The sequence below is a fragment of the Diceros bicornis genome, chromosome 22 (genome assembly GCF_020826845.1).
Source record: "Diceros bicornis minor isolate mBicDic1 chromosome 22, mDicBic1.mat.cur, whole genome shotgun sequence".
NCBI lineage: Eukaryota > Metazoa > Chordata > Mammalia > Perissodactyla > Rhinocerotidae > Diceros > Diceros bicornis.
Window position 1 is genome coordinate 6,793,197 of NC_080761.1, and position 72,089 is coordinate 6,865,285.

The following is a 72,089-nucleotide window of genomic DNA, read 5'->3' on the forward strand; positions in this document are numbered from 1 at the left end:
ACAACCAGGAGGACGTGAAGGGTCTTCAGCTTACAGTGGCATTACAATGGCATTACATTACAATGGCAGCTGTAATGTCTCAACAAAAGAGACCTCAACATCCAATGCCTCCAGAGTGGGTAATGTGAATGTATGCAGCAGGGCCTGTGTAGGATAATATGTGACTACCGACACTGGTCTCCAGTGTTGGGAGAACACCCCAGGGAGTGGTGGAAATTGTAAGAAACTGGTATGCGCTGCTCATACGCCGTCTAATACAAGTCGCTGCTACTCATCTCCATCCATTGTTGAAATCAGGAATGTGGCAGAAGTATTCAAAAAATTCCCAAATGTTTGACAGCTTTCTATCTGAAAACTTTTTATATTTTAATGTTCACAACTAATTTAATAATAAAATATTGTTCTGGCAACCCTGTGAAGACATTCAGAAAAAAGTTGTACTGGCCACACCAAGTGGCCTGTGGGTCACTATGTGCTGCCTTTGCTGTATAGAAACTCTGGAGGTCAGTCCCCAACCAGGAAGAGGCACCCTTTGTGGTCTGCCATTACAGTGGCTCAGCTGCAATTCTGCTCTTGACCAATGGACTCTCTTGATACATCTTGATTTGAACTCTCTGAAAGAGAGGATCTGATTGGGTTGGCTAATCACCTTGCAGCATACAACACTCTTCCTGGTCATTGGCCAGCCTAGAGAAGGGTGCTCTCTAATCCAATCAGTTGTACCCTAAGAAGAGCATTACAAAGTCCAGACCCCTCACATCTCTCTCTCTGTGACAACAAGTCACACTGGCCTTCTTTCTGTTCCCTTTTCCACCATCTTCTGTTCCACCAGAGAGTTCTTTTACATGTCTTCTCTGTGGTCATGCTTTCTCTCCCTTGTCACTAAATTAACACTTAAACATAGTTCATATCTCAGCTTAAGTGTCACTTCCTCAGGGAATCCTTCCCTGGCCTCTCTGAATAGGTCAAAAACCACTGCTATATGATCCTACGCCACCCTATACCTAACAATGGTGTTTAAAACATTTACTGGTACTGTGTAGACCAACAGATTGTAGGCCTAATAGAATGGACTCTGGGACAAGGTCCTGGAAGCTTGTTGACCATTTAGTGCTGACTCATGCGAGCAGCAATCCTAGGGGTGCTGGAGATAGGACTTGAGGGGCCCAAGCCATAGGGGAAGGGGCTCAGGGCAGCAGCTATACTAGTGTTCTAATTATCTACAAACCTCCCCAAAACTTAATAACTTAAAATAACAATTTATTCTTTCTCACAATTTTGCAATCTGGGCTGGTTTCATCTGGGAGGTTTTTCTGCTCCACGTGGTGTCTACTGGGGCAGGAGTGTCCTAGATGACTTCTTCAACTACATGTCTGGTGTCTTAGTTGGGATGCTGGGGAGCTGGGACCTGGCTGAACATTGTCGCTCCATGTGGCCTCTCACCATGACTAGCTGAGTTTCCTTACAACACTGTGGTCTCAGAATACTGGGCTTTTTCTGTGGCGGATGCTTCTAAAAGGTAGAAGCAGAAGCCATCAGTCCTCTTAAGGCCTTGGCTCAGAAGTCTCTTAGCATCCCTGCAGAGCATTCTCCTGGTCAAAGCAAGTCCCCAGGCCAGCCCATTCAAGGAAGGGGAAAGACTTCACCTCTTGAGGAGTGGAACAGCATTTGTATACACAGAGGGAAGGAAAGGATGGCCACCTGAGGAAAATTTCTACCAGAATCAGTGTGGACACATGTAAATATCTTAACACTGACACAGCAGTGCTTGTGCATAGTGGCTGAGCATCAGCCAAGTATGTGCCTCTCCATGAGGTGACTGCTGCAATTTTACATTTGTTTGTGATTTATTTGATTAGAGTCTCCAAGATGGTAGGGACTATGACAATGTTTGCTCTAGTGTCAGGCATGGTGTCTGTCACCTCGCAGCATTTGATAAGTATTTGTTGAATGAATGAATATCCCCTTCAAGAAGCAACAGCCAAAATCATCACTGAACTGCTTCAGTGACTGAAATGCTTCAACTTTGCTGTGGAAAAATTTGATAAAAGGTTTTTAAAGAGGGAAAACCAGAAAGTTTAGTGTCGGAGTTCTCACTGGCAGAAAAACTAGTTTTTCATAAAGGCACTAGAAGGCATATTTTGGCACCGATACCAGCTGTCTGTGGGAGGCAGTGGGGAGAAAATTGAACTGAGAAAGAAAGACTTAATGCAATAAGTTTCTCCCTCCCTCCGCTGCCTTATGGTTGTTCTCAGCACCCAGCACCGATTCCCTGCACCGATAAAATCATCAGGAAGAGGAGCCACCCACCACGACTTGACAGGCCACCTCCCAGGAAGCCTGGCTCTCTGTAGGCAAGAATGAATGCCTTCTTCCAGCTCGGAACGTGTAGCGTGAGGTAAAGGTTGTATTTGGGAGGCAGCCTCGGGGGAAGAAAAGAATGGGAGCCAGAAAAAACAGATTCCCTTCCAGCCTTGCCACACTCTCAGGAGTAACTCCAGTAAGTCACTTCTTCCTGCACTAGACTGCCCTCCAACATCTGCTGGGGGCTCAGCCAGCTTCAGATCTCAACCCCTCCTGACTGGCTTAACTAAGCCAAGCTGTGCCTTGTTACAGAATGTGACAATCCCATCCTTCCAACCTCTTTGTCCCCACCACTAATGCCCATCTTTCTGTAGATCCAGCCTTCACAATCTGAGATGCATCATGGATTTGGCCCACACTCATCTGCTGCATCCACTCGCTCCCCAGATGTGTATTGTCTGCCTCCAGGGTCTCCTGCTTCCTGTCTTCATTCCACGCCCACTACCACTCCCAAGTCTAGGTCCTCCTGGAACCCTGCTCTGACTAGTTCCTCTGATCCCTGATTCCAAGCTCTCCTCACTTCACTCCCCCTGAAGATTTCCTACTCTCCTTATGTCATGAAAGCAGACGTAAGTTTTCTACCGAGGAGCCAGGCGTAGACTTACCACTTACCGTGAAGCCACTGAAGCTTAAGCCCCCAAACCACTCACTCGGCTGCGCTCCTTTCCAAAGCCCGGGAAGAGGCATTTCACTCTCAAGGTGCGTGTGTGTAAGATATTTTCACCACAATTGGTTGTGGCCACTGTCATTTTCCACCCCAGTTTCCCTCCCTCACACTTCCCCTCATGATGAATGGTGGCAGGGTGTCTGTGGGTAGTTTATGGTATACTGATAAGGGGAAGTTGGGGATACACTTGGTTTGGGTTTAGTAGAATAGGTTTATGTGGTTCACTTCAAGGTAAACCCACATTGGTTAAAAGCAAACAGTGAGGTTTAAGAACTGTTTGAATTACACCCAGAATATATTTTTTAAAGCAGTAACATATTAAGAAGAAAAAATAAATTGTGTATAAAAGTAATGAATAGACTTTTGGATTATTTGATAATTTTATTAATAATTTGAATCATGTGGACACATTAGAAACAATTTTAATTTCTTAATGATTGGACACAAAATACTGACATCAACAAATTTAGCGCAAAACTCATAATACACATTACAATGAGGCATTTACAACTAAATGTTTTACTCGTGTCATGAATGAAAAGAGTATTTGAGATTTGTCAACACACAAGACAACCTGAAATACTCTGAGATCTTATAACTCATCTATGGAAGAAACTGGATGCTGGTTTCTCCAATTTTAGCAACAACCCCAAGTCTTTACCTAACATTACCAATAGCAAGTTGTCAAACTGAAAGAAACTTTTGTGTGTGTGTGTGAGGAAGATCGGCCCTGAGCTAACATCTGCCAATCCTCCTCTTTTTTTGCTGAGGAAGACTGGCCCTGGGCTAACATCCATGCCCATCTTCCTCCACTTTGTATGGGACGCTGCCACAGCATGGCCTGCCAAGTGGTGCATCAGTGCACGCCTGGGATCCAAACCGGCGAACCCTGGGCCGCTGCAGCGGAGCGCGCGCACTTAATGGCTTGCCCCACAGGGCCGGCCCCTGAAAGAAACTTTTTTAAACTACCAATTAAAAAATTTTTTTAATCCACCATGTTGAGGAAAATCCAAATTATCTTTCTGTCATCACTCTAGAAAATAATATACAAAATCATCATCAGGTGAAAAGGCTTTAGAAAAAAATGTTTCATAGGGATGTGCCAGGCAGTTATTTAAAATGTTATTATTTTTATTTATTTATTTTTATTCCCAATTTTGTGTTAGTAACTTTGTATGTCTTTTCTTAAAGAGGGATCCCAAACTATAAACATTGAGCCATGCAAAATCTGATCGATCTTGCCAATAGCCAATATCCCGTCCTCTGTCTTAAGAGAATATGAATTTTGTTCAGGGACTCACTTTCTTCTGTATAACCCTGGATCTCAAGGGAAATGGCTCCAGCCCCATTCTCATGGAGGTGCATTCCTTCTGCCAGAAATTGCCCTAGGTATACACATGCGATGCAATTCTGGCCAATATATAGGAAGAAAGGTCTAAGGGGGATTTGAGGAAAGGTTTACTTCTTTGATTGAAGAAAAAAAAAAAAAGCCATTCAGCATAAAATGCCCTATCCTTGTCATCTGGATGTTATTGAGTTTGGAGGTCATGTCTGGAAAGATGTAGCAGCCATTTTGTGACCGTGAGGAGAGCCAGCCTCAGAACAAGCCATCAGAGAATGGCAGAGGGAAGAGAGCAAACACAGGCTGTACATTCAGACTTCTATGTCAAGTCATAATGTATTTTTCTCTTTGTTAAAACCAATGGAATCAAGTGTTCTATTACTTGCAGCTCAAAGCATCTCAACTGATACACTTACTCTCATAGCTTTCCATTGCTTCCAATAAGATTTTTATGGGTGATTTTCTAGGTTCTCTGTAGTCTTGACCTACCCTACCCATCCTACCATATTTCTCAGGTCTCCCAACCACACACCCTCTAATCTTAATGAGACACACACCATACGTGCTCTCTGCCACATTATTAGTCTCACAATCTCCTGCCTAGTTTGCCCTACTTTTTGTCCTCAGGGCACCATATCCAACTCAAGCAGTAGGTCCACATGAAGGCTTCTCTAATTAATTCAGCTTACTCATCTCTCTCTCCTATACATTTCTATAACTTCTATAGCTCTTTATCATATAATATGGTGTAAAATATTGAATTATACAAAATGGTAGAAAATCATCCCATCTGTTAGCCTTCTCTCATTAATTATATTCCCATGAAGGCAGAGACCAATTCCTACATATCTTTTCTATCTCTAAAGATATAGTAAGAATTCTATAAACACTTATCCAAATTCTACTATCTGATAAATCCTTTGGCATTAAAATTACTTGCAATATCCACAATATATCCCAATTACTTACCTGTCAATGATGTACACAGTATTGCTGGAAAAAGTCTCAGACCATGTTAAAGAGTCAGCCCACCTCATGACCTGAAGATGGCTGATACTGCAAACCAAACACAACCCCAAGGATTTGTAAAAGGAATGCGAACCAAGGGCAATATTAGGTCTGAAATGCAATTCTTTCTGTTCATATATAAATATGTATGAGTTTTTTATGATGAATAACTATCAATACTTACTTTAGAAGCTACTTAAAATGTTTTTTAAATAATCACTTACCTCTCATTGCTGTGTTTGGGCGATTGGCTAAATTAGCACTGACATCTCTGGAAATAAGACAAATGTATATGTATTTTATACAGGTCAAAGCTAAGACAAGACAGGCAGCTGGGTTGTTTTTAGCTGGCATCTAGCCTTGAGTCATGGCCAATATATAATGCATATATATTATTTTTTATGTCACTGAAACGTTTTTGTGACTTTATGGTGGTATACTTGCAAACATTCCTCCTGTCTGTAGATTACAAGTGTGCAGGTTTCTCTCGTTTGAGCTCTGAGTCAAGAAATCCGCTTCCTGTGGTTTGTAGACCACACCACAATCTCCCTCCCCTCCCCTACCTGCACATCCCCTACCTCACCCCCCCACACACACACACCTCATGCCCTTTGACATAGAGAGCTGCTCCACACCCGCTGAAACACTCAAAAAATGCTCACTGATACACATCGACATATATTTATTTATTCATTAATAGTTATTTAGGGATTCAGTAATAAAAAAAAGATTTGATCCTTGTCGTCATAGCTATTACAATCTAGTTTAGAGAGCAAGCATTATTAAATAATCACAAAAATAAATAGATGTAGCTATAACACTGATTTTAGTCATTTTAAGATGCTCCTTACCACATTAACGTGGCTTTTCAGTTCTAGTGCACAATTGCCATTGCCTCTAATCCTTATTCTATGCAATGAATATCCATGATGAAGACTCTGGAGGTACAGTGGAGTCCTGTGGAGAGAAGAGCAGATCCAACTGTAGAGATTCAACCTTCAGGAAGCCCAGTTACCAGCTTTGAGAAGTCCTTCCTTTTTTTTTTCCCTTTTTATTTTTACTAAATAGACTATAATTTGGGTAAGCCATCTCTTCCCACTACATTGAGCTGTCCTCTTACTAGGTTTAAAAGAGGTGCACTAATTAGAACAGGTTACATTATACTGCGGTAACAAACACTCCTAAAATATCAGTGGCTGAAAATAACAAAGGCTTATTTCTTACTCAGGTTACACGTCCTTCACGTGGAACATGTTCTCCTTTTTATCATCCTCACTCAAGACCCCAACCTGAGGAAGGCTTCATCTCTCAGGAAAGAAGGAGGGTTGAAAGTGAGCCCCAAGAATAAACTGTTCTAGCTTACAGCACTTAACATTTCATTTCACTCACAGCTCATTGGCCAGAGCTGGTCAAATGTTTCCACCAAACCACAGAAAGGAACAGGAGATTTAGCCTATCATATGCCTGGAAGGAAAGAAGTGGATATTAGCATGTAGTGCTAATACTGCCTCGGTGTGTTTCACAGGACCAAAGTCACCCCAAAGAAAGAAAGGTTTATGTCAGCCCAAGAGCAGCCAGGTCTCTTGGTATCACTGGTTTTCCCTGGATGGTGTCTTCAGTCAGTTAATGTGATGCCTTTCTTTACTTCACTCTGTGGTAAGAGGCTTCTTTGGGAAGTTGGTACTCACTTGAAAAACTAAAACTAAATATACTTGAAAGAGTCTTCTAAACAGAAGACATCCATGAGAATTACGTATGATCAGTGTATATTTTCCTGAGGATCCTTGGGAGCTAGAACCTTTGAGAACATCCATAGATGAAGTAGTAAAGGAAGCCAGTGCCCACATCCCTGCCTGTAAGAGATGCACATAGGACTGAGTTCCCATCTGCACCAAAGGAAGTGATGGGTGCTGGATCCTGACTCTGGTCCTTCTGGGCACTGAAAGATGCAACTATACTGACTAGATAACACAGAGAGGGCAGTTGCTGGGTTGTTTATTTTTTAAACAGAGTCTGTTGCAAGCCTAACTCCAGCCCCACTGGCCACACTTGGCTCACCAATGATGCCTTTGGAAATTCTAGAGCTGTGCTCTCCACTATGGCAGCCATGTGAAGCTCTCTAAATTTTAAATTTTATTTAATTATAATTAAATGCAATTTAAAAATTATTCTTTGTTTGCAATCGCCAGATTTCAAGAGCTCAATAGCCACATGTGGTTACTGGCTACCGTAATTCCTCAACACAAATATAGAATATTCCCATCATCACATGAAGTTCAACTAGACAGGGCTATTGTGGAAGATCCAGATTTGAGAGGAGGATACCACCTGGGATGTAGTCTTGTCAAAAGAAGAGTACTTGAATCTGATCAAATCTCTATAGGAAAATCTTTATAGGAAATGAAAAGAATGGAAGAACATGTTCAACTACACCATAGAGATACAATCAGCAAAATGCAGTGTGGTAAATTTGATGAGACAAATGATTCAGTTTCTTAAAAAGAAAATTTCGAGGAAAAAAAAGATACTTATAAGATATATCAAACAATGATAATGTGTTCACCTTATTGGAATCAACTCAAATATAAAACTATAAAAGTATGTATAATAAGTATGAGACAATTGGCATTTGAGTCTTACATAATTGATGATATTAAGAATTGACTTTCTAGGGCCAGCCCCGGTGGCCTAGTGGTTAGGTTCGGCACACTCTGCCTGGGTTCATTTCCTGGGCACAGACCTACACTGCTCTGTCAGTGGCCATGCTGTGGTGGTGGCCCACATGCAAAAAGAGGAAATTTGGCAGCAGATGTTAGCTCAGGGCGGATCTTCCTCAGCAAAAAAAAAAATGAATTGATTTTTAAAATAAATTTACTTTAGATACGATAATGGTATTATGGTTATTACACAGTAAAAAGTTCTTATCTTTTAGGAATGCAAACTGAAATATTTATAGAAGAAGTGACATAATATCTGGGCTTTGCCTCAAAATAATTCAGGAGTGAGGATGGATGGGCATGTGGATGGAATAGGATTGGCCATGGGTGGATGATTGTTGGCTTCGGATGACAGATCCATAGGTATTAATTTCTTTATTCTGATTATTTTCACATTTGTTAAAAATTCTCCATAAGGAAAAGTTAAAAAGAAAAAAAGAGTAAGGCAGGGACATGATGCAGAAGGCTACAGAAAGTAGGGGTGGCCTCTGAAATCTCTCTCCAGGCATTTAACACAGATATTGCCCTTGGCCTTCGCCTTTCCAGTCAGTCATTGGAGAGGGTCTGCTTCACACATCACCCTGAATGAAGGCATCTGGAAGCCAGAGCACAACAGAGGATGGGAAATGAAGCCTGCGAGTGTGGATAAACCCAGATCACTCTTGACTCGTGGATACGAATGTCTCAAACCCAGCGGCTATGGGAAGTAGAAAAAGAGAAGGTTAAGGTGCACCAAAAAAGTGGAGTTTGGATAAGTCACCTGGAAAAGGAGAAAGAACTTTACATGCCAACTGGGCCCTGGGGGAACAGGGAAGCTGATATTATGGACTGAATGTTTGTGTCCACCCAAAATTCATATGTTGAAGTTCTACCCCGCAGTGTGAGGCTGTTTGGAGATGGGGCCCTTGGAAGGCGATTAGGGTTGTTTAAGCCATGCAGGTCATGGTATTGTGCTATGGCAGCCCGAGCTGACTAGGACTAGGACAGTTGGTCTGGGAAGAGGTTATTTCACCACGGTTGGCCTAATGTCCCAACGGGGGTTAACTCCACAGATAATTCGTGAGGCCTCTGAGGGAGGATGGAATGTGACAAAAGTAGAGAACTAATGTTCATTAAGTGCTTACTGAGATTCCTGCTTTATCAGTGTGACTGGATATTTTATAAGATACAACATTATATGCTTTTCCTCTTATATTTTTCCTTTCCTTTCTGTGATCATTGCCTCGGGGGAGGAGAAATGGAGGCAGTCTAAAAATCTCTCTCACCATCATCTTGAAGGAATTTAAGCCACAAGACCTTAGGAGATTCAAGAACACAGACAGGATCTTCACCAGAAGTAGGGGATACAGCAGGCCTCATGGTCCAGGCTCCAGACGACGAGAAGAGGAGTTCCCCAGCTTAGGGGATGGGAAGGAGGAGGGAGAGGTCTGTGGGCTTCTCCTGGAAATGCCACAAGGAAGGGGGCAGGACCCAAAGAGGAATGGCTACATGCCCATCAAGGCAGAGCAGACCCCAGGAGCTCCCCAAGGGTCCCTTCCCTGAGTGGGACCTGGAAGCATTGAAGACACCCCATGGGGCTGTTTAGACATGGCTCTGGGCAGTAACCTGAATGCCCTCATCCCACCGAACTTTGGCACTGAAAGGATCCTCTGGGAGGGATCAGAAAGAGGGAGACTAAGGTTAGCACATCTGTTCATCCAGGTGAAGGGAATTTCAGACTCAAAAACTATAGCAAATGATAAATTACAGAAAGGAAGAAAGTTATTATTCTCAAATCCCTGAGTTGGAGACTAATTCATAATGTACAACAGATAGGTTACTCATGCACTTTAATCCTCCAAGAAACTCATGAGGTCAAAGTCTCTCTGTTGTATGTTATTATTCTTTCAGTTATTCATTCTACCCACAGGTCCTCAGCCCCGCAGGGTTCCAGGGATTCTGCTGGGTGCTGGTGAGAGAGATAAAGTGTCTGCCCTCATTGAGCCTACAGCCCAGTGGGGACAACAAAACGTAAACAACCAAACAAATAAAGAAGCAAGATCAGTACAAACTGTGATAAGCGTGGCTCAGATAGTAGACTGGATGATGTGATAAAGAATTCCTGGTCCACAAGCAAGATGAAGTGGACTGGCAAGGCCTCTCCGAGGAGGTATTTTGTGAGCTAAGACCTAAAGCCAGGAATAACCTAGCCATGCGAAGAGTTGGGAGATAAATAGAAAGGAGAGAAACTGCAAAGACTTGAGAACGCATCTGAGGAATGAAAGCAAGGCAGTGTGGTTGGCCTGGAAAGAGCAAGGAGAGAAGACTGGAGGGAGAAGTCAGATCATTCAGAATCTTGCAGAGCAAGATATGGAGTTTGAATTTTATTCTTAAAACAATGGGAAGTCAATGGAAGAGGGTCAAAATGAATAAATTTTCAGTTATAAAATAAATAAGTCATGGGGATGAAAAAATTTTTTAAATAATACAGTCATGAGCCACATAATGAAGTTTTGGTCAACAACGGACTGCCTATACGATGGTCAGTGGTCCTGTAAGACTAGTACCATATAGCCTAGGTGTGTAGTAGGCTACACCATCTAGGTTTTTGCAGGTACATTCTACGATGCTCACACAATGACAAAATCACCTAACAACACATTTCTCAGAACATATCCCATTGTTAAGCAACACATTACTGTAGTAATACAAAAGAAATTAAAACAGATTCATTTTTAAATATTAAAAAAAATAAGAAATCATGGATTTTCCTGCAACTAGTATATGTATTAAGTGAGTTAATATATGAAATGCATTTAGAACAGTGGCTGGCATACATAGCACTGTAAAAGTATTCTTATTCTTATCCTTAGCCTTATTATTAGCGTTGGGTTGGAGAAGGGCCGAGAATGGAGGCAAGCAGACCAGTTGGAGGCTATGTCCGTAGTGTTCACTGGGGCCTGAACCAAGGTGGTAGTTCAGAAAGAAGTGGGATGTATGTAATAAAATGTAACCACAGTACAATCTACAGCACTTTCTGATGAACAGGGAAAGAAAGGAATGAGGGCCTCCTTCTAGGTTTCTGTCCTAGCAGTCAGATGATGATACATTATCAGGCTGAAGAGGACTGCAGAAGAAACCAACCTGGGAGGAAAAATCAAGAGTTCTATTTCATTCTGTAGAGTTGGAGATGCCTATCAGATATCCACATGTTATCATCCTTCTTGCAAAATGAGGAAGCTGAGATTTAGAGGGACGAGGTCATCTGCTCAAAGTTGAATAGGTGTTAAGAGGGAGACTCAAGCCTGGAACTCAGGCTAAGAACTTTCACAGCCAGAGATCTCAACTCTCATGGTTAAACACCCTCAAGAGGGGCATCAGGTTCCTTGTTGGTATAACCGAGATACAGAATCGACTATGGCAGCACCATTGGTACAAGTATCTACAAGATGCCTGCAAGAGGCTGGGATCTCAGAAATTTTAGGCAAGTGCTTGAGCCAGCAACAGAGGTCATGAAATGTACCCCAGTTCGCTGAGTCTTGGTGGGCAGATAATTTGCCTGGGAAAGAGGAAAAGCCAGGCAAGAATAGCACACAGTTAAGGGAGTGGCGGCAGCTTGCTGGGCCTTTGTTTCCTGATCTACAAAATAGAAATAGAAATCTGATACACACAGTTTCAGGTCTGTTATAAAGGATTACTTTCAAAAAGAGAAACAGAGAGTGGGAGCATTTATAAGCCTTCCAGGGCTGAGTGTTTATGTAACCCTTACTATAAAATTAAAAATTAAACTGGACTAGGGGCTGGCAGGAGAGAGAAATGGTGAGTTATTGTTTCATGGGTACAGAGTTTCAGTTTGGGATGATGAAAAAGTTCTGAAGACAGATAGTGGTGATGGTTGTACAACAAGGAGAATACACTTAATATCACTGAGCTATACACTTAAAAATGGTTAAAATGGTAAATTCTGTTATGTATATTTTACCACAATAAAAGAAATTAAACTGGACATTTGCTTATATTATTGAATAGAAGTTAGCTTAACATACTTTTATTGTGTTTATCTCATATGGAACTGGGCGATGAGTCAGCGTCATTTGTTATCCCCACACACTTTGGATCTGAGCGAGGACTAGTTTTAACTCGGATAGGAAAGGTGCTGGAACTGAGAAATAAGCTAAAAATAAAACCCTGAAAAATGCCTTTTTTTTTTTTTTAGCTTGAATTAGAGGCTAGATTTTAAATTGCATCTTATTTTATCTGAACAGGATCACGTTCTGTAAGCAAGCATCTGTCTGCATTAGTTTATGATCCCCTCAGGGCCAAGACATGCCTTTGCCTGCCTTCTCAGCGTACTCCTAGTGCAGGTGAAAAGACTGTTACGTTATTGGAAAAGTTGACTAGAGAAATCAAATGATAGTGTGACCAGAGGGAAAAAGAATGAGAGTACCCACCGCCCTAAACCTTTATGGAGCCACTAGAACTGAACACGCTAAGGACTATATCCAAATGGAGCTCAGCTTAATTTAAATGGAGCCCTCTGGACTTTCAAAGCTGGTCAGCTTTCTTCTGTTTCAGAGAGCATTCTTTTCTTTTCTTTTCTTTTCTTTTTAACTTTTAAAAATTTTTAATTGTGGTAAAATATATATAACATAAAATTTAGCATCTAATCATTTTTAAGTGTATGGTCCAGTAGAGTTAAGCATATTCACATTGTCGTGCAACCAAATCTGCAAAACTTCTTCATCCTGCAAAACTGAAACTCTATATCCATTAAATAACTCCCCATTTCTCCCTCCCCCCAGCCCCTGGCAACCATCATTCTACTTTCTATCTCTGAATTTGACAACTCTGGGTACTTCATGTAAGTGGCATCTTACAGTATTTGTCTTTTTGTGTCTGGCTTATGTCACGTAGCATAATGTCCTCAAAGTTCATCCATGTTGTAGTATGTGTCAGAATTTCCTTCCTTTTTAAGGCTGAATAATATCCCATTGTATGCATATACCATGTTTTGTTTATCCACTCATCTGTTGAGGGACACTTGGGTTATTTCCATCTCTTGGCTATTGTGAATAATGCTGCTATGAACATGGGTGCACAAATATCTCTTTGAAGTGCTTTTAATTCTTCTGGGTATTTACACAGAAGTGGAATTACTGGGTCATACGGTAGTTCTACTTTTAATTTTTTGAGGAACTGCCATCCTGTTTTCCATATCGATTTCACCATTTTACATTCCCATCAACAGTGCATGAGGGTTCCAATTTTTCCACATCCTGTCCAACATTTGTTATTTTCTGGGGTTTTTTGATAGTAACCATCCTAATAGGCCTGAGGTGGTATCTCATTGTGATGATTTTTTTTTTAATTTAATAGACTTTAGCTTATAGAGCAGTTTTAGGTTCACAGAAAAATTGAGCAGAAAGTGCAGAGAGTTCCCATATGCTCTCTGCCCCTAACACATGTACAACCTCTCACACTATTAACGTCCTGAACCACAGTGTACATTTGTTACAACTGATGAACCTACATTGACACATCATTATCATCCAATGTCCATAGTTTACCTTAGGGTTCACTCTCAGTGTGTACATTCTATGGGTTTGGACAAACATACAATGACATGTATCTACCATCACAGTATCATATGGAATAGTTTCACTGCCCTAAAATTCCTCTGTGCTCTGCCTACTCATCCATCTCTCCCCTCTAACCCTTGGCAACCACTGATCATTTTACTGTCTCCATAGTTTTGCCTTTTCCAGGACGTCATATAGTTGGAATCACACAGTACGCAGCCTTTTCAGAATGGCTTCTTTCACTTAGTAATATACATTTAAGGTTCCAGAGAGCTTTCATTTTGGTATAACTTATTCTTGGGTTGTTAGCTTCTCACTTCTCTATGGTCTCCAGTGATGACGTTACTGGAAGAAGGAAACTTCCCAGTCTCCAAAAGCATGGCTGTCAATGGCCCATCAGCCAATGCTGGGAGCCTGGGCCAGAAACTTAGAAGTCAAGACTCCAAGGTACTTCTCTAAGAAGAAAGGAAATCCAAGGCCAAATGTTGCCCTGATCAGACACTGCTTTAGCCTAATCTCACAGCACAGCCACCCATGTCCAAGGAATCTGCCACTGTTGGTCAACGGTGACCATGTTACGTTAGCAATGTTAGAGAACATGAGGATTTTTTTAATAGAAGAATTTTAGAACCTGGTACAAATTCTTTTAATCTCCAAACATTTGTATACTAAACAAAACTCTTCTTACAAAGAAAATAGTGAATCAAAAAGGAAGCATCAAAGGAAATAAAAAAATACATAGAATACAGAGAATTTCAATGAAACAAAAGCTGGTTCTTCAAAAAGTCAACAAAATTGATTAACCTCTAGCAAGACTGACAAAGAAAAAAAGAGAGAAGATGTAAATTACCAATAATAGGAATGAAGCAGAAGCTATCACTACAAACCCTGCAAACATCAAAAAGATAATAAGGGACTACTACAAACAACCCTCATACATAAATATGACAATGTAAAGGATATAGACCAATTTCTCAAAAAGCACAAACTACTACAATTCACCCAATATGAAACAGATATTGGAAAATTTGAATAGCCCTACAACTATTAAGAAAATTGAATTTGTAACTTAAAAACTCCCAAAAAGAGATCTCCAAGCCTAGATGGTTTCACTCGAGAATTCTTGTAAATGATTAAAGAATTAACACTAATTCTACATAATCTCTTTCAGAAAATAGAAGTGGAGAGTATACTTCCCAATTAATTTTATAATGCTAGTATTACCCTGAAAGCAAAACCAGACAAAGACAATAAGACAGTATGAAAAAGAAAAAAGCAATGAAAGAAAAAGGAAACTCAGACCAATATCCTTCGTGAATATAGATGCAAAACTTCTAAACAAAATATTAGAAAATAAAATTCAGCAATACATAAAAAAAAATAATACACCATGACCAAGCGGGCTTTATTTCAGATATGCAAAACTGATTCAATATTTGAAAATCAATCAGTGTAAACTACCACAGTTAAAGGTTAAAGAAGAAAAAAAAAATCACACGAGCAAATCAATTGACGCAGAAAAATCATTCGGCAAAATCCAACACCCATTCATGAGAAAGACTCTCAGAAAAACAGGAATAGAGAGGAACTTCCTCAATCTGATAACGAGCATCTACCAAAATACCTACAGCTAACTTTATACCTAACGGTGAAAGACTGAATGCTCTGTAAACTCTGTAACTGCTTGCTCTGGAAATTACTGATGCTATATAAACTGCTGGAAACTGAGACCTGGTGAGAGTCTCATCTATGGAGGGGACACCCTGCCCAGGACCTCTGATGATCAGATTCCCACCCAGCCATGTCAAATGAAGGGACTCTCCCCGGCAGTGGGGTGTGGATGTTGCGTGTAACCGATCTGAGGTGTTCTCTTTTCGCTCAACCTAGTGTTTCTCTTTCTGGTTGATTTGTCTCATTTCCCTTTAGTCGATTTGGTGTTTCCCTTTCCAATTGATCTGATGTTTTTCCCTCTTATTATATGACCCATTCGAATCTGCTGCTATGTCAGTGGATCTGGTGTTTCCCTTTCTGATCGAGCTGGTGTTTTTCCCTCTTATTATTTGACCTATTCAGATCTGTTTGCAGACTATCGCCTTTACTCTCCTCTATATAATAAAATATACCTTCAGTCCATTTGTTTGGAGTGGAAAGTTTCTTTTAGGTCTCCGATCGAATCCGCCAAACCTCTCAAAACACAATTGCATGTGAATCTACAATTATCTCAAAACAAAAAGTTTAATTTAAAAATTATTTTGCCTATTAATTTGTTCAAACATGTATTGAGCATCTCATTGGGTGTTAAAACGAAATGGGTCTCCACAGAATTTACAGCTGCCATTTCAACAGTTGGGATTACCAGGAGCTTGCCCACGGGCTGGAGGAAGGATTTTCTTGGAGGGTAAATTCAAATTGCGAGGCAGAAAAACATTCCAGTCAGCTCTCCAACAAATAAGGGAGAGTATGTTAGTAAAATTCTCTCTAGATACATCCAGATGTTCAAAAACAATGGGCTAGCTGAGTTGTAAGTTCTCAGACCACTACCTTTGTCACCTAGGCCAAAGGGCACCCTACATTTTCAGTTTCGCTTTCTTAAGAGAGAATGAGCCCTTCAGAGCCCGGTATGATGCTGGCAGTCAGGATTCTGGGGCTCTCAAGGGACCCTGCCCACATTAGCCTCAGCCTAGAGCGTGCTGGGAGTGAGAGAAGGTGGCACAGGGGTTAGGAGCACTGGCTTTGAACCCGCATATAGCTGGGTTCTTGTGCTTTCTCTGCCATCTCTGGGTTGTGTAACCTTGGCCAAGTTATCCATCCTTCAGAACCTTACGTTTTCATCTACAAAGTGAAGTCTCCACTTCCTGGGGTGGTTCTTTCATGTGTTCAACACATTTGAATGGAGCAACTACAATGGGCCAGGTACTGTTGTAGGTACTAGAGAAACCACAGTAAATGACAAAAATTAGGAAGGAAAGAAGGGAGGAAAGGAAGAGTGGGGAGGGAGTACATGAGGGAGAGGAAAGAAAAGCAAAGAAAGAAAGAGGGAAAGAAAGAAGGAAGGAAGGAATAAATTCTTGTCTTTGTGAAGCTTACATAGTATTGGGAGCATTCGAATAACAAAATAAATAAATGAAATACACTGTACCTTCAGTAGAGAGAAGCACTTTTCAGGGGGAAAAACGGTCGGAAAAGGAGCACAGGAAGCGCTGAGAAATGGGATAGGGCTTTGATTTAAAAAAAAGTGGTCAGGTAAGCCCTCATTAAAAAGGTGACATTTTGGGGCCGGCCTGGTGGCGCAAGTGTTTAAGCGCGTGCACTCCGCTGCGGCGGTCGGGGGTTCGCCGGTTTGGATCCCTGGCACGCACTAACGCACTGCTTGGCAAGCCACGCTGTCACGGTGTCCCATATAAAGTGAAAGAAGATGGGCATGGTTGTTAGCCCAGGGTCAGTCTTCCTCAGCAAAAAAAAAAAAAAAGTGGAGGATTGGCAGATGTTAGCTCAGGGCCGATCTTCTTAAAAAAAAAAAGGTGACATTTTGAGCAAAGGTTATTATGAACTGAGTGACAAAACCATGCAGCTCTGTGGAAGTTTAGATGAGAAAGAGGATTCATTGGGATAATATCTGTAAAGTGCTTTGTACAGTACCTGGGACATTGAAAGTATTCAATAAATGTTAGCAGGAAAAAGGCAGAAAGGAAGAGAAGGAGCACTTAGCAAGCTGTCACCAAGTCTAGTAGAATAAATTCTACCCAAAATACTACAAACGCAGGTGACTTCAGGTATAATAAAAATACTTAGTACTTCCAGAACATTGCCTGAGTGTTCCATGATTTAAGGCAGGGTCTCAAAGCATGGCCTACAATTCAGCAGCATCAGCATCACCTGGGAGCTGGTTAGGAATGCAGATCCTCAGACCCCGCCCGGGACCTGCTACATCAGAATCTCTGGGGGTGTGTGGGGCCCAGGAGTGTGCATGCTTACCAGCTCTTTAGGGGATTCTGATGATCTCTAGATTTTGAAAACTGCCAGTCTAGAGGGAACACAGGCACATTTACCATGTGACCTTGCTCAAGTCAATGCTCACACATACGACCTCAATCCTCTCCCCATGGTAAATCTTCTATTTGTCAGAAGGGACAGTTCTGTCTCTGCCTCAGAGAACTCAGGCAGACCTGGAACTCAAACCCAAGTCAGTTAGCCTTCAAGCCTCATATTCTTTCTGCTGCCCTCACACCTTCGCTTGCCATGAACACACCGCAAAGTGGGGGTTTTCCATTTACTGCAGGGCTCCCTGCACCCTGTGAGCTGTGCTTCAGGTCTCCAGGGTGTCGGCACGCTCCAGTATCCCCATGGCGACCACAGACCTTCAGTCTCTTCTTGGAGATTATAGGATACACAGTTAAAAACAGAAAAGCCTGTAGCTTGCTCACTTAAAGGTCAACTTTTTGCGTATGCTAATTTATTTTTAACCAAAGAGAATAGAACTTAGAAACAAACCAGTCCTTCATCTGAGCCCTCACAGGTCTGTGGATTCCCTGCAGACTCCGGCGTCTGCACGTCTATTAGTGACATTGGACGATGGCCCATGTGCTTCCCGAATCGTCCCGCACCCGCGGCGGCCCGCGGTCCTGCAGGCCTATTCAGTTTGTGCAGTAGAGGGGACACAGTTCCCGGGGTTAAGAGCTGGCAGTGGGGCGCGCAGAAGCCCAGCCACCCCCACCGGAGATGGTCATTCAGAGCTCCTTGTGGGTCTCCTTTGTGCGGTGGGTGAGGCTTCCCACCATGGGTTCCGGTGACTCAGAACACCAAGGACCTAAACTTAATTAACTTCTCCGGGCTGGGACGCTTCCATCCCAGCCCGCATCCCACTTCGTGGGGCGGCGGACGAAAGTGCTCCCTGCACAACAGAAGGCCAGGGACCTTAGTGGGAGCGCTGGCAAATACAACAGGGCCAGTGGCACCCTCATTAAACTCTGATTAGCAAGTGGACTTGATCCAGGCCAAATCAGAGCTGAATGAGATTTCTTTCTTTCTTCTTCTTTTTTTGCTGCCAGTTGATCAGATGTAGGCAATTAAGAACCCCCACACCTCCAGCCCTTGTATTTTTTTGAAGCGGGGAGCTCATACCAGTCAAGCCATAAAGACACTATTGTCCTAAGAACAATATTCCCCACTAATCTCACTTCTGGCAATTTACTTTTTCTTCCCGAGCAGATTTAGAAACTTAAAAAAAAATCCTTGAAAGAGTACAGGGGAGGAATACTCCACGGTATCTAATCCCATCGCAAAGTGGGAGTTTTCTTGTTCCATTCAGCTTCCCTTTGAATGAGCACTGGATAAATAAACTTCTGCGGCGTCGCCACATTGACAGCGGAGACCGTGAGGGCCCAATTATGCATATGGGGGCGTGAGCCTTCTGGTTTGCAAATCAAACACAAAGCAGGCAGCACAAGTGCTCCCTTGTCATCAGTTCTCTCTACAAATTTACAAAACTGCGAGGTGAGATGGGCTTTTGTTAAGTGTTTAAAAGCAATTATTACCTTTCTTTAATTTTCTGGTGGTAATTAGGCTCCTGAATCCAGTCCAACCTGGGCTGTGCCTGGAAGGCTCCTTGCTCTCCCTGCAGTCTGTGTGGATGAGGTGAAGGGGTCCTTGGGCCGGCCTTGCAGGGGTTCCTCAGAACTTTTCCAGCCTGAAGGCCAAGAAGTCTGACAGGCAGACATTGAGAAGCTGTGTCCTTTTTGCCTTTAAAGAGAGAAGATTAAGATAACAGAGAAGGAGAGAAGAGTAAAGAGAAGGTGAAAGGAAAGACAGAAACTCAGAATGGAGGGGAAATGAGGCAACAGAAACTTGAGACAGAAAAAAGGCAGTGAGGATTACCTAACACGAGGTAGGAAAGGAGAGTGACCTCGAGTTGTTACTGTGTTCACACTTCTATACTCAAAGGATTCCTGTCAATGAGCCCACGCCTCTGGGCACCCAGGCCTCAAGGCATCTGGGCTCTTGTGATGAATGAAGAAGCTATGAGTCTCTCTGAAAGGAAAGACCACAGGGGAAAGAAAGCAAGAGAATCCGAAAGCCCTGAAAATTCCAAAATCCAAAACCCAGAAAGCTACACCTTTCACCATGCCTAAGGGTCAATCAACTTGGCGGGCAGGAGAGACCCTAGAAAGAACTGCCAACAGACCCTGCCTGCCCAGACTCTAGGGGTGGCCGGGCCAGGAATTCCCCTGCTCATCTCACATCCTGTGACAGCGCAGAGCACAGCCAGTGCACAGTTAGCCGGTTCCTAACAGCCAGATCCATCTCCCAGAAGGCCAAAGTTGACATCCTCTGGGTCTCTTGTAAGGACAAACTATTCCTCGATTGTTGAATTATTGAGAATTAGGATGACTGTGCCTATCTAGGGGTGAAGGGGGGTCAGTTGTGGGAGCTGGTGAGGAATTAGACCAGAAGTCAGAGGTAATCCACATTACCATTAGGGAGCCAGTGTAGAAAGACAGCAGGGCAGGCCACCTCACGGGTGTCCAGAGAAACCAGAGGTAGAGGGGCTGTTGCAAGGCTACGAGCAAACAAGAGGTGGGAGTTGTCATCTGCTCTGCAGATGCAAACTGTCTTTTCTTATCAGGTGCATCATTCTCTCCCAAGATGAAATTAAAGAACGTCTCCCTTTTTTAATGTAGGGTTTGGAGTCATTTAGACCTGGGTTCAGATTCTGGGCAGGTATTTACCAGCTGTGTGATGCTGGTAAAATTCCTTCATCTCTATGACCCTTAGTGTTTCTCACCTGTAAGAAATGAAGAGAATCCCTCCTTAAGAGGCTTAAATAAAATTAAGCATGTAAATCACTTAACACGAGCCTGTGACAGACACTCAATAAATAATCATATTGGAAAATTAGTCTAATAAATTATTAACGTCTGTTGATTATGTTTAGAAGACTAGTTTAAAATGAGACAAGTACTATTTCCAATAAAAAATAGCAATGTAATTGGCTAAGAAAATAGATGGATCGATTTAAATAGAGAGACATATATGAAAGCATTTCTGCAAACACAGTGAAATGTGTATGTATTGAGTGGCAGTAACATGGCTTCACCCAGTCCCCACCGAGTATCAACTGTTTGACAGGAGCCATAAATATGAACAAGCCCCTCATCCAAAAGACTTACCATTTGGGGTGACTTAAGCAACGTAGCTACCCTACGAGGCAGAATGTGATAAGCAGCAAAGGATGTGAACAAAGAAACGCAGGGGCGCAGTGAGGAAGGAGGGATTAGTTCCAGATACGAGGATTAGGAGAGGCTTTAGGTTGGAGCTGGCATTAAACCAAGACTTGAAGATAGGTAGGAATAAGAAGAATAAAATTCTAAGAGGAGGGAACAGTATGAATGCAGGAAATGCAAGGCATGCCTGAGAAATGGTGAGTGGTGCCGCCTGTTGAGAGCCAGTCTGTGTGAATGGGTTAGGTGACAGGAGAGCTCATTGGCTGTGATAGGTCAGACCTGTATTTTGTCCCAGGGGATAGGATGGAATTGTTTGACTTCTGTCGCTCCAGGAGCATATGTGTGGATTGGAGGTGGGGAGAGAGCAAAGGCCAAGAGCCAGCAGAATCCTTTGCGGCAAGAGAAGGGACAGCAGCCTAACGCAGGGTGGCAGGAATGCATATGAGGGTGTGGATAGGGACACATCGGGAACTCATCAAGAGGACTGGCAAGGTGTTGGACGTGAGGGGCGAAGTGGAGGGAAGAGGTGTAGAGAATATTGGAATCTGAACCTGAATAATCAGAAGAGCTGGTCTACCATAAACACTGAAAGAGGAAGGGAGTTGGGAAGGTCGGCATATTGAATTTGGGCCCTCCTAAGTATGAGGTGGCAGCATTTCAGGCAGTCACACATCAGGTGCTGCCGTCGAATATATGGCTCTAGTCTCACAACAGAGATTAAGCTTAGGGACCTACTTGAGAGCTGGGCTATTGGGGGTCGAGTACAGAAAACAGAAAGTTCTTCTACACAAAGGGAACTTAATACAGGGAATTAACACAGAGATGATGGAAGTGCTGAGAAGCCAAACAGGAGATGTTGAGGCAACCCAGAAATTAGAAGAGTAGGAAGCTGAAGTCTTCCCCGAGGCTGAAGGGACGATGAGTGGAAGAGGGGTCACCAGATCCCAAACACTTCAGCTCTTTCTAGGGGCTACTGGGGAGCCGGACACGTTGGAACAGGCCATTCAGCAGGAAATGGAGACACAGAGGAGCCCTGTGCACAATAGAGGGCTCCTCATTCTTCTCCCATGCTGAGCAAGAATGAGTGTCTTGGGGTGGGAGGAAAGAGCAGGTGTGACGGCGCCTTGGAGAAGAGCCGGGAGGAGAGCAAGTACTACAGGCAGTAGCGCCCCAGGGCTGAGGAAAACCGAGGAAGGGGTGGAGAGCAACTGCCTGTCAGTTGTTGACCTCTTTGCTCCGAGGGAGCAGCGCCCAGCAGCCTCCAGAGCGTGGAAGCTGGTGGATGGCTCTGACGCATGCTCACCACTGCGTGAGCTCTCCACTGTCCTCAGGCCCCAACACTACTTATCACTGCGGGAATCTGCCCCCATCATGTCACTGCTACCCCATTCACCGAGATAGCCAGTGAGCTAGTGCATCCAGGATTATGAAATATTTGTGGATGGCCTTTCTCTCACACTTTTCTCTTTGTCTTGTTTAAAAGTCTACTGATCGTTGCATTTCTATATGCTAATAATGAACTAACAGAAAGAGAGCTCAAAAAGATAATACCATTTACAATTGCATCAAAAAGAATAAAATACCTAGGAATAAATCTTACCAAGGAGGTGAAGGACCTATACAATGAGAACTACAAGACATTATTGAAAGAAATCCATGATGACATAAAGAAATGGAAAGATATTCCATGCACGTGGATTGGAAGAATAAACATAGTTAAAATGTCTATATTACCTAAAGCAATCTACAGATTCAATGCAATCCCAATCAGAATCCCAATGACATTCTTCACAGAAATAGAAAAAAGAATACTAAAATTTATATGGGGCAACAAAAGACCCCGAATAGCTAAAGAAATCCTAAAAAAAAAAGAACAAAGCAGGAGGCATCACAATTCCTGACTTCAAAACATACTACAAAGCAATAGTAATCAAAACAGCATGGTACTGGTACAAAAACAGACACACAGATCAATGGAACAGAATTGAAAGCCCAGAAATAAAACCACACATATACGGACAGCTAATTTTCGACAAAGGTGCTAAGAACATGCAATGGAGAAAGGAAAGTCTCTTCAATAAATGGTGTTGGGAAAACTGGACAGCCATATGCAAAAGAATGAAAGTGGACCATGTGCTATCGCCATTTACAAAAATTAACTCAAAATGGATCAAAGACCTGAAGGTGAGACTTGAAACTATAAAACTCATAGAAGAAAATATAGGCCACACACTATTTGACATTGGTTTTAAAGGACCCTTTTCAGATGACATGCCTACCCAGACTAGGGAAACTAAAGAAAAAATAAACAAGTGGGACTTTATCAGATTAAAGAGCTTTTATAAGATAAATGAAACCAGAATCAAGATGAATAGACAACCAACCAGCTGGGAGAGAATATTTGCAAAACATACATCTGACAAGGGGTTGATCTCTGTAATATATAAAGAACTCACACAACTGAACAACAAAAAAACAAACAACCCGATCAAAAAATGGGCAGAGGAAATGAACAGACACTTCTCCAAGGAAGATATACAGATGGACAACAGGCACATGAAAAGATGCTCAACATCACTAATCATCAGGGAAATGCAAATCAAAACAACACTAAGATACCACCTCACGCCCGTTAGAAGGGCTATAATCACCAAGACAAAAAACAACAAATGTTGGAGAGGATGTGGAGAAACAGGAACCCTCATACACAGCTGGTGGGAATGCAAATTGGTGCAGCCTCTATGGAAAACGGTATGGAGATTCCTCAAAGAATTAAAAATAGAGATGCCCTGTGATCCAGCCATCCCACTACTGGGAATCTATCCAACGCACCTGAAATCAACAATCCAAAGAGGCTTATGCACCCCTATGTTCATTGCAGCATTATTCACCATAGCCAAGAAGTGGAAGCAACCTAAGTGTCCCTCGACTGACGATTGGATTAAGAAAATGTGGTATATATATACAATGGAATACTACTCAGCCATAAAAAAAGACAAAATCGTCCCATTTGCAACAACATGGATGGGCCTGGAGCGTATTATGTTAAGTGAAATAAGCCGGAAAGAGAAAGACAAACACTGTATGATCTCACTGATATGTGGAATATAAACCAACACATGGACAGAGAAAACTGGACTGTGGTTACCAGGGGCAGTGGGGGTGGGGGGTGGGCACAAGGGGTGAAGGGAGTCATATATATGGTGATGGACAAACAAAAATGTACAACCCAAAATTTCACAATGTTAGAAACCATTAAAACATCAATAAAAAAAAAAAAAAAGTCTACTGATCGTCAGTGGTTTTCTTAAAGCTTTTCCAGGGCTATCCATTGAAGGGGGTGAGGGGCTCCGGGGAAAACACAGATATTCAAATGTCACACCCAGAGGGGACCTCAAAGATCATCTAATCCAGTGCTTTCCAAACATTTCTATGTCTTAAGCATCACCTGGGCCTTTATTAGAATTATACAAGAAAACAAATAAAATGCACCTCAAATTAAATTAAAAATAAATCACACACACAAAAAAAGACCTATAGATTCTCAGGCCCTACCTCAGATCTACTGAATCAGAACCTCCAAGTGATTCTTCAGATCACGCACGTCTAGGGAACACTGATTTAATCCAACATCTTCATTTCAAAGATGAGGCCCAGGAGGCGAAGGCCTTCCCGAGAGTTAACGATAGTCTCTGGGAGAAATGGGAAGAGAAGCCAAGTGCCATGTGCCCAACCCAGCTTACCTTCCCATACAGTTTCCTGGGAGAGCTGGTAAACCAACGCACTGACTGAGCAGGAAGTTGGTGTTATTTTCCCTCAAGCTTGATTTTCAGTATAGATCTATTCATTAAAAAAAAAATAGAGGGGCCCGCCCCATGGCATAGTGGTTAAGTTTGGCATGCTCTGTTTCGGCAGCCTGGGTTCTCGGGTTCAGATCCTGGGCACAGACCTACACCACTCGTCAGCCATGCTGTGGCAGCAACCCACGTATGAAATAGAGGAAGACTGGCACAGATGTTAGCTCAGGGCCAATCTTCCTCAGCCAAAAAAAAAAAAAAAACTTCAAATACCTTCCTATGTACACATCAGAGAGTGGGTTGACATGGATATGTATATATGTACATACGCAGGGCCTAGAACTATCAGGTGATGAGAAAATATGTGGTGAGTGAGTGAGCCGCATTATTCCAGGAAGTGGCTAGGCTGCTGGGTTTCTCATAAGAAAGTTATGGCCACAGATATTTTCTGCCCAGAAGCAAGACTTTCCCTCTGAAGATCCTGAATCTACAGCGGCAGGAGTGCTGATTTCCACACTTTCCAAACCTGCCGCGTTAAGAGAAGGATTTCTTTTGTAAAAACCTGTGAATGGTTCTTTTAGTGGCCCGATATGGAAGTGTTAGCGAGGAGATTCGTGGAGTTAATTAACCACCCCACCTCCCTCCCTCCTGTTTGCCCAGCTCATTCAAACACATAAATGCCACTACAAACAACCACTAAATCTACAGAGGCTTGTTCTGGCTGTCAAACACAGCCGTAAAAATAATATGCCCTCCAGCAGGGGAGGGGAAAGCAAGGATGGCAAAGCACTCACTAATTTTCAACAATCCCTCCTTAGAGACATAATCTTCAAATAAATATTTAACTTGCTCCGTCTTCAGTCTTAGATTATTTACAAATCAGGCTTTAAAGGCGATTTAAAATGATCCTTCCCTGGACTGTTTGCACACCTAGAGTTGCCCGGGGGTAGGAATGAGCCTTCCCGAAGGCCGGAGGCTGGCCTCCCGTGTGACCATACATGGCCTGCAAGCTGGTGGAGCAGGAGGGCTCTGGGGAGGTGGGCAGCCTGAGGACCCTCTGCCAAGTCTCAGGGCCCCCCTGCCATTGTAAAGTGAGGGCACCAGGAAGCCTGCCCGCCTCTGAGCGTTACCATTTCGGGCTCTTACAGAGCAATGGAAGATAGAATTTCTACCCCACAGTCATTCAGAGTATCAAGATTAAGAGGAGAATCAGGCAAACCCTTACTCCTGGGACTGAGGAGCTGGAAAAGAAATTTGTTGTGCAAGAAGTTGGGATGCTGGCTCGTGGGCAACTAGAAGTGAGTCTGAGTTTGGCAGTGGAGGTAGAGAAGAAGGGTAATATGGAGGCCTTCAGATCCTAGGATCACATCTTCCAAGAATACTTGAAATTCTCAAGAGGTTAATAGGTGGTCCAAGGAAAAAAGGGGCTTGTGGTCACAATAAGTGTGAACCCATAAGTGTGACACCATGTGTATTCCTCTTGTTGGAGACACACGAGCAGAGGTTGGCAAACTTTTTATCTAAAGGAACAAATAGCAAATATTTTCTGCTTTGTAGGCGATCTGGTCTCTGTCACAGCTACTCACCTCTGCCATTGTGGGGTGGGGGAGAGGAAGGCAGCCATGGAGAATATGTGAATGAATGGGCATGGCTCTGTTCTGAAGAAATTTTATTTACAAAAGCAGGTGACAGGTAGGATTTGGCCTATGGGCCGAAGGTTGCTGACCCCTTTACTAGAAATGTTAAAAGCTCTGAGAAGTCCTGCATTAAAGAAATATTGAATTTCATCTAATCCGATTTTCCTCCCCACCCATCTTTGACCACAAAAACCCATGTTTTATCCAACATATCTATTGACGTCTTGTGCTAAACTAGTGTTCCATAGAATGATTTGGCAAGTAATGTCCTGGGGAATGTGCTGGGAAAGAAAAAAGCTACCTGCAAAAAGTCATGACACCTTGTTATCTAAATATCTAATGCTGGAGCAAAGGCTCTGGTCACTTCAGGAAAAAATCGTTCTCCACTTCTAGATGGGCAGAAAGCAAGCAGCAGCAGAAACAAGACAATATTCAAAGAGCAAGGGAAACGCGAGCGACAGAACCAGGATCCACAGCTGTCCTAAGGAGGCCCATGGCACCAGATGGGACACCAGGGAGATAAGGGTCAAGGGCAGGTCCAAAATGCCAAGGTCACTCAGGGTAGAAGCTCACAGAAAACGCGATTCTCACTGTCTCTCAAGCTCTTGATGGTTCCCAAGGCTGCTTAGAGTACAGTGAAAGTGTATTCAGCGGATAGGCCAACCTCGTCAGCAAACAATGCCAGCACAACAGAAGTTTATTTCTCATTCGCATGAAGTTCCAGCAAGTGGTCCTGGTCAGTGGGCAGCTCTCTTGCACACAGTAATTCAGGGACCCAGGCCCTTTCTTTCTGTGGCTCTACCATTGCTGAGGGTCTCAGAGTCGTCTGCTGTGTCTTCCGCATCTGACCAGCAGTCAGGACAGAGAGAGAGGGTGTGGAGACGGAGCAGAGGCCTTTATGGATCAAGCAGCTCTGTGAACAACTTTGGGCCCTGCACAGGTTCCATACAGCGGGAAGCCCAAGGGGAAGAGCTTGCTGCCTCCCTAGAGAGCCAATGACAACTCCAAGTCAATATATGGGCTCTGTAAGTTGGCACATCGAGTCTTAACTTGATCTTCATTCTTCTTCCCATTTGCCACAAGTTTTCTTTCTGTTTACTTTATTCTCTTTTAGCGCCTCAGTAAGCGACTCAAATTCTTTTCTTGGCATAGGAGGAAATCACTAAATAAAATGCAATATTAAGTCATGTTTCAAGTGGGGAAAAGAAAGAAATGCCCCCTAGGTGGATATCATTAAAAACGAACAAACAAAACGACAACAACAAAGCAGAACAGAGTTGATAGAAACTCCTGTGAGCTTTTCCCTTTTCTGGAACACTCAAGCTTGTATGGCTCTCTCCAGGTTGGACTGCCCAGTGCCCCTCCACTACGGGCAGTCTAGCATCAACTCTGTATCCATCCCAGAGACTGACCCAGAGAGAAGAGTCCAGAACTTTGGCCTGTCCTCCAATAGGCTCGCTTCAGGCACGGACCTTGATCACGAATAGCTGTGTCCCCCTTCCATGAGTCTGGGTGGACTCTGAACCACAGCCAAGGCCAGACGAGACCATCTCAAGGTGGGCCATACCCACCCCCAGGCATGGGCGCCACCTTGTGGTTCCTGACCCCAGCTGCTCCACCAGAGCAACGCAGACAAGCTCAGACTGCACACCCCAGCCAGTAAAAGTTAAATTCTAACTAGGAAAAAATGATGGAGACGGAAAGGGAGAAATAAATTTAATTTAGGAAAAAATGAATACTTCTTTGGATAGTTCTGGAATACTAAGTGCTATCTTTCTGAGGGGTGGGAAGCAGGGAAAGATGACAGGCCTCTTGAAGCACATCGGAGGGCACAAGCTTATGTGCTTCATTTGATATTTCTAATTGACTGTTAACAATAATTTTTTGATCAGGGAAACATTTCATCTTTAAAAAGCTAGATGTCAAGGAATGTGATTTTGGAAAACAACTAGAGACAATCCATAGGCCACACATACTTAACTCTATGAGCCCTCTCACCACAAATGAAGTCATACAGTTACTGCACCCTCGTCTTCCCCCCAACATAAGATTCTTCTGGAATTTGAATCACAAACTCAAATTTTTCTCCCCTATCTTAGTCCTTCATCATTGCCACATTTCACATAAAATAATGACTAGAAGATGATAAGAGTAATTCATACATATTCATATACATTAACTATTTTTACATATATGCATACATATATGCATGCATATATGCATGCATACACATATATACAAATATATTACACGATTTCCGAATTACAAATATATTCTCATTTAATCTACACGAGAACCCCGTGAGATGAACATGGTAGAAATGTCTCCCACTTCACTGATGAGAAAACTCAAGTCAGTAGGGTGAATGAGGTCACAGGGAGCCAGTGAGCTGCAAAGCAAGACCTGGACACAGGTCAGCAGAATCGGCTCCCCTCGCTGGCCCTGGCCGCCCCTGATAACAGGAGTGGAGAGCGACAGCCTCTTAGGTGCCTCCTCTGTCCACTTTGTACATTGTATCTATCCATACCACCCCCCACATCCACCATTCAAGTGTAAGTTATTCTTATCTCCTCCTAGTCGTTGCTTTATGGGAGTAGGAGGAGAAACCAGAACCCAGAGATGGGTAGCTGCAGCCTTCCCTGCAGGCCAGGGCAGGTCGGCAGGGCTGTCAGTGTAAGTTAAAAGCTGCAGGAGGCAAGTCAGAGTAGATGGTATCTGCCACACTGCCGTCTGTGGTCCTCTGGCTGTGTCTAATATCCCCTCCTGACAACGGTGAAGTCAAGGAGCTAAGACTGTATCTTTAATTAAAAATCAAACGCATACACACAAACACACATATGCATTTTGAAAACTGTAAGAGAACTGAGGCAATGATTTACCTACCCAGACCAAATGTTTTTGTCTTCAAGAGGATCTGGATAGCCTCAGAGGACACAGCGTTTTACCCTGAACCCATGAAGACAGCCAGATGGCAGGCTTTTCTTCTGCACATTTGGCAGGAGGAGCGTCCTGGCAGTCAGATGAGAAACACACCGGGTGCGACAAAGCGCTGTGCCAGGACCTCCCTGATGCGGCCACAGCAGTCACCAGGGACTGATTATTGTATCAGCCTATGACAAAGCAGCATGGTCCCCATGCTTCTGTCACATCAATGTTAAGTGAGTCAGTACATCCTGGGAGAAAACTGCCTCCTAAGCTTTGAAAAGTGGAAAGATCAGTGTTCTTGACAGAAATCTGGAGGTGTCTGTACCATCAGAGGCATCTGATACACCCAAGTCCTATTGTTTCCTCTAAAATTATTGCTGCTTCTACCTCCTTCAACAAGCATTGCTCTTCTTTTAAGAAAACTTATTCTACTCTCTGTACCTGGAGCACAATTGAACAGGGACGGTCAAGATACAACAGCTGGGATCCAGGATTCTGCGCCAGCTGTAATCCTAAATCGCCCTTGTGGACAGAGCCTCCCCGGCCTTTGTAACCTCTGCTCTTCTTTGGAGGTGTGTGGAGTGTGTCAGAAATACAGAGGGAAATGACAGTGCTCATGATGTCAAGGACAGAACACTGTAAAAAATGTTACGTGACTCAAAGCAAATTTGTACAAAGTGTATTCCTGAGGGAAAGAAAAAAAGGATGTACACAACAAAAAGAAATTAGGATTGGAAATTAGGATTCCTCTCTGGAGTACCCCAGAGATTTGTCAAGACCACCACGTCTTATAGATTCTCACGCTAGATCTCGTCCAGCTATCTCAGCAGTGCAATAGCCAACATTGAAAGGCAACATCATCTCCCTTGCAGAATTTGGGTAGCCTTCTTATGGTCTGTTTCTGAGAAACAAGATCATCTCCAAGACAAAACAAAGACAATGAAATAAGGCTGAAGATACAGGTGATAGTTTATAAGTTGAGTCAGTGACTTCACGGAAGAAACAGGAGAACAGGCCGAGATCTCCCTCCCAGGCTATCGATGGTCCTTATCACATTCTGTACAGGCTGAATTGTGTCCCACCAAAATCCGTAGGTTGAAGCCCTAACCCTCAATTCCTCAGAATGTGACTGTATTTGGAGACAGGGCCTTTAAAGAGGTGACTATGTTAAAATGAGGCTGTTGGGGTGGGCCCTAATCCAATCTGACTGGTGTCCTTATAGGAAGAGGAAATATGAGCACACAGACACCATGGATGCATGTGCACAGAAGAAAGACCACACGAGGACACAGCGAGAAGGTAGCTGTCTGTGAGCCAAGGAAAGAGGCCTCAGGAGAAACCAACCCTGTCAACATCTTGATCTTGGACTTCCAGCCTCCAGAATTGTGAGAAAATACATTTCTGTTGTGGAAGCTGCTCCGTACTTTATCATGGCAGCCCAAGCAGACTCATATGCACCCCGTTAAGCCTTAGAGCAGGACAAGGGAAAGCATTTGGCCTTGAATGAGGAGGTTTGGGGTTCAAGTTTGGCTTTGTCATTAAGTTGGTTAAGTGCCCAGAAAAGTCAGAGTTTCTCAGCATCAGTTTCTTCCTGTGCAAAATGTAAGGGTTGATCGGCACGGACTGTGAGGTTTCTTCTACCCCACATTCTACGGCTGTACCATCTTTCCACAACAAAGATGCCTTGCCCAGCCCTCAGCTGCATGGAGTCCATTGCAGCAAGGCCTTCGCTCAGTGGTCCCATAAGCTACAAGCACACTCTTGCCTGGGACTTGAGACATGGGAGAAAAAAGTCTGCATTCTCTAGTGGCAGGAATTAATGAGTTGGGAAGCAGTGATGTGGGTTTTGTCATTCTCCCTAATTGGTTCTTGTCCAGGGCAGGGACGCTTTTGCCTAAAGACCTTTGGGATTCTGGCTGCTCAAGTACTCAGCCTACTCCTCTCACCCCTTCTTCTTACACACACCTCTCCCCCAGGGCTTGCTCTGGTTTGGATTGCCGCCAAACTCCTACCCAACTCCCAATTAAATATATCAGGCAAGGTCCATGCCTGACAGAGGAAGCTCTCATTTGCTATGGGGCTTACATCACTTGGCGTGTGCATGCCAATTTCCCTCCATATCACTTTTACTGATTAGCCTTTCCTTTTTCCTTCTTTAAGAAAATGACTGCAACTCATTACTTTTAAAGAAAGTTTGATAGGATTTGGCTCAGATACAAAACAATATTTCAACCAACAGCAAAGAACACAGATTGTTCCAAAGAACAAAAAGGCAGAGCCACCTAAGACCACCTAAGTAAAGGTTAACTGATAGTGTTCCATGCACCCCATCGACACCACCACAAGTGTCCCAGCCCATCACCATGCAACCACAGCACGCCGGGCGCATGAACCAAAAGCAATTGTCAGAGAAGCTGGTGCCTTCCTCTTTTCTTTTCTTTTCTTCTTTTCTTTTCTTTTCTTGTTTGCTAGTTAACATCGGCAACCTAAGTGTGTTCTGTGTGTAGAGAGAGAAAAAACCAAGAGTGACCCAGCAAAGTCTTAGTGTGGTGTCATGTTGTTTTAAACTCCATTTTTTTCCCAACCAAAATGGCCTTGAATTATAGGAGATTGGAAATGACCAGAGAAAAGAAGAGCTTTTGAATAACGAGAAAATGTCCAAGTAGCATTAAGTCTATATGTTACTCCTGTTTGAACTCAAAACTAGATAATTAAGTTTACACCTCTCCCAGGGCTTTCTTAAGATCATACTTAAGCAGAAAGCATTCTCATTTGGAAGAGTGGCTCAAAAACCTGCATAAAAAGAATTGCATAAATCCACGCAATAGCAAATAGGAAGAGAAATGGCTAAACTAGAAGATAATCGAATAATACCCAGCCCGACAAGCAGAAAATCTCTGTTTTAAAAAACTGAACTTTGTGCAGTTTGAGGCAAAGATGGTGACTCTGATATTATTAAGAGCTCTGATTCCAGTCAGATGTGGGCCATGGACTGAATGGTGAGGGGCAGGGAAATGCATGGCAGTGGAGCACAGAGCCAGAACGGAGGACAGGGTTATGACCAGACACAAGACAGAAACAGTGCTGGCCACTCCTGGAGGACATGTCACCGTCCCTGAGAGAGCACCACCCAGGAGTCATGCACGTCTACGATGAGCCATTCCTCTATAGGTTTGAACTTGACTCCATGAGTGAGTCACGGTGGCTTCCTAGGCAGCTCTGAGGTGATCCACACTAGCTGAGGTAAAGTGCAAAGGGCAAGTAGTCTTCATCCTACTGCTTTATAAACGTGTTAATAGAGACAGACTTAAAATAATTCCTAAGCATTTTATTCTTTTTGATACTATTGTGAATGGGATTGTTTATTTAATTTTCCTTTTCAGATAGTTTTTTGATAGTGTATAGAACTGTAACTCATTTTTATACCTTGATTTTGAATTCTGTAACTGTTAAATTCACTTATTAGTTCTAACAGTTTTTTGGTGGAGTCTTGAAGATTTTCTATCTATAAGATCACATCATCTGCAAACAGACAATTTTACTTCTTCCTTTCTGATTTGAATGCCTTCTAATTCATTTTTCTTGCCTAATTGGTCTGGCTAGGATTTCCAGTACTACGTTGAATAGGAGCGGTGAGAGTGGGCATCCTTGTCTTGTTCCTGATCTTAGGAGAAAAGTTTCAGTTTTTCATCTCTGAATACGGCATTAGCTATGGGCTTCTCATATATAGATTTTATGATGTTAATTTACATTCCTTCTAAGATTCTGCACCCAATTACAACAGGTGGGATTTTTTCCCCCCACACCAACAAGTAATTCTCCGACACTAGCTGGGTGTCCTACAATTTAACTCAATCTGATGCTTTCTACCTGGAGACAGCTTCAGATCCCACAGGTTAAGGGCTCAGTCCTACAAGACTGCCCCTCCCCCACTTCAGATGCCAATTGCAAGTCCAAGTTTTCACCTGTGTTTCTGATCCACCAGCTACAGATTGGAGATTCCAACAACCCCCTCTTTGGGTTCAATTTATTTGTTAGAGGGGCTCACAGAACTCAGAAAAACATTTTACTTACAAGATTACCAGCTTATTATAAAAGGATATGACTCAGGAATAGCCAGATGCAAGAGGTACATATGGCAAGGTATGGAGAAAGGGCACAGAGCTTCGAAGCTCTCTCTGGGCACATCATTCTCTCCGAATCTCCACTTGCTCACCAACCCGGAAGCTCTCCAAACCCCATCCTTTGGGGTTTTTATGAAGGCTTCATTATACAGGCATGATTGATTAAATCATTGGCCATTGGTGATTCAACTCAATCTCCAGCCTCTCTTCCCTCCCTGGAGGTCAGAGGGAGGAGGAATAGGACTGAAAGTTCCAACTCTCTAATCACATGGTTGGTTCCACCCTTAGGTGCTTTCCAAAAGTCACCTCACCATATAACAAAAGACACCTTTATTGTTCTCATCCCAGGAAATTCCAAGGATTTCAGGAGCTCTGTGCCAGAAACAGAGACAAAGACCAAATATATATTTCTTTTTTTTCTTTAAAATGGAGAAACAACAGTACCATATTGTAAAATGCTACTGCTCTGCATTTTGTTTAAATTTTTTTTTGACATATAACATATTAGTTTCAGGTGTACAACATAATGATTCCATGTTTGTATATATTATGAAATGATCACCACAATAAGTCTAAGTAACATCCATCACCACACGTAGTCACAAATTTTTTTCTTGTGATGAGAACACCAAAAATCTACCCTCTTAGCAAATTTCAAATATACAATACAGTATTATTAACTATAGTCACCATGCTGTACGTTATATTTTTTATTATAAATCACCATATCACACCTTTTATACCTAATTTGTTGAGTATTTTTATCGTAAAAGGGTGTTGAATTTTATCAAATGCTTTTTTTATACGTATTGAGATGATTATATGATTTTTATTCCTTATTCTGTTATGTGGTATATAACATTTATTGACTTGTATATGTTGAACCATCCTTGCATCCTGGGGATAAATCCCACTTGATCATGGTGTATGATCTTTTTAATGTGCTGTTGAATTTGGTGTGCTAGAATTTTGTTGAGGATTTTTCCATCTATGTTCAATAAGGATATTGTCCTGTAATTTTCTTTTCTTGTAATGTCTATCTGGCTTTGGCATCAGTGTAATGTTAGCCTTGTAAAATAAGTATGAAAGTATTCTCTCTTCCTCAAATTTTTAGAAGAGTTTGAGAAGGACTGGCATTAATTCTTCTATAAATGTTTGGTAGAACACATGTGACCAGTGAAGCCTTCTGGTCCTGGGTTTTTCTTTGTTGGGAGTGCTTTTATTACTGATTCAATCTCCTTACTCATTGTTTGTCTATTCATATTTCCTGTTTCTTCATGATTCAGTCTTGGTAGGTTGTACGTTCCTAGGAATTTATCTGTTTCTTCTAGGTTGTCCAATTGGTGGATGTATAAATGTTCATAATATTATCTTATGATCTTTTGTATTTCCGCAGCATCCATTGTAACATCTCCCTTTTTATTTCTAATTTTGTTTATTTGAATCTCCTCTCTTTTTTTCTACTTACAAATAAACTTAACAAAGGTGGTGAAAGACTGGTACACTGACAACTATAAAACACTGATGAAAGAAATTAAAGCAGACACAAATAAATGGAAAGACATCCTGTCTTAGTTATTTTGTGCTACTATAACAAAGTCCCACTGACTGGGTAGCTTATACACAACAGAAATTTATTTCTCATAGTTCTGGAGGTGAAAAGTCCAAAGTCAGGGTGCCAGCATAGTCTGGTTCTGGTGAAGGCCTTCTTCTGGGTTGTAAACTGCCAACTTCTTACTGTGTCCTCACATGATGGAAAGAGCAAGCTAGCTCTCTGGGTTCTCTTTTATAAGGGCACTAATCCCATTCACGAGAGCTCTGTTCTCATGACCTAATCACCTCACAAAGGCCCCAACTCTTAACACCATCACCTTGAGTTAGGGTTTCAACATATGAATTTGGGCGGGGACACATTCAGATCATAGCACAACCTGTATTTATGGATTGGAATAATTAACATTGTTAAAATGTCCGTACTAGCTACAGGGAACTACAGATTCAATGCAATCCCTATCAAAACCCCAATGGCATTTTTTACAGAAATAGAAGAAACAATTGTACAAGTCATATGGAATTACAAAAGATCCCAAATAGCCAAAGGGATCTTGAGAAAGAGCAAAGTTGGAGGCATCACACTTCCTGATTTCAAAATATATTACAAAGCCACAGTAATTAAAACAGTATGGTACTGGCATAAATATAGATACATAGACCAATAGAACAGAATAGAGATCCCAAAAATAATCCCATGTACATATGGTCAACTGATCTTCAGCAAAGGTGTCAAGAGCATAAAATGCAGAAAGGATAGTCTCTTCCACAAATGATGCTGGGAAAACTGAATATCCACATGCAAAAGAATGAAATTGGACCACTATCTTACTCCATCCACAAAAATCAACCCAAAATGGATTAAAAACTTAAAAGTAAGACCTGAGACTATAAAACTTCTCAAAGAAAACATAGGGGAAAAGCTTCTTGACTTGATCTTGGCAATGATTTCTTGGATTTGACACCAAAGCACAGGGAACAAAACCAAAAATAGACAAGTGGGACTACATCAAGCTAAACGGCTTCTGCACAGCAAAGGAAACAATCAACAAAGTGAAAAGACAACCTACACAATGGGAGAAAATATTTGCAAACCATCCATCTGATAATGGGTTAATATCCAAAATATACAAGAATCCCCTACAACTCAATAGCAAGAAAATAAATAACCTGATTCAAAAATGGGCAAATGACTTGAATAGACATTTCTCCTAAGAAGACAAAAATATGTCCATCAGGTATATGAAACGGTGCTGAATATCACTAATCTCAGGGAAATGCAGATCAAAACCACAATCAAATATCATCTCACACCTGTTAGGATGGCTATTATTAAAAAAAAATAAGATGCGTTGGCAAGGATGTGGAGAAATTGGAACTCTTTGTACACCATTATAGGAATGTAGAATGGGGCAGCCACTGTGGAAAACAATAGGGCAGTTTCTCAAAAAATTAAAATAGAACTACCATATGATCCAGCAGTTCCAATTCTGGGTACATAGTCAAAAGAATTGAAATCAGGATCTCGAAGAGATATCTGCACCCCCACGTTCATTGCAGCATTATTCACAACAGCCAAGATATGGAGACAACCCAAATGTCCATCAACAGATAAATGGATAAAGAAAATGTGGTATACACATACAATGGAATATTATTATTCAGCCTTTAGAAAGGGGAAAATCCTACCATGTTTGACAACATGGGTGGACCTTGAGGGGATTATGCTAAGTGAAATAATGAAGTCACAGAAGGACATATACTGCATGATTCCACTTATATGAGGTATCTGAAATAGCCAAACTCATAGAAGCAGAGAATAGAATGGTGATTGCCAGCTGAGGGGAGGAGGAAATAAGGAGTTATTGCTCAATGGGTATAAAGGTTCAGTTACGGAAAACAAATAAGTTCTAGAGATCTGCTGTACAACATAATACCTATAGTTGACAATACCATATTGTGCAGTTTAAAATATGCTAGGAGGATAGATTTCATGTTGTGTTCTTACCACAAAAAAAAAAAAAAGTAAGAAAATTTTGGGAAGTGACAGATATGTTTCATACCTTGATTGAAGTAATAGTATCACGGGTGTATACACATGCCCAAATTCATCAAAATGTATACATTAAATATATGCATTTTTTGTGTGTGTGTGTGAGGAAGATCAGCCCTGAGCTAACATCCATGCCAATCTTCCTCTTTTTGCTGAGTGCATGCTGGGTTCTGCACATGCGCACTGGAGTGAGAACAGAGGAAATGTTTTCCGTTGATCTGTCCTATCTTTGCCTCTAGGTTTCTTTTCTGAGTTTAACTCTATTTTCCCCCACTCCTTTTCTCACATATTTTGTCTCCATGGTGTTTATCACCACTTTTCTATAAATAAGAAACATCTTGATAGCAGCTCATTTTCCTAATCAATCCTTCCTCTCAGACTTCTTGAAATTTAGGTTGACAAGAATAAAATATAAAGTTCCCAAGCCTCTATGGAATTTTAGAAGTCTAGAGTTTCCCGAAAGTACAGAAGCACCACAGCTTCCCAGCTGGTACTGTGACTTTCCTTTCCTTTTGTACCCTGAAACAGAGAAGTGAAGCACTAGATCTGCATGGTGGCCCCAGAAGGACTGCTGGATAAGATTTGCTGCATTTCCCCCTTAAACACAGCTCATGGGGGGAAAGGGGGAGCCTGTCTGCTAACTATATTCTATGGCTATTTGTGTTCCATAGAAATGTATAGAATACTAAAATATTTCTCTAGAAATGAGTCAGTCCCTTGACTTCATTGTATTATGAACTGTAAATGAATCTTAGTCTACCAACTCAGGTAAACAGGAAACATTACATGTCAATTTCTTTTAAATCTGATTAAATTATCCTAAAAGGAGATTCAATCTCAGTCATCAATGGGATGCCTTTCCCCTCCTTTGGGGCACAATTGTCCAAAGAGCTCATGTGATGCCTGGAAAACAAGGAGGGGAATTGATCTAGTCATCTATTGCTACACAACAAACTATTCCAAAACATAGTTGTGTGAAACACAAAAGATATATTATCAATTCCATTTATATGAAATTTGTAGTAAAGAAGAACTACAGAGTCAAAAAACAGACCTGAAGTTGCCTAGTGTTGGGATTAGAAGTGGAAATTGACTACAAAAGGCACAATGGAAATTTTTGGGTGATGGACTTGTCCTAAAATTGACTGTGGTGACAACTTTATATATTTACTAAAACCCATTGAACTGTACATTTTAAATGGGTGGATTTTATGGCATATAAACTATACCTCAATAGAGCTATTTTTTTAAATTAGTGGCATAAAATAACACATAGTGGCATATAAAAATGACCATTTCATTGTGCTCATGTATCCTGTAGTTAGGAATTCAGCTAGGACCATAGGCATGGCTTGTCTCTACTCCACAATGTTCGTAGATTCTGATGGGAAGACTTGAATGCTAGGGACTGGAATCCTCTGGATGCTTCTTCACTTGTGTGTCCAGCACCTACGCTGGGCTGGCTGCAAAGTTGAGCTCAGCCGATACTGTTGACTGGAGCGCCTACATGTGAGCAGTCCATGTAGCTTGGGTTTCTCACAGCAGAGCAGCTAGACTCTGAGACAGAGCGTCCCTGGGAGGAATCTCTAGAGAACTAGCTTTCCAAGAGACAACAGCAGAAGCTGCAAGAGTTCTTCAGGTTACATGCAAATCTCTAGGCCAGCCCAGATTCAAGAGGAGAGAAATAAGACCCCACCCCTTGATGGGGATGTGGCAGAGCTATTTTCTTCAAATTTGGAGAAGAGCATGAGCAATGGGAGATATTGTCCAGACCATCTTTGGAAAGTAGAATCTGCTGCAGGACCCTGTTCTTCAGAACACTGTGGCTCCTTGGTCCCTGCCAGCTGCTCACTGTTCCAGCCCTCACAGCCTCCCTACAGGTGGGCTGGCTCTTCTTTTCCAAGGAGTAAAAGAGATTGTTTACAAAGAGACATTCTGAAGCTAGAGTCTTTACCGTCCCCAACGGCACCATCAGGGCTTTGGCCTTCTGAGGTCTTGCTGGGACATTTCACTTTGTAGGCTCAGGTACCATTCCTTGAGAAACCCGCTGGCCTCTGGCCACGTTTCTGATTTAGAAAGTGCCCCTCATTGCTGCTCCTGCTCTTCTGCTCTCCAAGGCACTTGACCCCCTTCCCCGCCGCAGAGGCACCTCAGAAAACATCTTCAATGAGCCTTATTTTTCATAAAATATGAAAAGAGTTTGCTCGCAAGCAGCAGCATTTATTTAGGGTTCTGTAAAATCTCTAAAGCGGAGGAAAAAGAGAGAGAGAGAGTCCACTATTTTCTTTAAATTGAAGAAGGCAAAAGACGGAAAAAAACACACATCAATTTTTCAATAAGTCATCCTGCCACGGTTGCCAAATGTACACGTGCACACAAGAGTATGCTCACACGCATGAGAGAGACAGGGAGGGAGGAAGGTATGGGGAGGGAGAGAGAAAGCCTCTGCGATAACTTGCATGTATTTTTCAAAAAACAGAAACAGAGTCCTGCTTAGGGACAGAATATATTAAATGAGAAAGAGAGGAGACGCTGGTTTCATGTAGAGAAGAAAATTCTAATTTTTTGTCCGCTTTTTGGATACTTAATGCCACATCTCATATTTGTGGGAGATAAAACTCTAATTTTTTTAATTCACAAACACTTTTAACATAACCCACCAGTGACAGCCTAGAGATCATTTTTTAAACAAATTCACTGGCTTATCTTTTTATATATCAAGAAATTGTTTACATGACCAGAAGAAAACCTGCTATATTCTAAGCAAAGTTCAAGAGGAAATAGAGACACCAAATTTTATCGAGCACTTACTATACGGCAGATACTGCGCAAGGAGCTTTCCATTTGTTATATAGTTGAATCTTCCCAAATGTCAGGCAGCTCTTAATGTCTAATCCTGTTTTACAGATTAGGAAACTGGACCAAAGAAGGTAAATAACAAGCAAGTCTGTCCATACCTGGCGAGGCTCTGAGTCAACACGGAGCTGGATGTGATTTAACCTGGGGCTTCCTGGAACACTCCAAGAGTTGGATTCCAGGGCTCAGAAATGCCTTGGTGCCTCGTAATGTGATAAAGTGAGATGATAAATTGAGACCTATCCGATGGAGACATTCTGATAGGCCACAAACATCTTTTCCTCCAGCCCCAGTTCCTCCATGTGGGCCCAGCTGAGAATGTAACTTACTTAGGAATTCTTCCCAATTACTCCATCCCTTCCCACCCCAGTGAGGGCTTTGTTAAATGCCCTGTGATGTCCTCCCTCAGCAGCATGCTATACTTATTCCAACATAGCACCAAACCTTCTAGGCTATAAACTGCTTTGCTTGTCCATCTCCCACAATAGACTATTTGTTTCCCGAGGGAGGGACTGTGTCCGACTCAGCGTTTATCCCAGTGCTTGGCACACAGTGGATGCTCAAATGCTTTTTGAATACATGGACTAGTTACTAAAGATCACACAGCCACAATTAATACCAGAGCCCCTTCCAGGAATTTCATGAAACTCGACATTAAACTTACCAATCATAAAGAGCTTTTTTAATGAGAAGAGATGTACAGGAATGACTACATAAAAATTTAAAACTTCTCTATGGCAAGAAACACATAAACAAAATTTAAAAGGGAAGTGACCAACTGGAAGAAAATATTTGCCAAGTAAAAAATGATTAAATCTTTAACATATAAAGAATTCCTGCAAATCAATATTAAAAGATGCAAAACGTATGGGGAGGGAAAATTCTAAAAGGTTAATTCACAGAAGAACAAATGCAAATGGCTAAAATGCAAAAAGATGTCTAACATCACTAATAATTAAGGAAATGCAAACTTTATTGTCTATCAACTTAGCAAAGATTTTAAAGGTGTAGTTTACTCAGTTGTGGTGCTGGTGTAAAGAAACAGACACCCTCATATGGTACTGGTGGAAGTGTAAATCAGCGTGACCTCCCTGAAGGGTAATTTGTCAATATTCATCAAAATTTTAAATGTGCACTCCCTTAAATTCCGTAATTCCACGTTTAGGAACATATACTACAGAACTATGACTAGAATGTGTACACAAAGATGTATGTACAAATATATTCTCTGCAACACTATAGCAAAATTATAGCAAATTATAGCAAAGAACTAAATATTATAATAAAAATATTATATTTGCTAATAAAATTATAGCAAATAACTAAATATTAGTCAATAGTCAAATGGTAAAATAAATTTTACAACATTCCAAACTACGGATCTATTAAATTTAGTGAGGTTATTTTAGATGTGTTAATATGTCTATGTTATATAGTTTAAAAAAAGTAGATTGCCAAAAAATATAATAATTGATTCAATTTTTTGAAAAAAATATGCATATTTGTTGTGGAGATTTGCACAAGCATGCCAAAAAGTTCTAAAATGATGCGCTCCAACCTGTTAACAGTGTCTATTTCTGGGACTAGAAATGGAGTGAGCAAGAAAAAACCTTTCCTTTTAACTCTATATTCACCTGCACTGTTTAAATTTGTTGCAATCAGTTTATATTGCTTTTGTAATATGAAAAAAAGCAAGGAAGTGTTTTTTTTAAATTCAGTCATATCTTTTCTTAGCTAAATTGCTATTCTTTGTAGAACTAGGCAGAATGCTGGAAAAAAAAAAAAAAGAGAGAGAGACACTGAAGCTGGACAGAAAGTCCTCTGGTTCGAGAACGTGGCATCCGCAAGAACTCCATCACCAACACTCTCTTCTCATTGTGCCTAACACAGGGAAAGGGCCTCTGATAATTGTTTGACCAACTATTTTATTAAAAGTGTCGGTGTCTAGCTTACAAAAATAGTTTCTTCCCTCAAGGAGTTTACAAAGTCAAGTGAGGAGATCAACAATTAACACATAAAACTGTCTAACCCATACTGAGGGATAGGGATACAACAATGATGGTATAACAGAGGCCTGGAGAGACGAGCAAATGAGTCAGCCAGGAAAAGTCATGGAAGGCTTCACCAAGGGGGAAGTTCGTAAAATGAGACTTAGACATTGAGAAGAATTTTTTTTCAGGTAATTAAAATGTAATTTTTAATGAAATTTCATATAATTAAAAATAACATTTTTTTGCATAAAACCATAAAAGAATTTGAGACAAAAGTAAATACACTAACTGAATACAAAGTGAGAGAGTGGTAGATGATTTCTAAGCTCTCTTCCAGCTTTAAAAAGGTCCATTTTGATCACTCAGAACCTTCCCTGAGCACCTGCAATGTGTCCAGCTCTGCACTGGGTATGGGGGGGAGGGATGATAAAACTACGTGCCATGGTCTCAGTCCTTAAGAAGTTTACAGCCTTGGTAAGGAAACCAAACTAATGCACAAAAAACGTGCACCTCGCAGTGCCGAGCCAGGTAGGCCATTCCAAATATCAACCTATTGACGTTACATAACCAGGCACTAAATTGTACGGCATAGACTCCAAAGGTGAGGGCCATAAATCGCCGACCAAAAATCAAGACATGCTCTTCAGATTTGTAAACTAATGTACAGGATGCAAATATTCAGCCATACTTAGGAGTACTTTCAATGAATCTATTTTTTAAAATAGTGAAGTTACATGAAATTTAAATTCTGGCAAAAATATACATAAATTAACAAAATATGTGAGTATTTATTGTAGGCACTACAAATGCTGGTCATAAAACTAAGCTCTCATTATCAGCTGGAGACGTCAGAAAAAGTATGATGGAGTGAAACTGGATTTGGGCCTGAAAGGACACGTCGGATTTAGACAGTGGAAGAGATGAGGGGACCTTAGAAGCAGGAAGAACACCACCAAGGGCTACCGCATTCTCTTCCATTCTCAAGGACTTTATGATCCTACACTGTTCCTGTTACCCTTGCCACCTATCCATAAAATGCCCAGGCATAAATAAAGTTTGCTTTTGAAAATCAACGTCAATGCTATAGAAGGAAATGGACATTTGATGATTTACCAAAGCCCAAGTATTTGGGAAGCCCATTAGGGGGACCAAGGATTTCCATGGACTGTACATTCAAAGGTTCAGAACTTTTGCTTTCTTGTCTCTCATTAGTCTGAGTTGTAAACTAGTTGTTTCTAAGAGGAAAATAATATTAGGAGAAAACAGCATTTCCAAAAGTCTTGAAGACTATCAGAAGTGAGTTTATAAAGCAAATGGAAGTGTACTAGAAACTATGACTTTGGAATAGGCAGTGGGGAAATGAGCTGGGGGAGGTTGAAGGAAGGGAGAAAACCAGCTCTTGTTAAATTTACGGCCAATTAACATTTGCCATACTTCAGACCCCACTGTTTAGCAAGGGCTTCTCAATATGAAAGGCAGCTCTTTGAACAATAGAGTCCTTTTTTTCTGCAGTTCACAGCTGTCAGAGATCATTTAACTCCCTATATGTTTCCAAAAAGTGATGCCTTTAATAGGCAGCGTAAACACTGAGGTTCCAGCGCACTGAAGCTTGACTCAGACGCACGGTGTTGGGGCATCACTCGCATCTGTCAGGATCTGGAAGGGAAGCCTAAGTAAATAATGCTGTAAACTGCATTTAGAAAAAGAACAGAAGAAAGAAAGGGTGGGGGGTGAGATGAGAGGAGGACAGATGAGGGAGACAGCCAGAGAGAAAGAGACGGAAAGAAGAGAAATGATACAAGGATGAGTAAAAGACAGACAGATTAACTTCTGCCACAGAAGCAAATGCATCAATTAAAACTTCAATCCCCTTCTTAAAGTGGCCCGTTTCCATTCAAATGTAAGCATACTGGTAAAGTAACATGTTAAATCTCACGTGTCAGACCTAAACAAATTTCCTAGTTGTTAGGAATTCAACCGGCACTCTTATTATCTCAACACAGTTTATATTTAATTTCCAACTTGTTTTTCTTCTTTCACAACAGATCCAGGTATCACATGTAACGTGCACTGATTTTTCTGTTTCTCTGAGTACTTTCAATGGCCTCACTGTTCTCCAAGACCAATAAAGCCAGTGGTGTGATGTTCCTCCCTTTGGGCTGGGACTCTGTGTTAGAAATATAAATCCAATACAGTTATTAAAGAGAGACTATGAAACCTAAGAAAAAGGCTCACACTTCTAATTAAGCAAGTGTAAACTGCAAGATTCAATGTTTTGTGAGCTCAGCAGCGTTTGTAAAAATATAAGAATCTTAAAAATCTTCCTTTCAAATGAAGTAGTCGGAAGTAGTAAAATTGTCTTCAAGTTGCAATGGTAAGTAAAATTCCAAATGCATTCAGGAGTTTTAAATGTAATCTTAAAAATAGCTAACCTTTAAAAACTGAATTCACGGAAGAGTGTCATCTAACTATCTTCTTAAGGAACACCTCTATTTGAAATAAAATCATAAAAAGCTTAGCAACATAGAAAAGTTCTGAGAAGGAAACAACTCACCCCAAATTTTACCCACCAGAAATAAGCAATGTGAGGAGTCCACAAACACTATTACCACAGAATCTCTCTGAAAAACATGCAGATAAAAATGAATATGTCAAACTATACCTCAATAAAGTTGGGAAAATAAAATAAGGAATGAATAAAAATTTGATAGATCGATAGACAGACAGACAGATATAGATAGATACAAAGGTAAATAATTTCATTAGCGTGAAATCATGCAATATGTGCCATTTTTTAAATATTTAATCTTATTTTATATGCCTTTACTAAAGGAAACAGAAATGAAGTAAAACTGAGGAAATTGCAGAATTTTCCATAAACGTCTCTTTGCCACCTAAGATTAAGAGAGAAAGTAGTCACCAGCAGCCTAGAGTCATGATTTGTTGCTGGCACTTTAAAATACATACTTTATTTTTAAACAGTTTGGATTAATTTCCTGCTAGAAAAGATGAGGTCCTCTTTCGCTCCCTCCTGCCTTCCCTATCCCTCCTAATTTTTGTCTCTTTATGTTATTTTTATATTGTCAGGATTTGGAACATTTACATGAACCGTCACTCCCCTGTTGGTTTCTTTTTAGATCTGCGTTTGAATGGATTGCTTGCTCATAGCTCATCTTTCTACCACCGCTTCTTCTCTCTTCAGTTCTTTATTTTGATTCATCCCTTGCCCCACTTATGTTTTATAATGTGGGAAAACAGGTTTTTTTGTAAAATACATTAGAAGCTTTTCAGTTTAATGCAGATCATGGAAATTGGCTAAAGGTGATCGTGCATTTAGTCCGAGTTAGGGCAACAATCTGCCCAGGCACTTCAGACTTGAACCACAGCGGGTCACTGGAGGTGCAGTTGGTGGGAGGACTGGCTGTGCCGCCAAAGGGAAGCCGTGCAGAACACTCCAGGGGCTGGCAGAGAGGCTGAGGAAGACGGGATGAAGGTTCCACATCAGGGCGAGGGGAGATGTCAGCTACATGCAGCCTCTTCAGAAGTGCCCAGTTACGCAGCAAATGCCTCTCGAAGGAAGAGGGATCTGAGGTCTGCCCTGGTACATCAATTATTTAGAGGCAGGGAGGACGACTTTTGGGGGGTGATTTGTCTCCTCTTCATGCCATCTCTGTTTAGATGTTTAAAATTTACCTCAAACTCAGCCTAATCAAGAACTGAGCACACCATCCTCCCCTACCCATCAGGACTTCCTCGTGTCTCCCCAGTCAAGTGGGGAGGCGTCCTCATTCCTCGCAGTTGCACAAGTCAGAAACTTTCTCTCCTTACTCCTGCATCCTGTATCCAATCCACTTCCGTCTTCTCCAGCATCACCATCCTAACCAGCATTATTTCACTGGGTGATAAGTTATGGCTCTTCCTCATTCCATTCTCCAAAATATAATAATGTACCTATGAAACAGCACTTGCATGGTTAAATGGCCTAATGAAAAATTTAAATTATCATGAATATTTTATTCTAAAAGGCAGATTTCTCAGTTTTCCATGAAAGTGAAATCCTATGAACAGAAAATAAGATTTAAACTTTAGACTAGGGGTCAGCAAATTTTTTTGTAAAGGGACAGATAGTAATTATTTTTGCCTCTGCAGGCCATACAGTCTCTATTGCGATGGCTCAACCCTGCCATTGATAGTAGTGCAAAAGCAGCCATAGATAGCATGTAAACAAATGAGTGCAGCTGTGTTCCAATAAAACTTGATTTATAAAAATAAGGGTGGGCACTTCAAAAAGAATTAACACCAATCTTTCTCAAACTCTTCCAAAAATAGAAAAGGAAGGAACCCTTTGTAATTCATTCTATAAGGCCCATAAGGGTCTAATATCCAGAATATATAAAGAACTCTTTCAACTCAACAACAAAAACCAACCCAATTAAAAAATGGGCAAGGGGCTTGAATAGATATTTCTCCAAAGAAAATGTACAAATAACCAACAAGCACATGAAAAGATGTTCAACGTCATTAGCCATTATGAAAATACAAATCAAAACCCCAATGAGACACCACTTCACATCCCTAGGATGATCATAATCAAGAAAAAGGGAAGAGTGGGGGAGTAACCGTTGGCGAGGATGTGGAGAAATCAGAACCCTTCTATGTTGTTGGTAGGAATGTAAAATGGTTTGGTCTCTGTGGAAAACAGTTTGGCAGTTCCTCAAAAAGTTAAACACAGAATTACTATATGACCCAACGATTCCACTCCTAGGTAGACACCCAAAAGAACGGAAAGCAGAGATTCAAACAAATATGTGCACACACATGTGCACAGCAGCATTATCACAACAGCCAAAAGACAGAAACAACTCCAAGGTCCATCAACAGGAGAAGGAATAAACAAAGTGTGATATATACATACAATGAAGTACAATTCAGTCAAGAACAAGGAATGAAGTACCGATTCATGCTACAACATGGATGAACCTCAAAAACATTATGCTAAGTGAAATAAGCCAGACACAAGAGGTCACATACTGTATGACTCTATTGATATGAAATATCCAGAATAGGTAAACTAATAAAGACAGAAAGCAGATTGGTGATTGCCAGGAGCTGGGGGAAAGGAGGAATGGAGAGTAACTGCTTAACAGGTAAAGAGTTTCCTTCTGGAGTGACAAAAACGTTTTGGAAATAGATAGGATGGTTGTGCAACATTGTGAGTGTCCTAAACGCCACTAAATTTTTCACATTAAAATGGTTAATTTTATGTTATGTGAATTTTACCTCAATAAAAATAAAACAGGGGTAGGTCGATTTGGCCCACGCACCCTAGTTTGCTAAGCCCTGGTCTAGACGATGGGTAAGGTGTTGACAGCTCGCTTTAACAGTCCCTTTCTAGGTGAAACTGAGACTATCAGTTCTAACATAATCCATAACAAAAGCACTTTATCTTTCCACATTCAATGCAATTATAATTTCAGGTGACCACAGAGCTGATGGAGCCTAGGACTAAACACACACGCCACACACATACACACACGCACACACACACACACCTGGAGAGTCCTGGAATTCTCCTCATTCAGATGGAGCATGGAGAAGGTGACACACAGAGAAAACAGTCCATGCATCCAAGTCATGAGAAATCCAGAAAGTGAAAGTTTAAATGAAAACAGAAAAAAATGTAAATTTCAAGACAGCCATACACCTTTCTGGACAGAGGACATAGATGCATTTTAGAGCATCGAAGAGCCAAGAATAGTTGTAGTTTGTCTTACATCAGCCCATGGGGATGCTTACAACCAGGCACAGCATTTAGTACACAGATCTGTCCTGAGCCTCTGCAGAGACCTTAGACCCAGAGAAGAGCCTTGGGCCATAGTGTGACTTCTAACCTTCCTACCAAACAGCACTCCCACATACCAGGTGCCCAAGCCAGAGACCCAGCAGACGGGCTCCACTCTTCTGTCTCCTTCATTCCCCTCACCCAGCCAATCGCCACGCTCTTATACCCCTGAATCTTTCCTAAAGCGACCCATTTCTGGCACTCCTCTTGCTACTGTCTGAGTGCAGTGCAACTACCTCTCAGCTAGATTGTTGCAACAGACACCTCGCTGGGCCCCCTCACTCCTACTCTGTCCCCTCCAGTGCGTATTCCTCAGTCCAGTTTCAGTGTGCTTTCTAAGACACAAATTTTCAATTTACAATGTAAACGTTAAGAACTCAGGCTCCAGGTCAGAATGTTCGAGTTCGATTCCTCCCTCTACTCCTCTCCAGCGCCATGACCTTGGACAAGCTACTTCTCGTTATGGGCGGAGTTGCGTCCCCCACAAAATTCATATGTTGAAGGCCTAACCCTCAGTACCTCAGAATGTGACCATATTTGGAGACGGGGTCTTTAAAGAGGTAATTAGGTTAAAATGAAGTCATTAGCATGTTAGCATGTTAGGGTCATTCTGGGTATTTATCTGAAGAAAATGAAAACACTAACTTGAAAAGATATATGCACCTCCATGTTCATTGCAGCATTGTTTACAACAGGCAAGACATGGAAACAACCTAAGTGTTCATTGATGGGTGGATGGATAGACATAGATAATGATATATATTTTACTCAGCCATAAAAAAGAATGAAATCTTGCCATTTGCCACAACATGGATGGACCTCCAGGGCATTGCACTAAGTGAAATAAATCAGAGAAAGACAAATACCCTATGATCTCTCTTATATGTGGAATCTAAAAAACAAAAAACAAGCTCATAGATACAGAGAACAGATTGGTGGTTGCCAGAGGAGGGGCTGGGGGATGGGAGAAATATGTGAAGGGGATCAAAAGGTAAAAAGACAAAAACAAAGAAATTATGGTGACACAGAAAGAATATGGCAATGGGAGTCAGAGGACTTAGATTTGACTCTCAACCCAGTAACCATGAGCAGGTCCTTTTGCTGTTTGTTCCCTCAGTTTCCCCATCTGTGACTTGCAAATAATGATAATATTTACCATAGTAGGTAGCTATGAGTCTTATTAATGAAGATAAAAATGATATAAGAAAGGATGTGTGAAATGTTGTTAAGAGAGTAGATCTTAAAAGTTCTCATCATAAGAAAAATTTTGAAACTCTGTGTGGTGATGGATGTTAACTAGACTTAGTGTGGTGATCATTTCTCAGTACGTACAAATATCGAATCATTGTGTTGTACACATGAAACTAATGTAAGGTTATGTGTCGATTGTTAAAATAGATAAACAAATAAAGAGGTAATTAAGTTAAAACGAGGTCAGCGTGGGCCCTAATCCAATATGACTGGTGTCCTTATTAGAAAGGAGATTAGGACACAGACTCACACAGAGGAAAGACCACGTGAAGATACAGGGATAAGAGGGCCATGTATAAGCCAAGGAGAGGCCTCAGAAGAAACCAGCCCTGCTGACACCTTGATCTTAAACTTCTAGCCTCCAGAATTGTGAGAAAACAAATTTCCATTGTATTAACCACCCAGTCTGTGGTACTTGGTTATGTCAGGCTTAGCAAATACGCTGCTCTAAAGCGGAGTTTTCTGCATTGACAAAATGGAAACATAGTTATTGCGATTGAGTAGTTGGTGTAATTCTTAAATTCTTGGCAGCCAAGGGAAAAATGGAAACATATGGGTGAAAGACAACGAATTAGTCCAAAATGCCTGATACCGAGTTTAAACAGTAGTATCATGGGGGCCCACCCAGTGGCACAGAGGTTAAGTGCGTGTGCTCCACTGCGGCGGCCCCGGGGTTTGCAGGTTCGGATCCCGGGCGCGCACCGACACACCGCTTGTCAGGCCATGCTGTGGCGGTGTCCGGTATAAAGTAGAAGAAGATGGGCACGGATGTTAGCCCAGAGCCAGTCTTCCTCAGCAAAAAGAGGAGGATTGGCATGGATGTTAGCTCAGGACTGATCTTCCTCACACACACAAAAAAAAGTAGTAGCATGGGAGTGTTTGAGGGGCCTCTGAGGCTCCACCACCAGGACAACTTAGTCAGCGTTTATTCGGGGTAATGGCTGAGAGTAGCTTGCACTTCCAAGGGCTGGTGTGTGCTGCCGAGAAGGGATGGCGAGTGTCCCCTCGGCCAGAGCGGGAGGGGCACGGAGGGCACACCTGAGGCCGGGAGCGTAGAGATGGGCCTCCAAACAAAAGGCATTTGCTGCTCTCAGGCACATTCTTGGCATTTCATTTGAGGAAAATGCCTGACGGCCAAAATGTCAGGAACGTGCCTGTAAATAACAAATTCCTTAGAGTTACTGAACACATCTCATCCTCTTTGTCAAAAAAGCTTGCAGTCACCCCTTTGAAGCTTACATAGACACATTGTTTGCACACTAGGGTTCCTCCTGTCAAATACGACACATTTTTCCCCTCTTGCCATGATTTTGAAACATGCATTTATCCACTGGAGACTTACTCCCGAATTCTGGCACCTGGGCATGCATCGCCCTGCTCTGTCAAGCTCTTATTGAGTGTGCTGTGGGAAAGAGCAGGCAAGGCTCCCACTAAAAGCAGCTGAAGATGCAGGGTCAGAATCATTCATTCATTCATTCATTCAACGAATATGTAAAGAGTTAGCTCATGGTACAGGTCAGAATCTGTGCTAGGGATCCAATAATGCAGCACACACAATCCCTCAAGACATACAGGGTCTAAGGAAGAGTCTGACAGGACACAAACAATTATTACACAGGGTGATCGGTGGTATCATAAAATGAAAGATGGAGTGCTGTGGAGGCAAAGGTGGAGGGCACCCCTTTCAGCAGAGGGCAGCAGTAGGCAGAGAAAGACCCCTCGAGGAAATAACATCTGAGCTGAACAGTTGCTCTGAAAATGGGAGGAAGCAAGTTGTCAGATTTTGCTCTAATTTTCGGCATAGTGGTAGAGAGCATAGGCCTGGGCTCTAAAGTCAGGCGACCTGGGTATGGATCCTGGCTCTGCTCCTCACCAGCTGCGTGACCTTGGGGTAGTTAATTAACCACTCTGTGCCTCAGTTTCCTCATCTGTAAAATGGGCACAGTTAAATGAGTTAATATATATAAATAGAATGTAGACACAGATATAACTATATACAGAGAGAAATATATATAAAATAAATAAATATATGTAGAACAGTGCCTGGCACAACATAATTGCTACATCAGAACTTGTGCTACATGGTTATTAATATGAGTTGCTTCAAATATCTTTGGGAAGCAGTTTGAGTATAAATTGCAAATATGTGATAGTATTAGTAAAATATAGTTACTTTAGTAATGAATAGTTTATAATTTTTCTTTTTGATTAAGCACTGGTCTGGACAAATTTGATCCAGGACCTCATGGCACATGCACACACACACACACACACACACACACACACACACAAGCTTGGAAGCAAAACTGTAGTAATGTTCTAATTTTAAGCACGAATTCCTCCTATTCTAAAATCTGTGATTTGTATTGCTGCAAAATCTATGTTTACCAGACAGCTACCAATCCTCAAATTTTACTATGGTTGAATAATTTGGGTCTCAAAGGGGAATTGTGGTTTAACAAGCCAAATAAAGAGAATAATGAGTCTCAATCTTAACATTGTTGGAGGGGCAGTACCTACACTAAACGTGGGTGCAGACCTCAGACTATGTTGGCAAAAAGTCCTGGATCCTGACATCTGTCTCCAAAGCTACTTCCCACAGCTATCTGCCTGGCAACAAAAATTTCAAAACAGTTAACAGTAAATAAAAATTCTTTTCAGTGGGCCAGGCCTTCTTTGCTCTGGAAGTGTTTGATTCATGATTCAAGATTCATTTCCAGGGTAATGTGCCGTGTCCAGCTCCGTGGGTCTAGACTAGGGAACCGGTGGTGGACGTGATGGGCCCAGGTTCTGCTCACAAACCTGAGCCACCCAGAGGACGACAGCTGGTAAATAGGCAATTGCCGTGCTGCCTGCAGTCTCACCTGCCTGGGCTGGGAGAAGTCACAAAAACATATGAGAGCTCAGGAATGACACTTAACCTCAAGCCACAGTGCACATTTCCAGTGTTAACCATGGTTTGCAGAACACTCACATTTTGTGCTGTATCTGCCAGTCACAGAAACCTGGGTGAGAAGCAAAAATAAACCTATTAGCCACTTTTAAATGGCTGAGTTCATATTTTCAGTGAAAACACTTGGGGTTCTCAGTGACCACTAAATCATCTACTGCTCCACTTCCCTCCTTTTTCAAAATATTTTTAGACTCTTGGAGCTTACGCCTTTGTTTACATTGTTTCATTATGCCTATTGATCAAGTAACAGGTATTTTTTGAGCTCCAACTTTTTGTGATAGAAATTATGGCATATCCAGAAGTAAAGCCACATCAAACCTAGCTTTGCAAGCCTTAAAATACTAAATCCTGTACTTAAAAAAAAAAATGTGGGATGATACAAACTGAAGTACTCAATTCCATGATGCAGACTTACCCAGCACACACTAGGGAGAGAAGAGGTAGTCAGTGGTGGGGATAAGGTTTGAAAAGAGCCTTGAAGAATAGACAACGTATGCATGTGTAAGGGATGGAAAGTCTCGTCTTGTGACTTAAGGAAGGAAAGGGTTGATAGAAATAGAAGATCAAGTAGCAAAGATCTGAAGATGGGAATGAGCTTGGCATGTTTTTGGAAGTAGGGAAACCAGACTAGAGCCAGGGCCCTCTATAAAGGAGGGGCAGACAAGGCAGAGCCACCACTCTCCTTGATGTCTGTGCTTGGGCACGCATTGAATGTCTTCCCCACAGCACCACATAAAACTCAAGTCACTGAAGTCTTCAAGGAATGGAAATCCTTTTTCTACATTCAATGGTTGGGAAGTGATTTTCTTAACTACAATCCATACTGCTGATTCTGTATCATGAAATAGAAATAAGCGTCTATGCATTTATACCCTGCTGTTTTCCAAAGTAAATTAAAGATGGTTTGCAAAGATAATATCAAGTACAATGAAAAAGCATGAAACAGAATTAGATAAGAGAAATAATTTTTTTAAAAAAAGGTATGTATTAACCGGAGCCAGAAATAAGCTTAGTACTAATTATATGTCACGTGGGGCCATAAATTTGTCTTCTGGCAGCATGAAGAGAGAAACCCAATGGTTTCAGGGAAGCGGACATTTAATCCGTCATAGTCACACATATCGTTAAAGCCATTAGAGGCGTTAGGAATCATCCATGTCCACCCCTGTCATTTCAAGACGTGGCAGGTGCGGCTCCAGACCCCACAAGTATGATCACAGAGCTAGTTAGGGCAGAACAGAAGTCCACTTTCAGCAGTGTGGAAATTACTCCCAGAGAGGAGATTAAGAATGAGAAGTGAACCAGTGAACAGAGGTCGGCTTCTGATGGATTTGGAACCTCCTTTGAGAGCAGTCAGATTTCTTCTGCAAAAGCCGCCGAGACGTGAATTAAGGAGTATTGTAAGTTCCTAATTAGATTACCTTAATTGTTGCTATGCTCTACTACAAAACCCGAAAGAATGTTTGAAATCCCACATAGTTTGTATGAGACAGTGTGCTGCTGATACGCCATTCGGCCTCAGAAACAAGCTCCATCTGCAGATTGCCCCTCACCAGTGAGCTCACAGCCAGACCCATGTTGTGGTGCTTGGGCACAGGCATTTTCTGTTTGAGTTTTTCTTCATTCTAGGGAGTGTGGTAACCACATAGCCTCACCCTGGTGGAGAAATGTGTTTCACTAAAACTATAATTTACTGCTTGCGGTCACTCCACTCCTAACAAGATGGTGACCCTACAGGAAAGACATCATTACAGCAACTTGGTTCAACTTGGTTGTTGTAATGAGAGAATAAAAGAACAATATTTAATACTTGCTAGAGACAGTGATATAGCTGTAATGTCTAAATTGAACTAATAACAAGAAAGAAATGTGGCATCGCGCCCATGTGATAAAGATGAAGACTAAACACGGCGCACAAAAGTGGGCCATGAAAGACATTTTGAGATTTGGAAGGTGGAGTGAAGCAGCAGCCATATTATCACTGCATTCAAAATGTCCGTGTGGGGGCCGGGGTCTACTGCAGCTCACATCACTTACGCAGGGCAGCAGACAGGCCTTAGCTGCTCCGTCGACCCCAGATTCTCCTTCTCCACCTCCTGGGCCAGGTGCGTGCTTTGCTCAAGATGACCCCCATCGCTGAAGCCGGAAGTGGTAAGAGACTGATAAGGGTTCTAGTCCATCTTTGTGGTTTCTAGTTCCTGTTCGTGGTCCTAGCTTGCCCTTGTTCTTCCCCACCTTCATCCACCTTCCCTTCCAGCTTCTCCAACATCAGATACAAAGACCAGTCATCAGCAAGCACTATTGCATAGGGTCAAATCCCTCTAAAAAGTCTCTAGTAGTATTTGCCTCTCTTTGCATGAGATAACACTCTTCTCAATGGAATCAACCGCCCTCATTCTTCTAACACATGGGAGTTTTCTGTTCTTTTAGAGTTTCTCTAATTGTGCGGGTTTTTTTGATTGGAAAAAAAAAAAAAAGCATTGTAACATCATTAAGGAACATTTTGAAAAACGGACAAAAATTCCTATCCTATAATCCCTGTCCAACATGCCAAATGTTTTGTGTATTATCTTATAATCTACTATTATAAAACTGCACGTGAGGCAGTTTAGGGCTTGTTTTAGTCAGTTTGGGCTATAACAAAATACCACAGCTAGGTGGCTTATAAACAACAGAAATTTATTTCTCCCAGTTCTAGAGGATGGAAGTTCAGGAGCAGGGTGCCAGCATGGTCAGGTTCTGATGAGGCCCTCCCCTGACTTGCAGACTGCCACCTTCTGACTGTGTCCTCAGATGGTGGAAGGGGTGAACTAGCTCTCTGGGGGGGTCTCTTTTATAAGGGCACTAATCCCATTCATGAGGGCTTCGTCCTCCTGACCTAAGCACCTCCCATAGGCCACACCGTCACTTTGGGCATTAGGTTTTTAACATGTGAATTTAGGGGAAGACACCAACATTCAGACCACAGCGGGGCTCATAAGTTTTAATAAAAATTTTCTTGTAGAAAGTTGTTCATCACTGCTACCCATGAGAAAAGGTTCCCAACACGCATAGAGTGGTCATAAAGTAAAAAGATATTTTTGTGTGCTTTATATCAACCTTTACAGCCATATTTCATTAGCTTTATTCGATAATCTGCAGAGGAAGTTCAACGTGCCAAAGCACTGTTTGGTTTATAAGATTACACATACAAGATTTCTTTGAAGATTTTTTTGTTCACCCTGATCTGACCAAGTTGTCCAAATCACATTCTACTATGTATGTTTGCTGTGCCCAGATTTTGGGTTCCAAATACCATTTCCCCCTAATAGGAACCAGTGCTCCTTGGAGAAATGACTCATTCTGGGTCTGGCACAAGAAGTGTACCAGAGGAGCCTAGAACCTCTGCCACACCAGCGATCCAGGAAGCTATTGAGACTACCAGGTTGTTTCGAAAGAAAAAGGAACCAACTTGAAGTGACTCCTACTAGCCAAAGATAATAATTTGAGCATCAAAAAGAATAACGACATGAAGGAGATCAGAATATGTCACCCCAAAATATGCCTCTTTAGCATAAGGATTATTTTGATCTGAAGGCAATTGAGAAACAGCAGGTACAGGAAAAGTTCCTTACCCTGCCCTATCTGCCTAAAGGCAGGACAAAAATTTCCCTTTGTGAAAGCGTTCCCCTCTCTCATACCAGGAAGGGAAGAACAACTTTATCACCGGAGTTGGAGACGGGGCCAAGACCGACCTCCACAAACAAACCTTATTGAAATAACCCTTATCTTCCATTAATTTCCCTCATATAATTACCTCCCCACAGTTTATCACCCCTAGAAGCCCAAACCCTTTTCCTTTGTCTTGTCAATTCTCCTCAAATTTATTGCCCTTTGTTAAAATGATATATAAATCCACAGGTCTAACTGCCTCTTTGGATCTTCACTTCCTTTTCTTAGAGATTCCCATGTGCATACGTAATAAACCTCTTCTCCTATTAATTCTGTCTTTTATCAGTTTGATTCACTGACCTTGGGTCATCTTTGACTTCCCATACATCAATCTTTCTTCTTACTCCACCTCCAAACCATGCTATTATTCCTTTGCTATCTCTGTGACATGTACTGTTTCTCTTCCTTCTCTCGAATTGTAACAAATTTATTCCTGTCCTTACGAGCAATCTCTTCATTCTTGTAGTGTTTATCACAGTTCTTAATTAAATAGCAATGTCTGTGTTTGTTTAGTTTGTGTCTCCCTCGTTCCATTCTAAAAGCTCCATGAAGGCAAAGAGCATGACTCTCTTGTTCTTACCTGTTACCTGACATCTATTAAACATACATAATCATATGTTCAGTGGCTGACAGCTTGATTGAATAAATGAATAAGTGAACAAATGCTCTAGCCTTCCAGAACACAATGTTAATTCCAGACTTTTTTCTCCTTTCAATTCATCCTACATACCACTACCACATGAATGTTCCTAAAAACATTACAATTATCCTATTACTCGAGTGACTTCCTTTCATCTGTAGCATCAAGCTGAATTTCTCTGCTTCTCTTTGTGGGCTCCAAAATCTGGCCCATGAGTCTTTCCCTACCCAAAGACATGTCCCACCAGCCCCCAACTTTTCTGCTTCACGGTTTCCCATCCCTGCCACCCTCATCCTTGAGTCAGCCCTTTGCTGGAGCTGCCTCCATCCTGTGGGGAATTCCCTCCTTCCTTCTATCTGATTATCTGAATCCCACCCATTTCCAAAAACTACTCTACAGTATCTTCTCCACCTTCCCCAGACCTCAGTCATATTTCTCAGGGGCCAGAACCTCAGAGTGAATTAAGTAAATTCAACCCCTTTCATGCTTATTGACAAAACAGAATACAGAAGAAGTAAGGTGGCAGCTCCAAGCTACTTAGAAAGACAGATCAAAACCCTGCATATCAGCTCCCAGTTCAATGCCCCTTCACTCCACACACAAAGGTCTTGCCTACACTGCAAGTTATTCAAGGGCCGTGTATTTCACTGTGTTCTCCAGAGCAGTGGACCCATTTCTTACCCAATGCCACAGGGTAAGCAAGTATTAGAACTTCTATTCATTTGTATTCTTCACTTCATCCTTTTAAATTTTCTATTTCTGTATGTGTTTTAATGTACATCATACATTGGTACAGTAGGACACGAATATAATTTATAAATACATGCAATGCATATACAGAGGTGCATGCTTCCATATACATAAAATGTTTTTTAACAGAGTTGTACCACACACACACACACACACAAACTTAGTAGCATCTGCAGTAGGCTGCCAAGCCAACTACTGAGCACTAGTAGCCCTAAAATATATACCTATTGCCTGTTGTTAACCAAGAAACAGTGGAGCCATTTTGAAGGCAGTCTCCCTCCTCTGCTCCCTCCCTTGCTCTTTGAAATGTCTATTTTTTAAAGCCATTCAGTAAACCCCATGGCTTCAGGGAGTTTCAATCTGTCCAAATTGCCAAGGACACTTAAAGGCAATTGCTTCATTTAGAGAAGGATTTCTTGAGAACTGTAGAGAGGATAAGCCAGAGAGCAGGCTAAAGATCACGACCCCTGCTTGCTGGAGCACCTGGCGATATTTTCCTATGAACTCACTGAGAGCGAGTTTATTTTGGTAAGTTTCTGGAGATGAATTAAGTTCTAATTGGAAAGCAACATTTGTATATTGAGAGAGAGGAAAGTCAACAAGTGCTGGAATAAGGCACACGGCAGCGTTGTGACTGACAAGTGCTCTGCTGAAACCAGAAACCACATGTTGTATGGCTCTGGGCATATAATTCAAATCAAACACTTATAATTCCTCACTAGGTCAAAAAAATGTAACATGAGCCCTTTGAAATAAAGAGTTCAAGTCAAGGTTTGCTCATTCTGGAATCAGGGACATAAGAAAACCAGCTACTGAAATGAACATGACTTTTATTTCTGTTCCTTATGGAAGTATATATTACCTAAAACAACATAGCAATTAGTTCTTTCTAAAAAAGAAAAGAAAAAGTTAAAGTGAAACACAATTCACTGATTTGCTGGTCGTTTCTGCCTTCAAGTTGAGGTCCCTGGTTATATTCATCATAAATCAGATTCTACTTTTCATGAATAGTCTACTTAGGAAAAATATTGTGTTCTTCTCCAATGTTTTGGTCACCTAGAAAGTGAAAAGAATAAACTTTGTCTCCTTAAACTGAAGCAAGAATTTTCAAAAGTACCTAATTTTTTCCATAAAACTTAAGTGACCCAAAAAATGATGCTTTGTAAATTGCTAACTCTACAAGTAATTCTCACGAGACAAGATTTCTGATTACAGTATCAACCAAAGGCAATTAATTGCACTGAGTTTATTCCTCAGATCCAGTTCTATTCCATCAATACAGTTGAATCAGTTGGAAGTGGAATTCATTATGTTTATAAAGCGCTATTCAGGAAAGCACTAGCTACAGATGTTCCCGCACCTGTTGACTATATCCCAAATCCAGAACCATCCCCTGTGCAGGAAATTATTATTAGCTCTCTCTGGTTTCCTTCCTGTAGTCAGAAATATGTCAGATGATGACATAATAGAGTATGAACAGCATTTGCCCGTCTAGAATTACAATGCACGGGAGTGCGTTCCCAGAGGCTCAGCCCTGCCTATGAGCTCACAAACACCTGCGAGCTGAGTGAGGGACTGGGAGAGCAGATACCTTCCCCAAGGGCAGGTGAGTCACACTCCTCTCTGTGACACACTCGGATTTCAAGGCTGAAAAGAAAGAACTGAGCATAGTTTAACAACCAATAACAATCCTCAATCACAGCTTGTAGAAAGATACCGAATGACCTGATTATGGTGACTTTTTTCCTCTCAAAACCAAAATTAAGCAACCTTCAAATCTAGAAATACATTTGAGACAAAAATCAACCCTGTATTTTATCTGTGAGTTGAGTCTCTAAGATTCTAAAAACCTAGATAAAAACGTAAAAAATCTATCGATTGTTAAGACATTTGCCTTTATCAAAGAAACGTGCACGAGGGACAGATGGAAAGAAACCAGCACTGGTGGCACCTTAGCAGTCAACTGAGCAGGACTTCACAATTACAAAGGGTCTCTGCCCGGAATGATTGGGGTAGGCGGAGGAGGGGAGACTATGCTAATCAGGGAAAAATGTAATTTGAGTTTTTGAGCCATGAAATGAGAAATAGAATTTGGCTGATGAAACCCACACAAGTTGAGGGTGGAGATACTTTATTTTCCTTTCTGCAAATATGTGACCCTTCCCTGGCCAGTTAATTCAGCTGTTTGGAACTTAATATTTAACAAACCCCAAGGGTTCAAATAAGCTAGCAGTAAGTGTCACAATGAGAAAGATTACTTTCACGACCAAAGATGGATCTGCTATCCCTAAACCATCTCCTCCTAGAAGTCGATCTTTTTTGCCAAACAAAAAACTATGATTCAGGATTGGCTAGGTGGTGTAGTTGTTGGGAGCGCATGCTCTGCTTCACGAGTTTGGATCCCAGACGTGGACATACACGCTGCTCATCAAGCCATGCTGTGGCACTGTCCCATATACAGAGTAGAGGAAGATGGGCACAGATGTTGCCTCAGGGCCAATCTTCCTCACCCCTCCACCCCAAAAAACTATAATTAACGTAGGGTAAACTGCTCGGCATAATTGGAAAAATGAAGCATTCCGTGTGATCTTAGGGAAGTTACTTAACCTCTCTGAGTCTTGGCATCCTCCTATTTCAGTTGCAGTTTATAACACCACTGACCACGTAGGGTTGTTGGGAAGATTAGAGCAGTTACTACATGGAAAGCTCTCAGAAGCACCGAGGCAGATAGTAAGTGCTCAAGAAATGTTAGCTGTCATTAACATGATTATTTTCTTGTTAAATATTAAGGATGCGTCAGTAAATTGTCTTCTTTCGTGAAAGCATGCTACTTGCCAAGAACAAGGGACTTGACATTGGAAACTGAGGAAGTAGGTAAGCAATCGGATTCAGTGAGTCTTGACCTGATCAAAGAGAAAAAAATGTCCTTGAAGAAGTCTAAGGAAGGGCACGCTATGACGAGGAAAGGACGCTGGAGAGGAGCCTCGTGGAAGGCTCGCTTGATGGATAGTAAGAAACTGGGTGTGATTCAGCATCTACGCGTTAGATGTTCCGGCTTCTCCAGGCGGAGGCAGAGGCGGTGGTCAGAACACAAAGGGGCACCAGGCTCTCTTTCCCTGGAGGACGAGGCATCGTCCTTGCGGGAAGATCCACTTTGCTATAACCCCCACCGAAAAGAGTGCCCACTGGGGTGATACTGAGGTTGCAGGGGAAGGACACAATCCATAGCCTGAAGAGAAAAAGATCTCCCTAAAAACATGAATGTGTCCCAACGTGCTTGCCTCGCCTCGCGCCCCTTCTCCGAAGGCTGCTCGTCTGTGAGAGGTGTTGGGTCGGGTAGGGGGTTGGTTTAGTTGCTGAACCAGTCCATGGGATCAGAAGCTAAGTAAACTTCCTGCGCAACAATGAAGACCTGCTAAACAAAGGATTATCCGTAAGTGGGAAAAAAAGGACGTCTTTGCTGTCACTCATCACTCCCTTCAGGGAACAGCCTCGTGAAAGCTAGCCTCAGACACTTACAGATAGAGCAGCTTTCCCAAATCTGATTATGAGCCCTCTGGGCTTTGAAAATTATGGCAGCTTATGAAAAGCAACCACAGAACCCTCTGTGGGCGTAGAGCGGGGCGCCGGGGGAGCGTCCTGGGAAGGGGGTAAATTCTAGCCAGGGGCCCTGCAGGTCTCCTTGCCAAATAAAAATACAGAGCTTTCCATCAACACAGAACCATTTGCAGCTTTGGCTTAAAAAACAAACAAACAGTAAGTTCTTTCTGTTGTTTTTTTTTGCTTTGTCTTACTCATGTAGATATTTGTGGTTAATACAAAATAAGAGCTCTCCTGAAATTACAAAGGTTGCAAACACAATATAAAATAGTACAAACCAAGGACAATATAAGTGTCTCCCTTCATAACATCACCATACAGAAAATGTGAAGTACGAGATTCTTTTTCGTCACAAATGATCCCCAGAGAGCCAGAGGCTAAGGCAAGGCTGATGCTGATGGCAGCACAGTCCCTCCCCTGCCGTCAGAGACCTTGATGATCAGTCATGGTGCTGTTTCTTCTAAACAAAACAGTCCAGGCCTTGGCCCATCCATCAGCCATGGCATGGAAGTGGAGACCAAGTTGGGAAGATATCTAGGAATCTCTGAATGAACTTTAAACAAAAATATTTATAAGAGGGTACTGCAGACCAGGCACCACAGTCTGAGAGAAGAACACTAGATTAGTGAAACGGGCAGCTAGCCGTTGATGATTAAGCAGCTAGTAACTATGGGGGATTGGAATTGGCCACTTCAAAATATGTCTTTACCTGAAAGACACTTTGACTCCCCCACCCCCACTAACTGACCAAAAGAGTTTGGGATGGGAGGCCTGCCCCCAGGACAGGCCATCACCGTAGACATCTCCTGGTACCTGGGTGGGTCCATGCTAAGCCTGTTCTCAGTTCTGGTTACCCTTTACAAGAGACATTTACATTTGGAAAGGAAAACTCCATTTGTAAAGGTATCTTCTTCCCTGTACCAGAAAGAAGGGGGGGATGGCCTTACCTAGAAACTTATCAGAACGGAAGGTGAGGACTTAAATCTTCGTGATAAACTTACCCATTGTTAACTGTGCTGTTCAGGCAATATGCTGTTTGACTCCCACTAGGTTCCTATAGATAACATCTCCCTGGAACCTGGGTCACCATGGTAATGGGTGTTTGAGCTATTTTTTCCAGGAATTGGAACTCCTTGTTCACTTCAGGCCGGTTGAGACCACAGACCCATCAACTGGGCCCATACAGACATATGTCCGATAAATGACCTTTTGACATCAGGAGGTTAGAACTCCACCCTCCGCGCATGCTAACTCCCCCATTCTGCGAATATGCATCCTACGAAGAGGCATGAAGCCTGACTACTCTTGCACAGATCATCAGTTACCTCATGTCTCCTCACTCCCAATCATTTCAGACCACCTTGCCCCCTTCCCCATAAATGCCCCTGAGTCCCTGCTTTCAGAGAATCGGATTTGAGATTCATTCTCCCGTTTCCACACTTGGCTGCCTTATGACTAATAAACCCTCTCTCTCTGCAAGCTCATGGTCTCGGTGATCGGCTTTCTGGGTAGCGGGCAAAACACGACCTGGTGCAGTAACATTAGGACAGTGGTCATCGAACTGCAGCGTGCGTCAGGATGCCCTGGAGGGCTCATGCAGACACAGATTGCTGGGGCCCCTCCTAGCATTCTGACTGAGTAGGTCTGGAGCTTCCAATAATTTGCATTTCCCATAAGCTTCCAGATGATGCTGATACTGCTGGAACCCTCAACTAGGGCTTAAGGACACTGTGGTAGGCTGATAAGGACTCCCAAAGATAAGTCCATGTCCTAACCCTGAATGCTTATATGGTAAAGTTTCTGCAGATATGATTCAGTTAAAGATCTTGAGATGAGGGGGTTATCCTGCACTATCCAGTGGGCCCTGGTATGGACTGAATGTTTGTGTCCTCCTAAAATTCATATGTTGAAACCATAACCCCCAATATGATGGTATTAGGAGATGGAGTCTTTGGAAAGTTATTAGGTTTGGATGAAGTCATGAGAGTGGGGCCCCCATAATGGGATTAGTGTCCTTACAAGAAGAGGAAGAGACCAGAGCTCGTTCTATCTCATGTGAGGATACAGCAAGAAGGCAGCCATCTGCAAGCCAGAAATAGAGCCGTCACCAAGAACCCAACCATACTGGCACCTCGATGTTGGACTTGCCAGTCTTCAGAACTGTGAGAAATAAATGTCTATTGTTTAGGCCCTCAGTCTGTGGTATTTTGTTATAGCAGCCCTAAGACAGGCCCTAAACGCCATCATGAGTGTCCTTATAAGAGGGAGGCAGAGGAAGATTATACAGACAGAAGAGGAGGAGGCAATGTGACCACAGAGGCAGAGACTGGAGTGATGCAGCCACAAGCCAAGAACACCGGAAGCCACCAAACAGTGGCAGACGCAAGGAAGGAGTCTCCCCTAGAGCCTCCAGAGGGAGCACAGCCCTGCAGACAACTTGATTTCAACCTGGTAATACTGACTTTGGACTCCTGACCTTCAGATCTGGGAGAAAATAAATGTGTTTCAAACCCACAAGTTTCTGGTAATTTGTTACAGCAGCCATAAAAAACTAACACACCATCTTAAACCTGAGAGACTAGATACACAGACAATGGCTAGACAATTTACAACAACAGAACTCTGACCCACAACCTCTGCAGCAATCAGCCCAGAATGGTCAGGACTTGGTCAATAACTACCAACTTCCCTAATTTTTGCCACTGTTTCCAAATCAGGACCAATGAGAAAAAGCCAATCACATAGGATGCCTGCTTCTCGTTAGCCTGCCTGCAGCTTCCCCAGACCAGCAGCCTCCAATCAGAGCATCCCTGAAGCCTCCCCCTGTTTTCATAATAAAGCTTCCCCACTCCCCTGCCTGCCTTTCAGTCCTACCAAACACAAGTGATGGTGGCTGACTCCCTTGTTGTAGCACATTCTGAATAAATGGCCTCAGTTTGTTCTCATTTGGGTGGTTTTTATTTCCACAAATCCTTTGTCCCAATAGTAAGCCTATACTCAGTGTTTATTTCCTACCACACCAAGTGGTACCTTCCTCATAGAAGATATTAGGTAATTATTTCTAAGATTGAGTGAATTTAGTACAGCCTCCCATATTACAGATGAGGAAACTGAGATCTGGAAAGATTAATCAATTTGCTAAAAGTTATATCAGGGGCAAGATTAGAATCCAGATTTCTTGACCCCAATCCAGAGTTTTTTTTCACTGGGAGATTGACTTATCATTCCCATCCCTCCCCCAACCCACTGCCTCCCCTGGCAGTACTACACATTCCTGCCATGGCCTTGGGATTGAAGGAGTGTGCGTTCCAGCCCTGTGACTTTGGGTTTGGCCATGGGACTTGCTTTGGCTGATGGGATGTTAATATCCTGACTCAAGCAAGACTTGAAATGTGTTCTCCTGGCTGGGCTGCCCTCTTGCACCTCTGGCTGTCATCACAAGAAGAACTTGCTTCAGTTACTCACTGGTCTGAGGAGGAGGAGAGACACATAGGGCAGACCTGCACACAACACAGATCTTGGAGTCCAGCCTGGATCAGTCAATCCTGGCTGACCCACAGATGCATGAGCAAGAAACGGTGGTGGTACGTCCCTGAGGGTCCATGGTATTTTTATGCAACAATAGCTGATTAGGACAACTACTAATCATTTTAAATAAAATGTGTGACTTAAAGAGGCAAGCTCAACAATAGAAAGGTTATTTAGTAATAGCAAAAAGAATCTCAGTAGAACTATGCATATTAGCTATATATTCCTGCATAAAAAATTACCACAAATTTAGTGGCTTAAAAGAAGACACACATTATCTCCCACTTTCCACGGGTCATGGCTTAGCGGGGTCTTCTGCGCAGGGTCTCACAATGTTGTAATCAGTGCATTGGCTCCACAGGAAAGCATCTGCTCCCTGCTTACATGGCTGTTGGCAGCATTTGATTCCGTTCAGCTGCAGGATCCATGCAGTTCACTTCTTCAAAGCCACCAAGGGGAGAGAGAGATTAGAGTAAGTCTGCTAGCAAGACAAAGTCTTTCTTAAAATCATTGCAGAGTGGCATCCCACCCCCTTTGCCACATTGTATTAGTTAGAAGCAAGTCACAGGTGCCGCCCACACTCAAGGGGATGGAGTTACACAGAGGCATGAACACCAGGAAGTGGGACCATGGAGGAGGGGACACCTACACAGTCTATTCCCCACAGTCCGTCTTCTCCCCCCAGATTCATGCCATCTATTTTTCTACTCATGTTTCACGGATGTCTGAGACCTGTGCTTTTAAAGAGCTGGCCAGGGGCCTGCCCGGTGGCATAGGGGTTAAGTTCATGCGCTCTGCTTCGGTGCTTGGGGGTCGCTGGTTCAGATCCTGGGCATGGACTTATGCACCACTCATCAAGCCGTGCTGAGGCGGCGTCCCACACAGAGCAACTAGAAGGGTGTACAACTATGACATACAACTATCTACTGGGGCTTTGCAGGGAAAAAAGGAAAAAAGGAGGAAGATCGGCAACAGATGTTAGCTCAGGGCCAATCTTCCTCAAAAAACAAATTGAAAAGATGTAATTATTAGGGGAAAAAAAAGGAGCTGGCCAGCAGAACCTGAGGAAGATTGAAGGAAATAGTGATATTTTCTGGAAAATAAAAAGCTGAATGAAGCTGGATTTGCTCTTTGATTCCCTTTTAGGCATATTCATTACATTAATAATGAAATTTGGCCTAGTAACTCTACTTTTCAGAATCTTCCCTAGAGAACTTCTAGCACACGTGCCTGAGGAGACTTATATATGGGGCTTGCTATCTGCCACATCAAGAACTGGAAACAACCTATGTGCCCAGCAACAGAGGAATGGCTACACAGATTTCAATCTGTAGATAACTCATACATAGATTGGTTAGACTAACAGTGGCCCTTTGCAACAAGGTAGCATTTCCATCTTGGAGCAGATGGAAGTGTTCTGGACAGTAGGAATGTATGTCAGTTCAGTTCTACAGATATTCATGTGTCAGCCATTGTGGAAGGGATGAGAGTAAAATACAGTCCTTGTTTTTAGTGTGCTCACGGTCACGAGACATGGAAATCCATTTAATCAGGGAAAAAATACTGAAGATCTACCAAACCTTTCTTACATGATAGCTATCACTGAAATCCTAGCATCCATCTTGTCAATAAATGCTTCTAAGTTCCACCCACAGATTTCCCTTTGCCGTGAGAATGCATGCTTCCAAGCTCTGCTCCTGGATCACATCAACAATTGAAGGCTACACAGTGACTGGCTATGAGAATACTCTCAATTTTGTAATGTCAGCACACCGGCATATTGACATCGGTTATGATCTTCACAGGTGTTTGGGTTACTTGTGATTCAATCTTCTTCGGTGTGATTCCCTTTTTCAAATTTTCTGCAATAAATATGTATTAATTGAGAAGGCAAAACAAAACAAAATAAATGCTAATTCTTTTTAAAAGTTACCACATATCAATCAATTAACAAAAATATGCTGTTTCTTTCAACATTCAGAATCTATTTTTACTGAGTCCCTAACTTACCACCCCTACGTACTTAACTTCAGCCAATGTGGCCCAAACGTGTCTCACAGGAAGCTGGGTAAGCCCTGTGAACCCCTGTGACTGGTTCATATCCCAGAAGGAAAAAAGTAAAAGTTTCTTATCTGACGGAAAAATGCCCTTTATTTTGAGGACTCTGGGGGCTGCTGTCTGTGTCTTGTTCCTAAGGCTCAGGGCTGGAATGGAAGGTGGGTTCACCCTGGAGCTCAGACCTCTAGCAATTCGCCTGGGTCCGGCTCCCACCTGCATTGTAAAAGGGAGGTTCCAGGCAACCTTGAGAACCCAGTCTACCCTGGTCCTGGTCTCCAACTTTCATCTCCCGTCTTGCCTTGGCTCTTGTATTCTAAGTTCCAGCTTGAACAAAAGCAGGGAACAGTGTGAGTCTTCTCTCAACCATTACCAATATTCTCTTCATCCTCTTTCTCATTCTAAATATTCTTGTCCCTTCTCATTGCCAACCAAGCCCCATCACCTGAAGCCTGGACTGATTCAGGAGCCTCCCCACAGTCCTCATGGCCCCTAGCATCCCCTCCTTCAATCCACCCAGGATGGCGCTGCGGGACTGAAAACCCCATGCTCATCACGTCACTTCTTACTCAGATCTCTCCCATGTGTTCATATTGCAACAACTTGAAGTCTGGATTCTCACCACAACATTCAACATCTCCAGACTCCATCCCTCTCTGAAAGCTCTCTCTTTCCAAACGTACCTCCACCGCTCACCCATGGTTCCATCCAACCACACGTATTTATTGAGTACCTGCCATGCCCAGGTGCTACACTCAGTGCTGGGGAAGAGACATAAAGAGCTGACAGCCCAGTAAAGGAGACAGACAATTCCTAGATAACCAAGTAGAGTGAGCTGAGAGCTCTTACGGAGGGATGAGGGGGTGGCTCTCAAGCGGCACCATGGAGGAAAGAAAACTTATTCCAGACTGAAAAAGTGAGAGGAGGGTCCTGGAAGGATTCCTAGAGGAGGTGATGCTTAAGCTAGAACCAGAAGGGAAGTGAAGGCTAAAAAGCTGAAGAAATGGACAAAGGGCTTTCCAGACAGAGGGAACAGCACAGGCAAAGGTGTGGAGGCCTGAGGAAGGATTCAGTGTAGGAGGAACTTCCGAGGTCATCCACATGTGACTGAGCCAGAGGCGGGGAAGGGAAGAGCTCACTCTGTCCTCGCAAATGGTAATAATAGGCTGAGCCTGGGCTTTGAGGCATGACAGACTCGGATCAGACTAACCATGTGACAGAAGACAAGTTATTTAGCCTGTCAGAGCATCAGTTTCCCCATCTCTAAAATGGGATTAAAATACCAACAATGTAGCGCTATTGTGAAGATTATAAGACATAATACACATATATCACCAAGTTGAGCGGCTATCCCATCATAGAAGTTTGAAAAATACCTGCTTCCCTTCCCCTTCCATTTCTTAATAAAAACAATCGCAAACAATTATGTAGCATTTGCTCTGCACAAGGCACTTGACTAGCATTTATTTACTCATCGAATCCTGAGCACAACCATATGAGATGGTACTATTTTCATACTCAATTTAATAGCTGCAGAAACTAAAGCACAGAGAGGTTGAGTAACTTCCCAAGGTCAGGCAGCTCCGGCTCTATTTTAATATGGCTCCACTCATGTCATCTTTCACAAGAATCTGCCAGCTTGAGGCTAAGAATATAACAATGATCAAAATAGACACAGCCCCTCTCCTCCTGGAGCTCACAGAGCTTAGAAACTAGTGAGAGAGTAAGACACTGATCGTTACAGATGTAAATGTATAAATGTTTTTTTGGTTTTTTTTTTGTTTTTTTTTAATGTGTATTACTGGGAAGATACCAGCTGCTGGAAGAGTGTTTAGCAGGGTTATCTGACCCAGTGTACCGTGAGGTCTTAGAAGACTGGTTGTATTTGCCCCGAACTATTTTACAAGCAAGCTCCTGCAGGCATGACCCCATCATATATATTTCTAACTCTTCCGCAGCCCTTGCCGGAGGCAGATAGTAGCAGCTCCACGAGTGTCAGCTGCAGTAAAGGAGTTCAGACCAACGCAGTTCAAGGTCTTCCTCCCACCAGAGTTAACAAAAAGTTCTGGTTACAGGCTTCTAAAGTCACAACCTGTGATATTTGTTCTCCCTCATCTTCAAGGAAGAAGTTCTAGAGTTCCAAACATTTAAGAGAAGGCTCGAGGGAGAAAATTTGCGTAGCTAATGATCCAGCTTGGGATGGTTTATCTCAAAGTCGGGGGAGTTTTTGCTGCCTTCACCCTGTCAGTGGGGAACTGGCTCTGAAGATGTGGGAGATTACAGGAGCTTGCAAGACAAAGGAACATAAATCAAAAAGAATGAAAAGAAAACAAGATCCTTGGTCTTCCTCCTGTTAATGTTCTTTTAAAACTATTTTGCAAGAAAGCAAGTGAGGCAGGGTAAATAAAGTTTATAAAAGGGAATTAAGCCCGAAGTTAAATGGCTGAAGGCAGTGTAGACCCCAGGTCTGCCCCCTCTTCCCTCTTTTTCCTTTCTTCTGTTTTACCATTAACAACCCAAAATGATTAACTGACAAGTGGAAAAAGATGTCAGAGATAAGCCATTTCCTCCCACTCTTCCCCATTCTTATTTCCATTCCTGTTTGGTTCAGAAACTCTGAGCTGTAGATCTTCTTTAATGACGCAATGGTCTGGGCTCCACTTCATAAGGCAAGGGCAGAGTGCAGATGAGCAGGTGGCACAGAGACCCTCTATTCTGAAGGAGTAAAGGGAAGTCTGATTGGAGTTGAGTATCAACTCGGCCACAAAGCTGTCCAAGAGCTATGGAAGTCCCATGCCCTCCATAAACCGGGGAGTGTGCGGACCCCTTACCAGAGTCCCAGGGGAAAACCATCCCATCCCAGAGCCTCCTGGGGCTTCTAGTCTCCTCTAAGATAATGTATTCCCAGAACTTCAGACAGGAATGTTTATTCCAACCCCCAAAACTTCCACAGTAGTCTACCCTTGTACGCAGCATGTTACTTCCTCAAGAATTCGAATTGCCATGTAAAATTCAGGCTGTGTAGCTAAATGTGAATTTCAAATAAACAACAAATAATTTTTCAGTACAAGTAAGGCCAAAATATTGCATATTTGGGTGTCTTGTATTTTTACATGCTAAATCTGGTAAACTTTCCAATTATCAAACTCAATAGATCCTGAACATGTAGGGTTGCCAGATAAAATACAGGATACCTAGCTCAATTTCAGGTAAACAACAAATTTTTTAGTATAAGTGTGTCCCATACTGCAATATTTGGAACATACATATAATGAAAATGTCATTTGTTTTCTCTCTGAAATTCAAATTTAACTGGGCATCCAGTATTATTTGCTACATCTGGCAACCCTACTCACAAGTCTTGTTCCCTACAACAATTTCATGGAGGTAAAGCTAAGCTAAGATGAAAATGAGGGCCTTCTGGGCTGGGAGGACCAGTCCAGAAAGAGCAAGTAGTTGAAGCGAATGTGGAGAAGGAGGCAGGGTGGGTGAGCCTCAACACCTCTTTCTTTTCGTTTCTAGGTTTTCAAAATCATGGGCCTGGAGATGTTCCTATTACTCTTGTGTTTTTTTAAATCTCTGTTTCTGAATTATTTCACCTTTTCTATTCCTAATGTCGCTTGTTTGTTCTCTCACTTGCTCACTCGCGTGCACATACACATATTAATCTTATCAGGGAGTCTTTTTAAAGAACCAAGTTTCAGTTTTAAAGAGTTTGCCTATTTCATTCATTTATGCTTTTATCTTTATTATTTCCTTCTATTTTCTTTGGATTTACTTTGGGTTATTTTTGTTTGGTTCGTTTTTTGTTTTTTTACTTTCTTGAGTTGAGACATTTTATGAATGTGTTTTTGTCATTACCATTAAGATTTCTTCCTTTTGTAGTCCATGTATTTAGAAGTATTTTACTCTAATAAATATACTTCCATAAGAACTTTTCCTTTGGCTATTTGCTGATTTTTTTCATCTGAAGATGCTCTTTCATGGTGGTGGTCTTAACCACTTGCTTCGTAATTTTGGGGTATGAACACATTTTCCGCAGGGGTTTCTCAGGTGTGTCCTCCAGCCCCAGCTCACAGAGTTCCCTCACCCTGGTTTTGAGTTTACTCTGCTGAGCCCCTGTCACAGTCCTCCCTAGCCCAGGACAGCAGCTGAGTTTCTGTGCTACCCAGGTACAAATCACCTGCATGTGGCCACCAATGTGGGCTTGAGGTTCTGATCTGTCACAGGCGCTCTGTGTCTACCTACAAACCAAGGTCACAACGTCCGGTGAACAGGCCTGAGTTATCACGGTGTACCGTATATGAGAAGGGGAGACCGGTTAGGAGGCTTTAAATTGGGGGAGGGGAAGGGTAATAACAGTACCTTCCTCCCAGGATTTGTATGGAGATGAGATGGAGAGTCCTAGCACACAGTAAACGCTGAATAAATCTTAGATAGTATTAGGGTTATTATTGTATTGTTATTATGGTTAATAATAAAATTGTTAATGAGGCACAAAAATCAGCACACAGCATACACATAATAAAGGTTAGCTCTTGTTAAACAGTTGCTGATCATTTCAAATAACAAGGATGTTTCTATCAGGCTCTTTCATTTCTTCTTCAGTGTGTGTATCCACTGCATACAAGGCGTCAGGCTAAAGCCAGCACAAAGGTCGTGTTAGCTTCTGTGAGGATGCCCTGATCAAGATGAAGATTGTGCCACACCACCACAGGGCACCTGTGTGTACACATGCGTGTGTGTGTGCGTGTGTAAGTAGACGGGGCACCACACCGTTACTAGGATGATGATGACAACTACCACAACACCTGAGTTATTGTTGCTGCTGCTTTTAGGCAGAACAGAGAAGTCCCAAGAACACATGTAAAAGTAAATCATAAATGATGAGGGGCATCTCTTCTGGGAAAACAGTGGGGCAGAAGAGGTGGTAAAAGGCCCCAAATGCGTCTTGAGGGTAAATGAAGAAACATGTCAAACGGCCTCAATCTCTCAGAATAGAAAACAGGCTCACTCTCTGCATGTTCCAACTGGAAGCTTATGGAAGACGCATTTAATTCCAAGTTAGTTAGGAGCCTAGCATTTGTCTGGGTGTTTTTGAGTGCTTTGCCTGTTTTGGTGGTTTTATTCTTGATTATTGGGTTTCTCCATTCTCTGTTTCACATTCTGTGAGTGCGTGTAGCTAAAATGTGTCTATCTCCTCAGTCTACCCACCAACGTGGAATCCATACAGAATCACCAGCAAGGATCCAAATACATTTTCCACAATTATTATACTCTTAATTCCGTTAAAAAATTGGAAGACATTATCGCGAGTAGTGATCAAATGTTTCCAATCTTGCTCAAGATGTATTTAGGAAGAACAACAACAATCATTCAAGACAGCACTGGCCAATGGAAGCAATGTGGCCCACTATATAGTTTTCAATTTTCTAGTAGCCACATCAAAAAAAAGTAAAAAGAAACAGGTGAAATTAATGTTAATAGTATATCTTAATTTAGTCCAATATATCCAAAATATTATTTCAACATGCAATTAATATAAAATTATTAATGAGATGTTATTCTTTTTCTCAAGCTAAGCCTTCAAAATCTGGCACATCTCAATTTAGATGCTGAATTTTGATCAGAAATACTTTATCTGTATTTAGATTTCATAAAATGCACAATTGATGGGGCCAGCCCCATGGCGTAGTGGTTAAGTCCGGCGTGCTCCGCTCCGGCCACCCAGGTTCGAGGATTCGGATCTCGGGTGCAGACCTACACCACTCATCAAGCCATGTTGTGGTGGCAACCCACATACAAAATAGAGGAAGATTGGCACAGATGTTAGCTCAGGGCTAATCTTCCTCATGAAAAAAATAAATAAAATATACAATTGAAAAAGTAGATTCATGTGCCCAAGTTATTCTAAACATATTTAAAAGCTTCCCAATAAGAGAAGCGTGT